General features: G+C 46.2%; 1 protein-coding gene across 3 annotated transcripts; it reads left to right on the top strand.

Moving 5' to 3' along the window:
• The first annotated feature begins 37,568 nt into the window (after window positions 1-37,568).
• Slc22a8 (solute carrier family 22 member 8) lies at window positions 37,569-55,184 on the top strand. 3 transcript variants are annotated; one of them, XM_057778946.1, is made up of 12 exons: window positions 37,569-37,705; window positions 39,189-39,268; window positions 39,908-40,264; window positions 49,193-49,296; window positions 49,796-49,950; window positions 50,476-50,644; window positions 52,341-52,464; window positions 52,643-52,758; window positions 53,630-53,844; window positions 54,177-54,285; window positions 54,423-54,626; window positions 54,700-55,184. In XM_057778946.1, the coding sequence occupies exons 3-12, from the start codon at window positions 39,932-39,934 to the stop codon at window positions 54,791-54,793; spliced, it is 1,623 nt and encodes a 540-aa protein (XP_057634929.1). In that variant the 5' UTR covers window positions 37,569-37,705; window positions 39,189-39,268; window positions 39,908-39,931; the 3' UTR covers window positions 54,794-55,184. The 3 variants fall into 3 exon arrangements, with proteins under 3 accessions (XP_057634929.1, XP_057634928.1, XP_057634930.1); XM_057778945.1 differs by having other exon boundaries at window positions 37,589-37,705; window positions 39,113-39,268; XM_057778947.1 differs by lacking the exon at window positions 39,189-39,268 and having other exon boundaries at window positions 37,615-37,705.
• Window positions 55,185-61,167: the final 5,983 nt, after the last annotated feature.

Below are 61,167 nucleotides of genomic sequence, written 5' to 3'. Positions count from 1 at the left end.
CAGTTTGCTCCAATACTGAGGGGACCTAAGAGAGATTAAAATTAGAATTTAATGACAATACTACTCTCAGAAAGCCTACAAATTTCATGGAAATTGAACAGTCAACTACTGAACCACCCCTGGATCAGGAAGAAATAAAGAAAGAAATTAAAGTCTTCCTTGAATTCAATGAAAATGAAGGCATAACATTCCAAACCTATGGGACACTATGAAAGCAGTGCTTAGAGGGAAGTTCATAGCACTAAGTGCCCACATTAAGAAAACAGAGAAAGCTCACATTAGAGACTTTTAACAGCACACCTGAAAGCTCTAGAACAAAAAGAAGCAGACTCAGCCAAGAGGAGTAGAAGACAGAAAATAATCAAATTGAGGGCTGAAATCAACAAAATAGAAACAATACAAAGAATCAATGAAATAAAGAGCTGGTTCTTTGGGGCTGGAGAGATGGCTCAGAGGTTAAGAGCATTACCTGCTCTTCCAAAGGTCCTGCGCTCAATTACAAGCAACCACATGGTGGCTCACAACCATCTGTAATGGAGTCTGGTGCCCTCTTCTGACCTTCAGGCATACACACAGTCAGAATATTGTATATATAATAAATAAATAAATAAATAAATAAATAAATATTTTTCTTTAAAAGAAGAGCTGGTTCTTTGAGAAAATCAGCAAGATTGACAAACCCTTATCCAAACTAATCAAAAGGTAGAGAGAGAATATCTGATCCAAATCAGAAATGGAAAGGGGGACATAACAACAGACACTGAGGAAATTCAGAGAATCATTTGGTCTTACTACAAAAGCCTGTACTCCACAAAATTGGAAAATGTAAAAGAAATGAACATTTTTTTAGATGGATACCATATACCAAATTAAATCAAGACCAAGTGAGCAATTTAAATAGATCTAAAAGCTGTGAGGAAATAGAAGATGTCATCAAAAATGTCCAAAACAAAAAAATCCCAGGGCCAGATGGTTTTAGTACAGAATTCACCAGAACTTTCAAGAAGAGATAATACCTATATTCCTCAAAGTGTTCCACATAATAGAAACAGAAGGGACATTGCCAAACTCTTTTTATGAGGTTACAGTTAACCTGATACCAAAATGACAAAAAGACTCAACCAAGAAAGTGAATTACAGACCAATCTCACTCATGAACATGGATGCAAAAATTTTCAGTAAAATACTGGCAAACCGAATCCAAGAACACATCAAAAAAAAATTATCCATCATGATCAAGTAGGCTTCATCCCAGAGATGTAGGGCTGGTCCAACATATGAAAATCTATCAATATAATCCATCATATAAATAAACTGAAAGAAAAATCATTAGATGCTGAAAAAGCATTTGTTAAAATTCAACACCCCTTCATGATAAAGGTCTTGGAGAGATCAGGGATACAAGGATAATATCTAAATATAATAAAATCAATATATAGCAAGATAACATCAAATTAAATGGAGAGAAGCTCAAAGAGATTCCACTAAAATCAGGAACAAGACAAGGCTGCCCACTCTCTCCATAGCTCTTCAACATAGTTCTTGAAGTTTTAGCAATAGCAATAAGACAACAAAAAGAGATCAAGGGGATTCAAATTGGAAGGGAAGAAGTCAAAATTTCATTATTTGAAGATGATATGATAGTGTACATAAGTAACCCCAAAAACTCTACCAGAGAACTCCTACAGATGATAAATAGCTTCAGTGATGTGGCAGGTTACAAGATCAACTCAAAATAATCAGTAGCCCTCCTATACACAAATGATATAGAAGCTGAGAGTGAAATCAGAGAAACATCACCTTTCACAATAGCTACAAATAACATAAAATATCTTGAAGTAACACTAACCAAGGAAGTGAAAGACCTATTTGACGAGAACTTTAAGTCTCTGAAGTAAGAAATTGTAGAAGATATCACAAAATGGAAAGATCTCCCATGCTCTTGGATAGGTATGATCAACATAGTAAAAATGGCAATCCTACCAAAATCAATCTATAAATTCAATGCAATCCCCATCAAAATCCCAACACGATTCTTCACAGACCTTAAAAGAACAATAATCAACTTCATATGGAAAAACAAAAAACCCAGGATAGCCAAAATAATCTTGTACAATAAAGGAACTTCCAGAGGGATCAACATCCCTGACCTCAAGCTCTATTACAAAGCTACAGTAATGAAAACAGCTTGGTATTGGCATAAAAACAGAGAAGTTGACCAATGAAATCAAATCAAAGACCCAGATATTAATCCATACACCTATGAACACCTGATTTTTTACTAAGAAGCTAAAAATATACAATGGAAAAGAGAAAGCATCTTCAACAAATGGTGCTGGCATAACTGGATGTCAACATGTAGAAAAATGAAAATAGATTCATATCTATCGCCATGCACCAAACTCAAGTCCAAATGGATTAAAGACTTCAATATAAATCTGACCACACTGAACCTGACAGTAGAGAAAGTGGGAAGTAGTCTTCAATGCATGGGCACAGGAGACAACTTCCTAAATATAACCCCAGTAGCACAGACACTGAGAGCAACAATAAATAAGTGGAACCTCCTGAAACTGAGAAGCTTCCATAAAGCAAAGGACACAGTCATTAAGACAAAAAAACAGCCTACTGAATGGTAGAAGATCTTCACCAACCCCACATCAGACAAAAGACTGATCTCCAAAATATATAAAGAACTCAAGAAATTAGACAGTAAAATTCTAAATAACTCAAATAAAAAATGGGGTACTGAACTAAACAGAGAATTCTCAACAGAAGAATCTCAAATGGCCAAAAGATACTTAAGGAAATGTTCACCTTCCTTAGCTATCAGGGAAATGCAAATCAAAACAACTTTGAGATACCATCTTACACCTGTCAGAATGGCTAAGATCAAAAACACTAATGATAGCTTATGCTGGAGAGGATGTGGAGTAAAACTCATACATTGCTGGTGGGAATGCAAACTTGTATAACCACTTTGGAAATCAGTATGGTAGTTTCTCAGAAAATTGGGAATCAACCTACCTCAGGATCCAGCAATACCACTCTTGAGAATATACCCAAAAGATGCTCAATCAAACTACAAAAGCATTTGTTCAACTATGTTCATAGCAGCATTATTTGTAATAGCCAGAACCTGGAAACAACCTAGATACCCCTCAACTAAAGAATAGATAAAGAAAGTGTGACTCATTTACACATTAGAGTACTACTCAGTGGAGAAAAAAAAATGGCATTTTGAATTTTGCATGCAAATGGATAGAATTAGAAAATGCTATCCTGAGTGGGGTAACCCAGACCCAAGAAGATGAATATGGTATGTATTCACTCATAAGTGGATACTAGCTATAAACAAAGGACATTGAGCCTATAGTTCATGATCCTAGAAAAGCTAAGTAATAAGGTGAACCCAAAGAAAAACATATATAAACCCACCTAGAAATTGGAAGCAGACAAGATTGCCTGACAAAATTGGGATCATGGAGGCAGGGGGAAAGAAAGGGGAGAAGGGGAAGAGGATAGGAGATGGAGAAGGCTGTGGAGAACTTGAGGGAATGGGATAGTCGAAATGGAGGAAGGACAGATATGAGAGCAAGGAATAAAATATCCTGATTGAGGGAGCCATTATGGGGTTAGCAAGAAACCTGGCTCTAGAAAAATGCCCAGAAATCTAGAAGGATGACCCCAAGTAAGACCCTAAGCAATAGAGGAGTGGGTGTCTGAACTGGTCCTGCCCTGTAGTCAGACTGATGATTACCTTAAGTATCACCATAGAACCTTTGTCCAAACAGATGGAAACAGAGGCAGAAACCCACATCGGAGCACTGTACTGAGCTCCCAAGGTCCAGTTGAAGAGTAGGAGGAGTGAGAATATGAGCAAAGAGATCAAGACAATGAAGGGTTCGTCCACTGAAACAGTTTACCTGAGCTAATGGGAGCTCACCAACTCCAGCTGGACCTGCAAGGAATAAGCATGTCCTTTAAATTTTAAAGTCAAGATACCTTTGAGATATATATGTTGGTTTATCTAAGCAGCTCGTACAATGAAATGTCTCTCTGTAGTTAGTCATTCACAGTCAAAAAAATCAAAGAAAACTCAATAATATACATAATCCAGATGGTCCATATATTTTCCATATTTATGTGGCTTTTTTACTCTATTTATTTTATTTTTAATTTTTGGTTTTTTGAGACAGGGTTTCTCTGTGTGTCTTTGGTTGTCCTGGAACTCAGTCTGTAAACCAGGCTGGACTTGAACTCAAAGAGATCCACCTGCCTCTGCCTCCCAAGTGCTGAGATTAAAGGTGTGTGCTATCATACCTGGCTACTCTATTTCCTTTCTTTAAGGACTTTATCCTTTTTCTTTCCTCTGCCAAGCCTACGTATATCTTAAGCACACTGTAAACTATTTAGAGAATTTTTTTTTCCATCTGAATCTGTCTTCACTGTGTATCTCTATCTTTTTCTGACCACATTAGTCTTTAATCTCTAAACAGCATGGCTAGGATTAAAGCTGAGGCTTTGGTGGCTGGCTCTGCCCCATTCCTTGGTTTCCTGAGAGTCTAGTTTCATGGTGAAGGTACTTGTGGGATCCACATTATTGTCCTAACCTGTGGAGTTTCTAGGTTCGTGCCATCACCAAGAAGCTTGATGCTGGCGGCTCATAAACACCATCTAAGTGTTTGGTAGCCAGACCTCCTGAAAGAACCAGATCTGTTCATGCCACCAAACCAGGAAGCCATCTCTTAAAGAAATTATGCTTCGTTCCAGGACAGGCTCCAAAACCACAGAGAAACCCTGTCTCGAAAAAACAAAAAAAAAAAAAAAAGAAAAAAAGAAATTATGCTTCTGTTTGTGCCCCCCAAACAGAACCTATCTGAAAAAAAATGCAGCAATCAAGAAGTTCTAATTGACTCCTGTTTTTTAGTCTAGAAATTTTTTAAATAAGCTTTCTTAGGCTTTATGTGGATGTACATTGCCAAACATTGGGTGCCATTATGTAAAAGGAGTTTGTGCTTTCATTTTCCAGGTGCCCAGACCCAAATAATCACACAGAAACTGTATTTGTTACAATGCTGCTTGGCCAATGGCTTAGGCATATTCCTAGCTAGCTCTTAACTCTTAAATTAACCTATTTCTATGAATTTATGTATCACCACAAGGCTGTGGCTTACTGGTAATGTTCTGTCATCTTTCTCCTTCAGCAGCTACATGGCGCCTCTTGACTCTGCCTACTATATATATTTATACTAATATATATATATATATATATATATATATATATATTCAGATTTCCCACCTGACTTTACTCTGCTAAGTCATTGGCTGAAACAGGTTTATTCATCAACCAATAAATGCAACACACATACAGAAGAACATCCCACATCAAACTCCATTGTGTACAATTTCCTGTCATTTCACTGGGATCAGGGAGACTTTCCACACAGAAGAACACACATGAATAAAGATCCTGTTTTTCACCTGAATCCTGCCTCAGCATCTATAAACCAGTTTGCTCTCCCACCAGCTGCCACCAATGTAGCTGAGGCTGCATTACTTTATATAACAATCATCACTTCAGAGTAAGAGCAGTTTCAAGATCAATTCAAGACATGGGGAACACAAAAGGCTGAAATTATTGACTTATTGAGATAAAAAGAACTTGCCACAGTACTCAGGACACAGAACCTAGTCAAGAAACAGTGATCAGAAAACAAGGGAACTAGGAACAAAGGCTGCATAGATACCAGCAATGGCTAGCTGTGGGACACACCCAAACATACAGATTACTGGGTCAAGTAAGTTATTGATGCTAAAAAATATATTGAGTTGAAAATGGCAGAAAATAACACATCTTTTTATTTTCTTCATTGTATAGCCCCAGCTGTCCTGGAACTCACTCTGTTGACCAGGTTGACCTCAACCTCAGAGTTCTTCCTGCCTCTGTTTCCAGAATGCTAGGAATAAAAGTGTGTGCCACCACCCCTTGACTAAGATAACACATTTTAACATTTAGGATGAATGCTTGACAAGTAGATCATTGTGCATGAAATCTGGTGGAATAATTTCAAGTCAGCAGCAGAAATTGCATTGTAACCCTGTATGTCAGTCAATACAAGTGTTGTCAAAGCTCTGAGAAAACTGACCCCAGGATAGTTTTGTCATGGAAACAGCATGAAAGAAAAAAATATGGCAGGTTGCCACAAAACATTTGCATTTGGTAGGAGACTAATTACTGAAACCCACAACTGATGAAAATGCAGAGAACTAGTGATTGTGCGGTGCACAGCCCCAACAGAGAGGGTCAACCACAGCTCCAGCATCTAAGGGAGAGGAGCATTGTAGAGCATGGAAAGATTGTAAGAGCCAGGGAGACAGGAAGTCTGCTGGGAAATTGCATCACCTAGAAATGTCAGGGAATGAATATCTCAAAATACACAATATACTTTGATGAAAATATCTATTTTTTCATTTTTACTAGCATCTATTAATTGTAAAACCTAACAGATTTCACTGTAACATCTTGTGCTTGTATGTAACACTTGGGAGATGTGGTTCCTAAGTTATTTAATGGTTTCAACTCCTTAGTGGGTAATGTTACTATTAGGTTTCAAACTCAGGACAAATGGCTAACGGAGGTGCCTGTTTAATCTATCAAAGCAGATGCTGCTCAACAGTCTCTCTCAGCATCAGCCAACACCTTTTATAAAACCCTGACTCCTCACAACACTTCTGACCCCATCCCCACCCTGAATCTCTCCAGCCCCCGTGTAGGCCTGTATTCTACATGGTATGGCTACCAGAATCCCAGCCCATAGTTTGTACCTGCCACACAGGAGGTGGTCACATCCCTAACAAAGGGTCAGGATGTTGTTCTGCTCCTTCTTTGTAATTTGGAGGATGCCTGGGATAGAAATGTTAATTCAGCCTACATGACAGAGCTGGCATACGGAGCAGGAAGATAGGGAGACGTGACAAAATGGGCATAGAAATGTGTGGTCAAAGGTGTGGACGTGACCAGAGACATTTGCCTGGTTACCTAGGAAACAGAATGCTAATGAACTTCCCCCTCGGATTATTTTTTGGTATATAAGGCTGTTTGGAGAATAAACGGAGGAATTTTCAGGATGTGAAGTCTGGATTTCATGAGGGATCACTGAGAATCTCCCTCCGGATAAAACCACGTGAGTTGTGCCTTTATTCCAATGCCCCCGGTCTGGCTCCAGTCTCCAACACCCCTGAGCTTCCCTTCCCTTCCCCTAGCCTCCAATTTTCTGTTGGGAACAGGCAAAAAGCACCTTGTCCTAAGTGCTGCCATTTTGACTTTAGACTCCATTCTACCTGTATGGTGAAACAAAGTTCAAGTTCCCAAGCCCTAGGGGAGCTGGGAACCATCCAGCAGGTGATGCACCTCCTCCCTAAACCATGGAAATAGTTTTACATCTTTAGTTCTCTAGAAACAGTATGGCTGTTCCTAACAACAGAGGGAACAAAAGGATCGGATTGGTTGGACTGAAAGGCTTGCATTGTTGACAATGTTGGAACATGTTGACATTAACAGAACACTCAAGCAAAGCCCAGAATCTTTGTATTCTGATTGGTGAAAAAATTGTAACTGTAGCTTGGCACAGATGTTTGTGATTTTTGTGCTTAAATATTTGCTTTAACTGGCATTCCTGGCCGCAGGTCAGCTCCTCAGTCTGTTCTGCCACTCTGATCGATCATTATTGTGTGTTTTGTGCTGCCCTGTATTAAATCTTGCTTTGCAGAAACCTCTTGTGTTCACTTGGGTTGATTCAGAGCCTCAGACCATAACATAACCTCAGTCATTTTGGCTACATGGTCTCTTGGTTTCCTGGCTTGCTCCTGGCCTCTTGGCTCCTGGTATATCTCTCTTCCTCTCTTGCCCTACCCTCTCACAGCTTAGTTCAATCTCCTGGCCTGGTTCAGTGTGGACCCTTCCTGATGCCTCTGGGTGTTTTTTCCCTCATGTCTTCAATAACTCTCAACCTTGGAGCAGGTGTGTTCTTATTTTTTCCCATTCAGATACAAAAATTACCAGTCTGGATGGCCACTGAGGATTGACCCCCTCTTTCATGGTTGACTTTAGACCTCATTTCCTGTTTGCCTGGTAATATTAAAAAAAAAGAAGCCCCCTTTAGGAGTTAAATTACTGTATAAAGAGGTACAGGAAGTTGAATTTCACTGAATCCCAGTAAAGGAGAGTTGTTTCCTTCTAATTAAAAGAACAGAATACAGCTTCTACCTCTGGACTGGATGGGTGGGGATATAACATTCGGATCAGCTCTGAAGGTTAAAATATTACATACCTTTGTGCTGATCTGAGTGGCCTGCGCTGATTCTGGGACTATGGTGGCATCTGGTCCTGAGCTGCGACTGAGGGCCATGAATGGGTCCATAGTCCTGCTACAGCTGGGCCCATTACCAGACACGTGCGGTTCCTGAGATACAGGAAGCAGTTCCCTCCAGGCAACCAAGTGGCAGCTAAATGAGTGTGATACTTGAGGACCAAGGAGAAAACACCTATGTGCCCCGAGGACCGCTTCTATAGCTTCTGCATACACATTTGGCAATGTTGCAGATGATTCTGGTTTTAGCAATTCTACTAATGCACTTGTTCTTTATGTTCTTTCTCTCCTTCCACACCAGTGGCTTCTGAAAATATGGATGTGCTGTACGATAATATGAGTCTTCCTGGTCTGATAAAGTGGGCAGGCATTAGAGCTGTAAAGCAGGTTATGTGGGGAAAACCTGACTGATGAAAGAATTGGGGAAATTTGGGGAAAATGCAGAAATTGTTCTTTTCCAGATTATAAAACTTGGAAAAAATATATTGAAACAGAAAAGAACTTGGCTATGATTAATAAAGTTTCTGAATAACCTAGGGCTTTAGGGCTGACTGACAATGGACTTATAAATCAAAGTTGGAATTGTGAGGAACAACAACAGGAAGGGTACGACAATGGAGTAAAACTCACTGAACTATGCTTCTGAAACTGCAGGTAGTTTGCCTCTAAGAGAAAGCCTCAGAAGTTGTTTTATGATTAACTCAGCTAAGAATTAAGAATATAGTGGCTGGCATGGGGCTTGGGAACTGGGAAAATGTCATAATGAACGATGATGTTCTGATTTCAAAGAATCTTTATACTTCCTGTGAACTGCTTTGCCCATGTAACGAGCAAATAACCTGTAGCAAGAAAAAAGAATCATTTTCCTTGTGTAAAACTTATAATAAAAGACTGAGGTTTGACGCTCAGGGTAGAAGGAGGATGAGAAGGAGGAGGAGGAAGAGGAGAAGGAGGAAGAGGAAGAAGGAGGAGGAGGAGGAGGAGCTTGTCCTGCAGCTGATAGCCTGTCATCTTGCATCAGAATCCTGTGTTCGTGTACTCACTTCTCCTTCCAGACGTCCCAGATTCGAGACCCACTTCTCTGCTGAGGCTGGTCACCAGCAGTCCATGGCCTGTGTTAACAAGAGAGTCATTGGAACTATGCTGTGCTGAGCTGGCCCTGCCTTCACTGGCCCTGGGGTTGCTGGCTCTGCCTTCACTGGCCCTGGGTTGCTGGCCCTGCCTTCACTGGCCCTGGGGTTGCTAGCCCTGCCTTCACTGGCCCTGGGGTTGCTGGTCCTGCACTTTACTGGATATTACAGCAGACAAGTTGGCCCTACCTCTCAGGGGAGAGCTTGCCCCTACACCCAGGAAAGATGACCCTACCACACACCATAGGAGTGGACCTCACCTGGGAAGCACACACCAGCTACAGCACACAGGAGAACAGGCCCTGCCCCACACCAGCTACAGCACACGGGTAGCACACTAGAGCTGACCCTATTGTATGGCCTTCCTGGCACCAGACATGCATATGATGTACAGATATACATGCAGACAAAATACCCACACACACAAAACAAATAATTTTTTAATCTTCAAGACAGTTGAGTGTAAAAATATTCCAAGAATTCATAATCACAAATGAAAAGTTAAAGCAAAGTATGAAAAAAAAACGGGTATTAAACACACAAAAATGTGAAGGATTGATCTTAGTTGATTTGGGGGCTTTTTGTTTGTTTGTTTTTTTTGTTTTTACTTTTGTTTTTGAAGTACGAACTCACTATGTAGCCTTGACTGGTCTGGTACTCACTATGTAGACCAGGCTGTCATCAAACTCACAGAGATCCTCCTGTCTCTGCCCTCTGAGCACTGGGATTAAAGAAGTGCGTGCCACTACGACTGACAATCTTAGTTCATTTTAAACAAATATGTATTTAAGCTCTTGTTCCATTTGTTAAGGACATACCAGTTCATAGGTACTAGGTTTGCTTCCGTGTGTGGATATAGGAAGCATGAGCTTCATAGCCTGGAAAGCAGACAGGATATGGGAAATAGAAAAGACAGAGTTCTAACAGTGAACTGGCAATGGTGGCTTTACTAAGCCACCAAGGAGAAGGGGAAGAAGCCAGCAGTGCTTTCCAAGTGAGTGACTCACCAGCCGTATGCAATAGGGAGACAGCTACCACGCAGACTTCATCCTTCATCTCCTAGCAGATGACACCTCCAGATGGCCCTGCTAAATATAATGAGATGATAATCAGTCAAACAAAGACTTCTAATAATGCAGCAGACAAATTCCGCATAAGCCTATTGATAGGACATCAGCCAGAGACGAAGCTAAGATAATGTCATCAGGGCAGACATTGAGCTGCCAGCTCCAAACATTGATGTCACCAATTAAGTTTGATTATAGACAAGGGATGTAAGGGTAATGGCTGGTGGCTTGAGTCTGGATCGCCTTTGAAGTTCTTGCCTTCACTAAATAAAAAAAAAATGATTCCATTTATAAGTCAGACTATTTAACCCCAGCTACTTTGATGGTTTGTGACAGGAGCTGCCAAGTAATTCCCAGTATCCAGTTTTCAATCTTCTATAGCAGATTTTTGGCCATGCGGGGTGAGGGGGACTGGGGCATGGTACAGTTCTCAGCCTGTCTTGCAGAAAAGCATGGCCTAAGGTTCCTCGGCACCAGTGTTTTCTGGACAATGAAGGGTTAGCACACGTATTGTGTACACCCTGGCCTTTCTCCTTCTGAGCCCCAGTGGAAAGTTCTTAACCATCAAGGCACATTGATTCAGTTTGTTCTGTCGTCTCTCATTGTTCCAAAATGATTCACCGTCAGCCTCTACTCCACTCTCCTGAAAGAGAAGATGCAAACTCTCAGATTCCAGACTTTGCTCTCTTTTTCTCCCTGATTTTATTTCTATTTTATATGCACTGGTGTCCATGTGAGGGTGTCAAGATCCCCTGGACCTGGAGTTACAAACAGTTGTGAGCTGCCATGTGGGTACTGGGAATTGAACCCAGGTCCTCTGGAAGAGTAGCCAATGCTCTTAACTGCTGAGTCATCTCTCCAAACCCTCATACTTTTAAGATTTGGGGTTTTTTTATTGATTTTTATTGAGCTCTACATTTTTCTCTGCTCCCCTCCCTGCCTCTCCCCTACCCTTCCACCCTCCCCCAAGATTCCCATGCTCCCAGTTCACTCAGAAGATCTTATCTTTTTCTACTTCCCATGTAGATTAGATCTATGTATATCTCTCTTAGGAACCTTATTGTTGTCTAAGACCTCTGCCCCTTTGGATGTCAGTGTGGCGATTTCTCAGAAAATTAGGAAACAACCTTCCTCAAAACCCAGTAATACCACTTTTGGGTATACATCCAAAGGATGCTCAATCGTGCCACAAGGACATGTGCTCAACTATGTTCATAGCAGCTTTGTTTGTCATAGTCAGAACCTGGAAACAACCTAAATGCCCCTCGACCAAAGAATGGATAAGGAAAATGTGTTACATTTACACAATGGAGTACTTACTACATAGCAGGAAAACATAAAGACATCTTGAATTTTGTAAGAAAATGGATGGAGCTAGAAAACATCATTTTGAGTGAGGTAACCCCGATACAGAAAGACAATTATCACATGTACTTTTTGCTTTAAACATAAAGCAAAAAAAAAAAAAATCAGCCCACAAATCACAATCCCAGAGAACCTAGACAGCAATGAGGACCCTAAGAGAGACATACATAGATCTAATTGTTTTTATTTTTAATTATTTGTGTACTTGGGAGTGGGTGCGCACGTGAGTCCAGTGCCTGAAGAGTGCAGCAGAGGACACCAGGTTCCCCGGAACTGGAGTTACAGGCAGTAGTGAGCTTCCAGGTGTGTGTGGCTGGGATCTGAAAAGCAACAAGCACTCTTAACAACTGAACCATGTCTCCAGCCCCTAAACACTTTTATTTGCTTGGTTGTATGTGTATGCGCACACGTGACACATGCATACATACCTTGGAGCACATGTTGAGGTCAGAGGGCAACTTGAAGGGGTCAGGCTGCAGGTGCCTTTAATCCTGCAGGCCCAGTTCCCAAACTCTGAGCACTGTGCTCTACTGCCCTCTGGTGGAATCATCTGCAGTTTGCTCATTGTGGAACATCATCAGCTAGACAGTCATGTGTGAAAAGGGCCACCAGAGGGCGTCAGCATGAGACAACAATGCGAAGCCTAGAAAAGGCAAAATCTCAGTGTTTCCTCCCCGCTAGAGCCTCTCACCATTACTTAGTGAAAAGAACTGAAAGTCAATACAGAACCCAGTACAGAACGACACCAGTTCCTCCTCTAAATGTCTGTATACATCATTTGTATTGTAAACATGTTTGTTGGTTGTAACAAGGTTTCACAAAGCCCAGGGGGACTTCCAACTTGCTATCAGGCTGGCCCTGAACACGTGATCCTTCTGACTCCACCCCCAACATGCTGGGATCGCAGGTCATGTGGTGCTCAGCTCAAACCCAAAACCTCGTGTACGCTAGGCATGCGTCCTACCTCCAAGCTACCTCCCCAGGCCAGCATTGCCAATCTCTTGACTATGTATCCACAGACACCAGCCAGGAATCTGACACTGAGATCCAGACCAAGTCTTTACTCTCAAAAAGAATCGTTATAATGAGGGAGGAGAAGCAATATCAAGGGATGGTACAGCAATAACTAATAAGGAATATATCAAAACATGGAGTAGAGCAGAGCCAAAAAGACACAAATGAGAATGAAGCAATGTGTGTGAGAGAATGCCATAACAAAGCCCAGAGCTCAGTACTAACTTTTGAAATAAATATTACATCAAAACATGAAGGTTGACTGATAAACAGGAGCCAGATGTGCGCAGCTTCCAGTGCTGAGGGAAACAATTGTGCTGTGTTGTGTTGTGTTGTTGTGTTTTGCCACACAACAATTTTAGAGGAATGTGTTACAGCTGTGGAGCTGCAAAGATACCCCGAATTATCAGGAAACCAGGCTATACTTAGACACAGTAGGACAGCTCTGGAGGCTAGAGCCGCAATAGGACAGCTCAGCCCTGGAGGAAAGAGCCACAGTAGTGACGTGGGACTCCCCTCTGTATGCTGTGAATACCATTGGTTAATAAAGAAGCTGCTTTGGGTCTATTGCAGCACAGACTAGGGCAGGGTGGGAATTCTAAGCAGATAAAGGAGGAGACAGTAGGTGGAGTCAGAGAGACACCATGTAATCACCAGAGGAGAGTACTGGCAAACCACCAACCTCGTGGTAAAATATAAAATAATAGAAATGGATTAATTTAAGATGTAAGAGTTAGCTAGAAATATACATAAGCCAATTAGCAAAACAGTATTGCAATTAATATAGTTTCTGTGTGATTATTTCAGGTCTGGGCAGCCAGGAAATAAACAAGCAGCCTCCATCTACACAATAGGACAGTTCTGGAGGCTGGAGCAACAACAGGACAGCTCAGCCCTAGAGGAAAGGTGGCCTGACTTATCTAGAAGCCAGGCTACCTGAAGCTGGGGTGCGATGGGGAATGGTCTCCAGGTAGGATATGGTAACCCTACACCTCTCCTGGAGAGACGCTACGGGAGCTCTCCTCTGGTCCCTTAAGGGAATGCCCTAGCAGAGCTATCCACTTCTTCTCAGGCCCCAAGATGTTACTTCTTTTGCTAACACTCTGCAGGAATGTAGCAATCTCCTCTGACTCCAGAAAAAAGTTGCTTCTTTTTCTGTTCGGCCTTGTTCTGTTCTCCTTAGGGGCCATCCCAGCAAGGGTCTTCATTCTGTTCTGCTCCACCTTGCTCAGCCCCCTAAGACAGCGTCTCAGCAAGGCTTTTCAGCTCTTTCCCCTAAGGGACATCCCAGCAAGTTCCTTCTATTCTGCACCAGTGAATGAAGATCATCACCCAAGACTTTTGAGAAAGAGATTTATTGGAAGGAGGAGCCCAGGAGAGTGGCTGCCTCTGCCAGGGATGGGAAAATGGCAGCCTCTAACTGAACAGGCAGACAGGCTTAAATGGAGCTTCTTAGGGGCGCAGTTTTCCCAGGGAGAAGAGGGATTGGTTAGTTTTCCATGCTCAGGGATCAATTAGTTTAGTTGGTCAGGAGCAGAGATGTCTCTGATTTCAGGGCCAAACTGTTTCTTTCACTGGTCCTTTTTAGCCTTTTGACTCTAATCCTAAGACCAGGGCATATTTCTTTCACTGGCTCTGATTCTAGGGACAAAGTGTGTTTCTTTGGCACTGGTTTGAGAGTCAGGGCATGTTTCTTTGGTCCTGGGTTCAGGAATAAAGATGTTTCTTTCCTTGGCTCAGGTGTCAGATCCAGGGTGTTTCTTTCACTGGCTCTGGGTTCAGAGTCAGGGTGCTCAGCGATTGGTTGGTTTCCCGATCCAGTTGTCCCTTTTACCCTACAACAATGTCTTTTACTACAGACAGGGGATCGATGGTTATTTTCTTAGTCTCTCCATGCAGGACCAACGCAGTGTGCTTCTCAGCGCTTTGGAACTTAAAACTGATTACTGCCTGATGAAGAGAAAATTGTCTCCAAGAGCAGGCTGAGCCTGCTTCCGACCTGCTTCGGAGTCATCTTCTGACCAGCTCTCCCAACCTTCATCCGCTGCTTGCCTGCGGTAAATGCTCAGATCAACAGAGCCTCTTGGGCTCAACCCCATGACAACTAACAAGACTTCCAGGAAAATCAGTGCTACATCTTTCCTGGGTGTTGCAGGGAGCACTCACAAGCAGAGCTGCCGGGGAGCTCTCACCGAGTTCGTTCTCAACCGTTTAAAAGCTTCTCACACTGGAGAGACAGAGGCAGAAGCAGGCAGATCTCTGGGAGTCTGGGGTCAGCCTCATCCACATGGCAAGTTCCAAGACCCTGTCTCCAAAAAAGTAACTTAAAATGTAATTTGTGCCTATAATCCTGGGACTGGACAGGCTGGGTGGGAGATCTCTGGTTTGAGGGTAGCCTGGGTTACGTGATGAGAATATAGTCAAAATAAAAACAGAGAGAAAGAGAGAACCTGACTCTTGAAACGGGAGTCTCTCCTATAATCTCCAGCTTTCCACACACACCCAACCTAACCCTAACATTTCATCTGAAATGAAGTGTCCCTCGGTAATGTCGGTATCCCTGTAACTTGTTAATTGATATTCAGGAAATATCATTTACATAAGAGTTTTGTCCTACACATACCCTTTCCAGCCTGCTGATCAACAGCATCCTCGTTGTCACTTGACTTTCTTCCATAGTTTCAGAACAATGACGGCAACCTTTGGCTCACTTATCCGGCTAGAGGCGCCACGGCACCACACCTACCACACGATGTCGCTGTCGAGCCAGTTCCTCAGGGCTGCGGGCTGCGGGGCTGCTGAGGCGCTGCTAGCTTCAGCTGGGCACACAACCTGAGCCCTGGCCCTCCAGAGCGCCCAGCCTAGTCGCCTGTGCCCCAACACCCAGCGTAGTGCAGGAAGCTATCATCTCCCCTCTCCTGCTGCACTCTACACACTGATCCTGTCAGGTTTGGGGGGAACTGGCGGAGCAGCCTCTTGAACTACCCAGAGGTCAACAGCAGTCCCTGTAAATCCTCTGTCTTTGTCCCAGAGCAAACACCTCCCACGCCCTTTCTGGGGGAGGCTGTCCTGATAATCGCAGGGCGGGTGGCCCTTTCCTGGAGGCCACACTAGATATAGCAACCCATGGGACCTTAGGGAGGCTTGAAGGAAACGGCACCATTTCTTTCCACAGAAATGATGACACACAAGTACACATCTCTAGGAAGTAAACATACCACCTGACTAGGAAATACAGATTAAAGGCACAATCTCTTGGCAACCCAGAAAGCCTTCTGCGAAAGTGGAAGGGAAAGAAATACCAAATAACCACTAAGCCAGAATGTGCCATTCCGCAAGCTACGGAGAGACGGCATAGAGAAAAGCTCTCCCCATTTCGTGTAGTCATGCAGAAAGTTCCCCATTATATTAGACAGATGATAGATAGATAGATAGATAGATAGATAGATAGATAGATAGATAGATAGATAGATATGTGATAGATAGATAGATAGATAGATGGATACATGATAGATAGATAGATAGATAGATAGATAGATAGATAGATATGTACAAGATAGATAGATAGATAGATGATGATGATGATAGATAGATAGATAGATAGATAGATAGATAGATAGATAGATAGATAACAATGAAGACTTAAAACCTTGTCTTCACACAGAGTTCATCTATTCAAGCCTGGTGGTAACAGTGGCCAGCTGTATTTAATAATTTCCCTTGTTCAAATGAAAATCCCACTTTCCCTGTTAATAAGACAACAGGTAGGCAGGAAGGTAGGTCTGCCATTTTTGGAGCCAGGCCCAGCTGAAGTTGGACTAGGCTGCTGTGACAGAAAGGGCACTGGTTTCCCTGCTGGTGATGTTTCAAAACGATGTTTCAGGGGATCTGGTGAAACACTTCTGGGAAGCAGAGCTGAAGAAGGGCTTGTTTTGCTTCCCAAAGGATTTATAAACATTTCCCAGAGGCAGGTGAGACTCTGCGATGACCAGGCTACTGCCAGGAAGGTTATAAGAGGGAGCTGGGGAAAGCTCTTCGCTTCTTCCCAACACTACAATTAACCTGTTTTTCTCCTGAGCTGTAAGAACTTCCCTCACTCAGCCTTCCCCCTCCTTCCTGAAGGAGCAGGAACAGCAGCCTGCAAATGGTGACACTGAGCTCAAGGGAGGAAAGACACCAACCACAGTGCCACAGCCGCTGGAAATCTGTCCCCAAGAAATCCAGGCCTTTGCCAAGATGGCTAGAATATGCTGGAGGAGAGACAAATTTAGATATTGAGCTTATTAAAGTAGTTTCTCTTTCCACTCAATATTTTAAAAAAGAGTTTTCAAACATACAGGAATACTGAAAGAATTGTATAATGGACACGCATCTAGTAGCCACTTAGACTTGAAAGATGTCAGCAGTATTCAGACTCCCAGGTGCTCACCATGACCCAAAAGGTCATGATGGAGAAGCCAGACAGGAAGGAATTGGAGAGGGAGCATGGGAGTAATGGAGATGCAGATGCAGTGTGTGTGTGTGTGTGTGTGTGTGTGTGTGTGTGTGTCTGTCTGTCTGCATCAATATCCATGTGCATGTTGCCCCATGATCCTCTCAGATACCAAATCCATGGATGTATAATATTTAGAACCCATTCAGCATCTCTTCCCATATAGTTTAAATCATCTTCGAATTACAATATATAATATAGTGTAAATACTATGCCATCATTCTTGTCTTTTGAAAGAGGGTCTCACTGTATACCTTGACTGGTCTGGCACCCTAAAGGCATGCACCACCACTGCCTATGTTCATAATTTTTTTGAGACAGGGTCTCTATATGACCCTGAGAGTCCTGGAACTCAGTATGCAGAACAGGCTGATCTCAGATTCATAGGGATCCACCTGCTTCTCACAGAACAACTGTAAGTTGTTAAAGTCTCTTTGAAGTGAGATTAGTGCAGTGCTTCTCATGGGTCGCGGCCCCTTTGGGGTCGAACAGCCCTTCCACAGGACTCACATATCGGATATTTACATGATGCATAACAGTAGCAAAATCACAGTTATGAAGTAGCAACAAAAATAATTTTATGGTTGGGGATCACCACAACATGAGGAACCGAATTAAAGGGTTGCAGCATTAGGAAGGTTGAGAACCACTGGGTTAACAGAATAGAGGCTTGCAGAGCTGCAGGTGCAGAGGGCCAGCTGTCCATAGTTCTGCTGAAGCACTGAAAGCTAGCCAAAATAAGCCCAACTCGAAAGACAAACATCAAATGTCTCGTCTCATGCATGGACGCAAGACTAAAAAAAGATATGAAAGGAAAAAGGCTAATTGTGAGGAGGGAGGAAACGGGGGAAGTGGAGGATCTGAGAGGGTCCTGAGGCCATGAGTGATCAGAATACACTGCAGACATGTATGAAAACGTCAGATGAAGGTATCAGGTTGTAAAACTCACAGGCTAACAAAATTGGGTGTAGTAGCACATGCCTATAATCCCAGCACGTGGGGAAGCCAAGGACAGTAGGATCTAGTCAAGGCCAGCTCAACAGTCATCTGGTCCCGTCAGTGAATCCCAACACCTACTCCACCTACGAGCTGCTGGACCTCGAGGAGGGGTCAGTGCTGCAGAACCAGATCCAGAAGCATGCCATCAGTACCAAAGCTGAAAGCCTGAAGCGTGGCTGTGGTCAAAGAAGTCTCAGTGATGGTCCGGTATGTATGGTACTTCAGAGAACAGAGGCCTTGAGCCAGACCAGTGATTCACGGCATTGAGTATTTGCATGTAGAGCTGTGTGGGCAGAAAATATATGCAGTGACAAGCTGCAGTCTCCAGTACCACTGCAACAAATGAGTTTGTGAGGGAGGGGGAGGAAGGATGGAGGAACAGAGCAGTGTCAGTGAGGTGGAGACAGGCTGAACCATTCCAGTGTCTGAGGCCTGTAGCCAGGCTGCCACTGGAGACCATGCTGAGATGCACGGCACATGTGGTGCCAGAAGCAGGTAGGCAGGTGTCTTTGGTCTGTGCTGTTGCCAGATACCATGTGGAAGTCTATGATCCATGTTCTTACTGACAATAAACAACAAGGAAGCTTCTTCTGCAGTCGTATGAATAACCACAGACTCGCAGCTGAGACAGACTTTGAAGGCTTCTGTGATAACCCCCACCCCCATCCAAAGAAAGCGATCCACCTAGACAGGAAGTCATTTAAGAAAACTCTTTTTTTTTTTTTTTTTTTTTTTTGGTTTTTCGAGACAGGGTTTCTCTGTAGCTTTGGAGCCTGTCCTGGAACTAGCTCTGTAGACCAGGCTGGCCTCGAACTCACAGAGATCCACCTGCCTCTGCCTTCTGAGTGCTGGGATTAAAGGCGTGCGTCACCACCGCCCGGCTAAGAAAACTCTTAAAAATTGTGGTAAGGATGCTCTCCACAATAGATGGCTACAGGAGTAGAGTGGGGCTGGCCACGGAAAGTTTGGCCATGCTCTAGTGACTATGTGAACAACACAAATTGAACTTAATTTTGCTTGTTTTGTTTTGTTTTGTTTTTTTTCATCTTTTTTCGGTGGGGAGGCCACAAGGGATGGGGGACAGACCTCCCAGGACTCTCCTCCCAGGTAAGGGTGATGGGGTACATTATGTGAGAGTCTCAAATAATCAATTAAAATATTAGGTTAAAGTAATCATCATTATCAGCAGCAGCAGCCAATTGCAACAGAAATACAGTAAATTCTGGAAGACATACATTTTTTAAAAAAGACATTGTGACATCGCGGCTAAACCCTCAGTGTGGACCTCTGAACTAATTTAACTCTTTAATAAATGAACTCAGAGTTGTTCTAACAGCTGAGGTAATAAAGGTGCACTCCTGAAATGTTCTCAAGGGGGGAAGAAGCAACAGAGCAAATGCAAGCATGGCTTGGGGTGATTTCCTTCTTGGTGCCCTACAAAGTCCAACCAGTTAAACAAACCACTTTATAAAGATAATGCAGTAAGGACAGCAGCCCTGAACCAGGGGGGGGGGGGGGGAGAAGATGAGGAAGTGTGGTACCTAGGCCTGACTAAGGGTGAGGAGGAAGAGCAGGCGACATCTGAGCTCACTTGGACGACAGAGAAAACCAGAGAACATGATCCAGAGAGTGACCTGTGAGGTCAAAACCCTGGAGTCAGAAAAGAGCCCAGGGTGGCAGCTGGATGGGAGGGTGTGGTAGAAGGCACTGAGAGAGGAGAGGTGATCGGGCCCAAGGGAAGGGGTTGGAGAGGGGATTTTAAGCAGAAATAGACCTGACTTAGTTTCTTGGATAACTTGGATGCCAGGTTGAAAAAGGCATGGTGAAGGGGGAGGGAAATGGGAGGCAGGTGGCGGGGAGGAGACAGAAATCTTTAATAAATAAATAAATAATTTTAAAAAAAACAACAGAAAAAGGCATGGTGAGCAAAATACTCCCAAAGCAGATAGCATTTTGAGTAAAGAGGCAGGATGCAAAATACGCACCCAAAAGTCAGTTACCTTCCTGCTCACCAACAACAAACATGCTCTAAAGAAACGAGGGAAACGATTCCATTCACAATAGTCACAAAGATAAAATAGCTAGGGAAAAGTCTAACCAAGGAAAACCAAGGTCACTGTGATGGAAGCCTTAGGTGCTCATGGACGACATTGGAAAGGCCACCAGAAGGTGAAAAGACCTACTGTGCCCATGGGTCAAAAGAATTAGTACTGTGAACATGGCTGACCTACCAAAGCCATCTACTGGCTCACTGAAATCAAATTCCCAGGGCCATTCTTCTCAGACATGTAAAAACAATCTTAGAATTCATATGGAATCACAAAAGACCAAACATAGTCAAAGCAATCCCAGACAACAGCAACAAAATGTGTTAGAGGTCACCATATCTGACTTCAAGTTATGCTCTTGAGCCGTATAACCAAACAGTATAATACTGGCTTCAAAACCAATGTAATAGAGCCGGGCGGTGGTGGCGCACGCCTTTAATCCCAGCACTCCCGGAGGCAGAGGCAGGCGGATCTCTGTGAGTTCGAGACCAGCCTGGTCTACAAGAGCTAGTTCCAGGACAGGCTCCAAAACCACAGAGAAACCCTGTCTCGAAAAACCAAAAAAAAAAACTAATGTAGTAAGTAGACTAGAATAGATGCAGGACGCAGATGAGTCCATATAACTACAGTTACCTGATTCCTGGCAGATATGCCAAAATATATATATTAGATATATATTATAGGAAAAAAATAGCCTCTTCAACAAATGGTACTGGAAAAACTGGATGTCAGCATGTAAGATAATGAAACCAGATCCTTACTTCCCACTCTGTACAAAACCCAGCCCCCAAGGACTGGGGAGATGGATCCGTGGTTGAGAGCAATTGTTTTTGCAGAGGACCTGGGTCTACGTCCCAGCACCTCACAACAGCTCACAGCAGTCTGTAGCTCCAGTTCCAGGGGGTCTGATGCCCTCTTCTGGCTCTGGGTATCAGGCATGCATGTGGTACACATACATACATGCAGGCAAGTACTCATACACATAAAAATTTAAGATAAATACAGAAACTAAAAATAATTTAAAACCTCGACTTCATATGTAGCACACAGACTCTGAAGCTCCTAGAGGAAAGAGCAGGAAGCACACTTCAACCGTGGGCACTGGTAAGGGTTTCTGCACAGGACTCCAGTGACACAGGAAATAAGAGCAGCAACCAGCAGGTGTAATCTCAGTCCACAGAATGGGAGAAAACCTTTCCCACCTATGTAGCTGACACAGGATTTGTGTCTTGGAGTAAGTAAACAATGACCTCAAAAAGCTAAACACCGGGAGGTAGTGGCACACGCCTTTAATCTCACCATTCAGGAGGCAGAAGCAGGCGGATCTCTGTGAGTTCGAGGCCAGCCTGGTGTACAAGAGCTAGTTCCAGGACAGGCTCCAAAGCTACAGAGAAACCGTGTCTCGAAAAACAAAACAAAACAAAAAAGCTAAACAACAAGAACACAAGCAACCCAATGAAAAATGGACAGTGGAACTGAACAGAGTTCTCAAAAGAAGAAATAGAGAAGGCTAATAAACACTTTTAGGGTTTTTATTATTTGTTTTATGTGTGGAGTGGTTTTTTTTCCTGTATGTTTGGCTGTGTACCACATGTGTGCTTGGTGTCTGCAGAAGTAAGATAAAGGGGTCTGTAGATTCCCTGGAACTGGAATTACAGATGGTTGTGAGCCACAATGTGGGTGCTAGAAATGGAACCTGGGCCCTCTGCAAGAGCAGCCAGTGCTCATAACTGCTGAGACATGTCTCCAGTCCCTAATAACACTTTTTAAAATGTTCAACATACTAGTCCATCAGGAAAATACAGATTCAAACTACTTTAAGGTTGCATCTCACCCCAGTCAGAATGGCCATCTTCGAGAATACAAATGACAGCAAATGCTGGTACAGATGTGAGGACAGGACAAACCTTTGTTCACTGTTGGCGGAGTGTAAATGGGTGCAGCTACTGTGGGGATCAGTCTGGCTGTTTCCCAGAAGACTGAAGAGAAAGACACCATGTGACTCTGCTGCACCACCCCTAAACAAATGCCCAAAGAACTCTACAGTCTGCAGCTGAAGTACTCAGATACCCGCGTCCACTGCTGCTCTGTTCACAACAGCTGGAGAAATGGAAGCAGCCTAGATGGCCACCAACTGAGGAATGGATAAGTGAAATTCAGGGCCTATACACAATGGACGATTACTCAACTGTAAAGGGAAATGGAGCGTGAAATCTGTAGAGAAATGGACGGAACTAGAAAAACATTGTACAGAATGAGGTGACCCAGGCCCAGAAAAGAAAATCACATATCTCTCATTTGTGGATCCCAGCTTCTCATCTTTTGTTGTGTGGACTTACCCTGGAGTACATGGGGAAGCCAGGAAACAACAGACAGGCCACTGGGGAGAAGGGAGGAGAGACAGTGAAAGGGAAGGGAAGGGAAGGGAAGGGAAGGGAAGGGAAGGGAAGGGAAGGGAAGGGAAGGAAAGGAAAGGAAAGGAAAGGAAAGGAAAGGAAAGGAAAGGAAAGGAAAGGAAAGGAAAGGAAAGGAAAGGAAAGGAAAGGAAAGGGGGGCTGCTGGGGGCAGAAAGGTTCACGCACAGAGGTAGGGAAGCGTGGGAAACGAGACGGTGGTAGAAGGCTTCACCAAAATGAAGGAGGCTTGAAAACACTATATGGAGCCTACAGTTTCCAACCCAAGAAACAAAACTGTTTAGCAGGACCAGCAGAGCACAGGCAACCTGCAAGGAGAGAGGCTTGCTCGAGGTTAAGGGTTTAGTTGGGACTGGGAGAGGGCAGGGTAGACGTGGGTTAGCCAAACTCAGGATACAAAAAAGCCACATGGAAATCCATTCTTTTGTGAGCTAGTTTTTAATATATAGTAGATATAAAAGAGTAATTTGAAGAGAAGTACCCAGCTGTAGTGTTTGAAAGCAAATAGCCCCCAGAGGAGAGGCTCTCGTAAGAGGTGTGGCCTTGTTGGTGTTGTCACTGTGGGAGCAGGCTTTGAGGTCTCTTTGGCTCAGGCTTCCCTCAGTGTGACAGTCAACTTCCTGTGGCCTCTGTGGCAAGATGTAGGACTCTCAGCTCCTATATCAAGTCTGCCTGCAGGCCACCATGCTTCCCACCATGATGATAATGGATTGAACCTCTGAAACTCTAAGTAAGCCCCCCTCAATTAAATATTTTCCCTTATAAGAATCACCATGGTCATGGTGCCTCTTCACAGCAATAAAAACCTACCAGCGTAGGTGGGCAGCACTGTTCCCAAAGGCATGAGTTAGTAAATGACTGTGTCAGTGCCAGGCACCAGATAGCTCCCTATGAGTTACTTAATACAGGTCAGCCAGCCCCAGGAACATCCAAACAACAGAGGCTGCCATTGCTCTTGGCTTCCCATCAGAACCAGACGGTAAAACATGGTCGGGGGAGGGGCTCTGTTTCTGAAGACACTGCTCATGTGTGTGGGAAATGTAAGCAAAACATAATAACTTTCCCACTAAAGGGTTAAATGAGACAAACTCCACTTTCAAAACATTGTAAAGAAGTCACTTAGCAAAAGTTCAAATTCCTCTGGGTCAGCACTTCTCGAAACCAAAATACATGCTCAAGTTTCATTTCCCTCCAGGAGCTGTGCTGGTCTGTCTGTTAGGACGGTGGGCTCAGCTCGGACCTCTCTGAGACAAGGAACTTTTTGCACCGGGAATAAAAACCCAACAGGACCAGGACGGGGTGCCTGTGCTCGTGTGCAGCTAGGCAGTTAGGAAATGCTGAGGGCTTGGGTTTGGGTCTCCAGCACCCAAGGATTGTAAACTCAGGGTACAATGGCTTGTATCGGTAACCCCGACAGCAGGGGGCGGGGGGTTGGAGACTGGTGGAGCCCTAAAGCTCACTGGCCAATCAGTCTAGCTGCTCCAAGAGAGATTCTACCTCAAGGTAGATAGCCCAAGGAAGACGCCCAACACTGACCTCTGCCTGGCCTCTACATATATGTACACATAGATGAACATGCAAAGAGACGTAAAATTTCCCATGATTAAAATGACAAACTTTATTTTAATTATATTGTATTTATTAATTTTAATAACATTTAATTTATTCTTTGAACTTTTCATGCATTTATACAAAATATTTTTATCATAACCATCCACAGCTACAACTCTAAAATTCCTCCTACTGTCCCCCACCCTGTCTCTTTCCCAATTCCACGTCTTTTGAAAATTTTTGTAATTAACCCCAAGCCCAATTAGTGCTGCCCATCTGCTCGCATGGGAGGATGGGGCTCTCTCAACCTTCCGAAGGAAGGAAAGTGACTCTCTCCCTCAGCAGCCACCAACTGCCAAGATCTCCTCTGGCGGGGGTGGGGGTGTAACTCAGGGGCCCTCCCGTCCCTGCTGGAATTTTGGTTGGCTTAACATTGCTAAGGCTTCGTAAAGACAACACCTGACTTTACAGTTTCTGCGTGCTGGGCATCTGAAACTCAAGCCCTTCAGCTCTTTACTGAGCCACCTCCTAGCCCTGTCTTGTTTTTTGAGACAATACCTTATATTCCTCCTGCCTCCATTCTCTGAGTGTTGCGATTGCAGGCATGCAGAGACACCACGCCGTGTTTGCTAGTTCATCTCTGTGGCATTCTGCATATCCAGTGTTGAGCAATGATCACCACTACCCATCTCTCGAATGTTGTCATGGGAAACGGGATTCTGAACTCATTAAGCAACAGCTCTCCTTCCAAGCCCTCTCATCCTGTGAAAACCTCTATTCTGATTCCTGTGTGTCTTCATTCTCCTTTTCTAGTGCTTCCTAAAAGCAAAGTTATGCTTATCTGCCTCTTGTATCTTGTTTCAATAAAAAAAAAAGTGTTGAAAGTCCATGAAGGTTGTAGTATGCGATAACATTTTCTTTCTGTTTAATACTAATAAATAATTCAATTGCATACGTATATCTTGGTATTTTTTTTTCCGTTCATCTGTTGTTGATGGAGGGCCATGATTTTGCCAAAATGTCTGAGTCCAACCCTATGCTAAGACCAGTGCAGTGACTCCTTGAAGCCACCAGAAGGCGCATAGGGACCATCAGGCTGGATCGCCAGCAAAGACTGTGGACAAGAAAACAGAAGCCTAGTTTTTTTTTTTCTTTTTTTTTGTTTTTTTTTTTTTTTTGTTTTGTTTTGTTTTGTTTTGTTTTTCCGAGACAGGGTTTCTCTGTGGTTTTTTGGAGCCTGTCCTGGAACTAGCTCTTGTAGACCAGGCTGGTCTCGAACTCACAGAGATCCGCCTGCCTCTGCCTCCCAAGTGCTGGGATTAAAGGCGTGCGCCACCACCGCCCGGCTCAGAAGCCTAGTTTTGTGCATATTAAGTAAAGGCAGAATCCCACACGTGAAAGGGAAGCTGGCTGGGTCTGGACGTGGACCAGAGGTAATCGATCTTTCGAATCTGTAAACTGAATTCAACTGGGAGAAAGAGACATGGAGATCTACCCAGGAGAAGCCACCCATGTAATCCTGCTCCAACCCCCCGAAAATGGAAAGACTCCACAGGCCACCCACAGCTTTCCTGCAAGCTGTCCTTCAGTGGGAGCCGCCCCCACACAGGGAGCTTGGAAAGAAGGGTGGGGGAGTGAGTCCAGCTAGGACTGAGCTCGTTGCTGCCTTTCCCCAGAAACCGTGCCCGGTCCAACCTGTAGCTTTGCTGTCTCACAAATAAGAAAACCGAGACCTGCCGCTGTTTCTATGGTGTCCTGAGCAAATAAATGCGAGATGCAAGATCAGAATGCCACCGCATGGCTCCTGGGAATTTCCCCAGGCCCAGTGCCTGGATTTCTCTGTGATGTGAGTCTTGGGCCTCATTCTCCACTCCATCTGACACAGTGGTTTGTAGCCCTTGAGACGGATCCACAGGGCCTCTGGTAATGAATGCCACTAAAGCTTGCCCTGGCTGTTTGTTGTTGTTGTTGTTTGGATTTTTTTGTTGTTGTTTTGTTTTGGTTTTTTTGTTGTTGTTTTTGTTTTGGGGGGGTTGTTTTGTTTTGTTTTGTTTGCAGTCATCTCACATGGACCAGAATTTGCACTAGTATAAAGCCCTCCACTTTTCTAACATGTGCTGGTACTGAGACCTCTCTCCCTCCACTGCATCCCCACAGCTCCCCCCACTGCGTCCTTATGGCTCCCCCCACTGCGTCCCTACAGCTCCCCCCTGCATCCCTACAGCTCCCCCTGCATCCCTACAGCTCCCCCCACTGCATCCCTACAGCTCCCCCCCCGCATCCCTACAGCTCCCCCCACTGCATCCCTACAGCTCCCCCCACTGCATCCCTACAGCTCCCCTCTGCATCCCTACAGCTCCCCCCACGCTGCATCCCTACAGCTCCCCACACTGCATCCCTGGGTCTTTGGATCTGAGTGCAGGAACTGACATTTATCCCTGTCAAATTCATCTTGTTCGTTCATCTGACAAACATTTGTTCAGTGCCCACGCAGTACCAGGTGCTGGTACTGAAATGAGAGACAAGTCCCCTGCCCTTAAGGAGCTCCCACTGCCATCAATCACATCACTAGCCAGGAGTTATTAAGGACCTACTCCGTGCCAGGTACATATGCCGGTATCATAACCACGAGCTGTCTCATGACCCCTCACAACCCTGCAATGTAGGTGGCATTGTCTGTGTTTGCAGATGGGAAAGCCGAGATTCAGAAAGCTTCTGTGGGCTGGGGAGACAGCTAACTTGGTAAGATGCCTGCCGCATAAGGATGAGGACCCGAGTTCATATCCTCAACACCCACATAAGAAGCTGGGCCCAGCAGTGGTGAGGAGAGCAGAGATAGGTGGATTCCTGGAATTCATTGGCTAGCCAGCCTAGCCAAATCTCTGAGCTTCAGGTTCAGGAAGAGACCTTAGCTCAAAAAAATAATTAATCTATCAATTAATAAAGGTAGGGTTGGAGAGATGGCTCATCAGTCAAGAGCACTTGTTTTTGCAGAGGACCTGGGTTCAATTCCCAGTATCCATGTGGTAGCTCACAACCATCCTTAATAACACTGTAGGGCAAAACGTTCATATACATAAGTAAATCTAAAACTTTTTTTCAAATAAAGGTGAAGAAAGATTGAGGAAATATACCTGTGCTAATCAGCAATTTTGTCAAATTGACATCAGTGGGAGAGAATCTCAGCTGAGAAAATGCCTCCCTTTGACTGTCTGTAGGCAGGTCTGTTGGACATTTTCTTGCTTAGCAGTGGATGCGGGAATCCTAGTCCACTAGGGGTAGTGCCACCCGGGGGGCAGGTGGTCCTGAGTGTCAGAAAGCAGGCTGAGCAAGTCAAGTCAGAAAGCAAGTCAGTAAGCAGCACTCCTCCATGACCTCGGCTTCAGCTCCCAACTCCAGGTTCCTGCCCTGACTTCGCTCAATAATGCCCTGTACCTGTAAGAAGAAATAAACCACCTTTTCCTCTCCAAGTTTCCTCAGTCATGCTACTTATCACACCAATAAGATGCAAGCGAAGATCTCTCTCTCTCTCTCTCTCTCTCTCTCTCTCTCTCTCTCTCTCTCTCTCTCTCACACACACACACACACACACACACACACACACACACACACACACACACACGACAGCCAGACAGCAGGTGTAGTTCAGTGGCAGAGCACAGGCCTGGCAAACGTGAGACTCTGGCTCAACTGGCATCTCTGAAAAAAAAATGTTAACTGGCTTGTTGGAAGCGATATTGCTACAAAGTAGCAGCACTCAACTCTCCCGTTGCTTTGGATCCCGATCCTCTTCCTCCCACTTAGACACCCTCAAGCCCAGGTTTGGGTTCTCAGCAAGCTCAACAAAGTTTACTTATCTGAAGTTCATCAACAGTGTTGAAGGAACAGGAGTGAGCTTAGAGTCCTGAGGTGGACTATCAGGCCCTGACAGCCCATTTATGGTGATAAAGGCTGCGTCTTCAACTGAGTAAACTCACTAACTGGATGCCACACGATGCTCTTCCACCCTCAGCTCTGCTCTCAGACGCTCTTCCTTGTACAAGCAGCTGTTTGTCCGGAACCCACTGCCGAGTCCTCTGCATGGAGACTCCAAGCTTTTTCTGCCCTTTGCCTTATCATGGCCAAGTTGCTTCTGCCAGTTCCACTCACAAGGACTACCTCCCTTCCCAGGAAGGACACCTGAGACCCAGGGACAATTAAGTTGGGACTTCTCTGGCTCAGAGCATCTCTCCTAGCATCTGTGGTTTCTTCCCTGTGGTACCATCTGCTCCTGGCAGCTCAGCCCATCTTTCTCACTCAGCTCCTCTGTCTCTGATCTCGCTGAGGGAGACCCACCTTGGAGCAAGCCTGTGCACCAGCTTTGGCAGAAAACAAAGCAGACTGGGGAAAACCCCCTGTTTGGTGAGGGAGGACACTTACCAATAAACTCCAGGCTTCCAGCCAGGACCCAAAGGTGCAAAGATACCACAAACCACCTCACAGCACACACAGAAGTGCCCACTTGCCTCACAGCCCATCAGAACCAAAACCACTCTCACTGTGCCCACCTACAACAGAGGACGCTTAGATCTAGCAAGTGAGAGCCAAGACTGTGCTCTGCTTCTGCTAAGGCTGCATCCTGGAAACAACCCCAGGGCTTTTAGGCCCCCAAAAGAACAACAGAAACTAGATTCTGCTATAGACACACCCCACCTGCAATCTTAAAAAGATTCTCAGGTCTTCGTCTAAAAACCACCAGAGTATGTCTATCAAACATAAAATACCAGATTCCTGCCATGAAGCAGAATTGTGACTTCTATGCCACAACCAGGCCCTGTCTTCACAGCCTCACAGTTCACAGGAGAAACTGCTGACAAGTAAACACCCGGCTTCAAGCATCTGAGGACACTGCAAAGAGCACGTTGTAGCACACACAAAGACGGGGGTAAGGGCTGCACTAGCCAGAGTGATCTGGAAAGAAAGGCCTCTCTGGGGAAGCGAAATTTGAAGAGCTAAAGAGGAGCTAGCCTTGGGACCAAGGAATGTGGAGATGCTGAGAAGGAGTGAATGCAGCTTGGTGCCAAATGGATCCACCCCCACTGTGGATGGCATCCCTGGGTGGATCTGAGACCTCAGAGAAAACGGAGGCCTGTGCTAAGGTGTCCCCGGGGTTTCTGCTCCATCCACTTTCCTCCTGTGGCCTTCTGAGGCCCCAAAGTGATCAGCATATTTATTCTTCTGCTCCCCTTTGATACCCGTTTTTTCAGAAAGCCCAGCCCAGGTGCTGGAGAAATATTTAGCCAGGTCATAATGACACCTAATAAGATAAAACTTTCCTGGGGCTGGAGAGATGGCTCAGAGGTTAAGAGCATTGCCTGCTCTTCCAAAGGTCCTGAGTTCAATTCCCAGCAACCACATGGTGACTCACAACCATCTGTAATGGAGTCTGGTGCCCTCTTCTGGCCTGCAGACATACACACAGACAGAATATTGTATACATAATAAATAAATAAATATTTTTAAAAAAAGACCTTAAAAAAAAAGATAAAACTTTCCCATGTACAATTGCAAACGCATCATATGTTTAGCCAGGTCATAATTATGCTTAACACGATATAACTATGACTTGTAGAACCACAAACACCTTATAAATTTTAGAAAAGGTGGCAATATGCATTGGAGGACAGTTTTTTTAATATCTCAAACTTAAATATATGACAGCCACTGATATTCTCTTTACCATGATAAAGAAAATAAATACATGTACAAATGTATTCTTAACAAAATATGACAAAAACACTCATGTCAATTTTAATCCTTGTTTCTGCACCTGGTCACGTGGCCTTCGCTGGTATTTAGAACCACCTTCCTCTGCCACTCATTCTGTATGTCCCCCAGCCTCAGCAAGCACCTTAGCGGTCTTGGCTCTTTTCCTGGAGGAGTGATCACACCTTCATTCCTGACGTATCTGTGCCCTTTGTCATGCTGCCTGGATTAGGTTATTGTAATTTCCCACTGACTTTAATCACAGGACATGGTAATGTACCAAGAAGCACCCTAAAGGATCTCCTGGACTCCAGACATAAACTTTCTTAGCTGCACTCTAGAGAAGCAATGCAGCTTCCCCTTGGTAGCCTGATCAATCACCCCTCCTAAGTGCTACTCCTTTCTTAGCCTTTTGGTTTAAGGGTATTAGAAGCCCAAAGTGACCAGGGGAAGTCTGAGTTTCCGGTCCAATGGAATGTTTGTTGTATCTCCTGGCAGGAGTGCTCTGCTCTTTGAAACTAAATTTATAGGCCAGCAGAACTTAAGGTCATGGGAACAGGAAGCAAAATTTTCCCAGGGGATCATTGGGGGTGACAGTAAGTGGAACTATTCCTGTTCACACCTTGATTCCTGGACCTGTGGATCCTGGCTATGGAGAAACTGTCCATGTGTTGGATGCTGATTCAAAGCATATACTGCCTTGTGGAGAACCCTACCCCAGACCTCCTGTTACAACCTAACTGACACTATTTCAAAAAGTCATTCCATCTTCCTATCAGGCCAACTGATTCTGGATGGTGGGGAATGCGGTAAGACCAATGGCTTCCATGATTATGAGCCCACTGTCTCACTTCTCTGGCTGTTTCCATGATTATGAGCCCACTGTCTCACTTCTCTGGCTGTTTCCATGATTATGAGCCCACTGTCTCACTTCTCTGGCTGTGAAGTGAGTTCCTTGGTCAAAACCAATACTGTATGGAATACCATGACAATGAACAAGGCGTTCTGTAAGTCCACAGACAGTGGTTTGCAAAGCATTACATGCAGAAAAGGCAAATCCATAAACAGAATAAGTATCTATTTCAGTAAGGACAAAGCATTCATCCACAGAAATAGTCAACGTAGTCAACCTGCCACCAGGCCACTGGTGGCCACCCCAGGCAATAGCGCTATATCTGGGAATCAGTCTTGGTTTCTGCTGTTGGCATCTCTGGCACTCAGCAGCAGTTGTAGCCAGGCCAGCCGTGGTGGGCGGCAGCCCTTCTTGTCAAGCCCATGCGTAACCCCCATGTCTGCCACCATGGCCACTTTGTATGAGAGCCCTTTGGGCAATGGCAGGGGTGGCTGGGTAAAGAGGCTGACTGTCCACAGAATGGGTCGTCCTATCTACTCCTCTTTTATTGAAGTCACCCTTTGATGAGCATTTATAAGGGACACAAATATCTTCATATCCTTCACCCATTTGGAGAACTCTCTCGACTTACTTTGTCCCCAGATGTCTTTCTCTTTCCAAGTCCCTGTCCATCCAGCCAATCATTTGGTTACAGCCTAAGAGTCTATTTCATGCCTGCAAACATTACTAGCACCAAAGGTCCATATGAGTCATGCCACCATAAAATTCACTCTGCAGATGCAGACCATTACAGGTTGGGCCATTGTGACATTGCTTTGTCTATGCTGCCATTACAGTAACTATGACTACCTTGCCTTTGTCAATTCAGTACTGCCACCTAGGCTATGCTACTTTGAGACCCAATTAAATCCATTGGTTCATTGAACTGAGCAACAGCGTCTCTGGCAACAACAACGCTCTTCAAATGTGCTGGTGCCCCTCTTACCATTTTGCTTTTTGTGGGATTAGTGAAGGGCTTGTCTTCTGGGCCTTCTGGCATCGCAGTTTTCCTGAGCCTTAAAATCCTCTCATCAACATTAAGCCAAGGGATAGCAGGCATCTCCAACTCCTTTTCAGTAGGCCAGCTCCTGACAAACGCTTTAGCCAAGCATTCAAGCAAACTCTTCACACTCTATTTAAAAAAAAAAAAAACAAAAAACGTACGAGCTTCCATACTAAACCAATTATCTTCACTCAGAGGGCCCATATCAATAAACTCAGCCTGATCCAATTTCATGTTCCTTCCATCATTATCCACACCCTTAAAATGCATCCCCACACACATTCCCCAGAGACTTCTGCTTGGATGAATTAGCAAACTCATTAAGCCCTTTAGCAGTGTAGTGCAGCTCCTCATGCAGCGCAATTTTTACCTCCCCTCTGGGAGCCCGCTTTGCCCTGAGTGGGGTTAGAGGTCTCGAGGCAACTGTGGTGGGGCCTTGAGGGACATCAGTGTTGTCTTGCCTGACATCTCCTTCAGAGAAAGTCTCTGCTGCATTAGTAGACAATAAAGGATTAATTCCTTCAGGAATTAATCAAGAAAAGTCAATATTTAAGGCTGTAGAGGTGGGAGCTCCTCTTTTGCTGAGGATGGAAAGACAGACTACTTCCTCAGGTGAGATAAACCCCTGAGAATCTGATATTCAAAGTTCTCAGTTTCAGTGAGATCCTCCCACACATCTCCATCCCACGTCGCAGGATCCCATTCTGTACCAGCCAATGCCCTGATTTTTACCACCGCACCTTCTGAAGCTGGAACTTGAATTTGTGCTGTAATTCAGCCAATCTTATAATGAGGGCTTCAGTTTGATTTTTTTTTTTTTTTTTCAGCATAGCTGCTGGAGAGAAGATTCTCTTCCAGGGCACACTTAGGAACCTTTAGACTTTGGATGTATCTGAATCTTGGTGGTTTTATCTCTGAGTTCCCTGTCCTTAGCCATATCCTGGATGCTGGAAGTCAGTTGATTTGTTTGTTATTTTCCTCTGTCAGTTTATCCAGAAATGCTGGGAGCAAACGACCCGCATCATCATTTCTTTATTTTTCCATAAATTGTCAAAAGTTGTGGATACAGAGTCACCAAATCCATCGCCTCTCACAATTGATGAATCAGGATAATCAAATGCATTTGTTTCCTTAAGTTTGTAAAATAATTCACACCATGGGCTTTCAGTGCTCTCCAGGTTTCTAGAAGAGGCTTCAGTAGCTGTAGGTGTTGGTGAATTGAGAAGCCTGTTCCAGATCCTTTAAAAATTCATCCGTAGACTTCTGTTGTTCTGGAATCATTTTTGGTACCAAAATCTGTATTAGCCACATTCTCTAGAGGAACAGAACTTACAGAATGAATATATAGATAGATCAGTGTGTTGGTGTGTGTGTGTGTGTGTGTGTGTGTGTGTGTGTAATGGCTTACAGGTTTTGGTCCAGCTAGTCCAATAATGATTGTCTACCAACAGAAGGTCCAATAATCCAGAAATTATTCAGTCTCTGAGGCTGGATGCCACAACTGGTCTTCTGTATACCCTGGATTCTCAAAGAAATAAACTCCAATGCCAGTGGAGGGATGGACTTGCCAATGAGAGCAAGCAGGCAAAGACAGCAAGCTTCCTTCTTCCAAATCATCCACACAGGCTGACACCAGGTGTGGAGCTTCCCACCTCCAAAGATCCCCATCAAAAGTGGGTCTTCCCACTTAAAAATTATTTAACTAAGAAAAAGAATCCCTCACAAAAGTACCCAGCTGGTAGGTTTTTTTGTTAGTTCCAGATGTAGTCAAGTTGACAACCAAGAATAGCCATCCCAACCAACGAGGAGGTGTGAGAACAAGACCAGGGCAGTCCTACCTTTCTCTACAGGGATCACTTCATGAAGCCTGTGGCCCCTATGGGTGGTAGGAACAGGGAAGGCAAAGGGATTCCAGAAGGTGGGAGGAAGGGTCGCCTACACAATTGGAAATTTTTCACACAAAAAAAGTCCAGATTTCAAGCTATTTTTAAAATATCTGAGGCTCTGGCAAGCCAAAGCCTGCATATCCCCATGGCAACAGCAGCTGGTGTGGAGCCGCAGCAGCCCCCCTTCAGACTGGACGTGTGCTTTACAGCTCCTCATGGACACACACACACTGTCTACAAGCTCATCATGGGCAGATGAACACACACACACACACACACCAACATGCTCACAGATGCAAACACACACTCTGCAGCTCTTTCACACACATACTAGAGTTCTTCGTGATTTCTCTCTCATGAACACACTCTTTATTGACACCTCCCCTTACACACCACACACACACACCAACATGCTCACATTTGCAAACACACACTCTGCAGCTCTTTCACACACATACTAGAGCTCTTCGTGATTTCTCTCTCATGAGCACACTCTTTATTGACACCTCCCCTTACACACCACACACACACCACACACACACACCACACACACACGTCTGTTGCCAACACCTGATCCACCCAATTTATTCACATACCCTCGGTCCCTCAGCATTGGAGTCTGCCAACACTCGCATAAGGCCTTTGATGAGCAGAAAACTGTGCTGGGGACATTGAGGCCACGACATTTGTCCATCACCTTGGAGCTAAGTTACCCCAGCCTGAGATCCCCTCACTCGAGTTCTTTTTGTTGTAGTGATTATTTTTGTTTTGGGTTGCTAGTTGTTTTTCAATGTAATTTGTCATTTGTGACTTTTGAGGAGGATCGTTTGGGGGTAGGGGTTGTTTTAGTTTGGTTTGGTTTTTAAGACAGGGTTTCACTACTTAGCCTAGGCTGCCTTGTCTTTCTGAATGCTAGGATTACAAGCCTGCAGCATTGGCACCAGGTCCTTTCCCTCAGCTACTTGAGGTGCTTACCCATTGTAGATGGGGTCCCCTCTCCCTCCAGATTCATATAAACCTATGCTGGGCTCATACTCCAAAACGCCCTCCGTCTTCGGGGAGGAATTGTAGTTAGTGATGTAAGCCAGAAGGGGGTGACTCTCCCTGCCATTCCTTTGGTGCTGACTGTGAAAAGCCAGCCCTAGCCTTCCTCAGCCACCATGCTCCAGTTGCAATAACACGATCTCTGTGAATTTATGTATAGGAGGGTAAACCTGTAAACCTGCCTGTGCCACCCGAGGCCAGGCTGCTTAGCTACATGAGGTACTCAAGCAGGAATGGCTGGGTCTATTAATTCCAGTTGACTAGGAAGATCTCAAGGAGCCCACCTGCCCCAAAGGCCTACAGGTCTGTGCCCTGTAAGGCAACCCTCCTGCTTCTACAAACCTTTTCTTCCTTCTTTCACTATGAGAGCTCAGCTCAGACCTGTACTCTCAGGCCTGACCCTCAAATTAAGTCCCATGTCTTTGATTCTGTGGGCTTACAGACTTTATATAAAACCCCAACAATCCTGCAGCCCCATCTTACAGGTAAGAAAATTGAGGCTTAAAGAGAGATTATCACTTACCCAAGACCAGCTGGCAAATGGTGGAGTCAATAGTCACAACCAGCCCTATGATATCACCTTCCCTGGAAGACAGCTGTAGCCTGGGTCTGTGCAGGGCGGAGGAGTTAGGTTTTAAGGGCAAAGAACATCCTCTTATTGGGGTCCAGCATGAAGACACCCACATAGACCACCTATTTTCTTGGAGCTGCTGCAGGACAAGGGCTGAGTTCAGGTCTCTAGTAAGTAAGTAAACAGTTCCAGGACTAAGAGGCTCTTGCTCAGTCACCAGGGAAATACTTCACCTGGCCCTAAGAGGTAGCCTTACCATCCTCACCTATGAATGTTCTAAGCAGCCAGGCAGGGATGCACATGCTAAGTTCCTGCCTTGAACCCTTGAGAGGGTTCAGAACAGGTAGGCAGCAGCTACTGGCAGACAGCCTGGTAAAATAACCATCAGAGGTGAGAGACTCCAGTGCTGAACTAAGTGAACTTGGGTACCACTGAGCCTGACTCAGTCAACCCTGATTCCTCAGTGTTCAGGCTTCAGATGTCCTCCCTCTGCCACTCCTGGAGGACAGAGAAGCCCAGGGATCACCAGACCCTCTGAGGCTGTCACAGAGATTCCTGGCCCTAAGGCCAACGTCACCAACCTAAGTAGAGGCAGAGGTTCTGCCTAAATGAGTTCATCCATTTCTCCCCTTGTTACCCACAGCCACCCGGCACTAACCACTCCCCCTCCGACTCTGCCTCTTGAGCTCACTCTAGCCAGTCATCAAATCCTGGTGCTAATGTCACCTCCTCCTGACAGCCCGCTTTGGTCTAGTCCTCCAGCCTGGTCATCTTTGAGATGAGCATCCTTCGTCCTGTAAGTATTTCTGAAACGCTGTCCACTCAGAGAAACACACCACAGGCAAGCTCAGCACAGCACGGGGCTCCAGATACGCAAGCCCATAGGCTGGTGGATGTGTGGTAGGAGAATTCATGGCCACAGAAAAGTCAATGGTGCCCGACTTTTTGCTCGAGATTCCCTCTCTCAGCAGTTCTCCTGCCTCTGAGAATTTAAGATTTAGGAAGGTGCCAAAGAAGCTGGAGACCCAGCCTGTGTTCCTTTGCATTGGGCCTCAATCCTTCCCCCCCCCCCAATAAGATGAGAATGTGGCACTGGAGGATCTGCTGAACCCTCCTAGGTCAAAGTACACACCTCTGATGAAACCTGACAGATTACAGGGGAACCTGAGCTCAGTTTCATCTTAAAGGAGACTAGAAGAATTTAGATAAAAATGAAAAGAAGAAAAAGGAGGGAGGAAAAAAGAGAAAGAAAAACCAATTTCCATGTCCCAAATTAAAAATGCATTCAGTGTGTAAGATTTCTCAAGTACATAATTTCTTAAAAAAAAAAAAAAGTCAATTTGAACACATTGATCATAGTGGAAACAGTCTGGGATTAAAGGTGCCAAGGAAAAAAGGGAATAAGAAAGATGATGGGGAGGGGTGCTCATTTTGTCTCTCTGTCTGTCTCTGTCTCTCTGTCTCTGTCTCTGTCTCTGTCTCTGTCTCTCTCTCTCTCTCTCTCTCTCTCTCTCGTACCAACTCTGTTATACACTTTATACAGAGATGTTATGAAACCAATATACCACTAAATAAGAGATTTCTGATGTTTGGTTTTTTGGTTTTTCTTTCCAAAGTCACTTAACTAATGAAGAGAAGAGGCCCAGGAAGAGGTGATTTTTCCCAAAGTCATAGAAGTGTATCATACAACCCCCCAATAGCCTTGATCCAGGGATCAGGAACCCAGGCACATCCGCTGGGGGCTGGGGGTGCTGCCCGGATACAGCGGCCCCTCACTGGGCAGTTGGGCTATGTATACTCTGGCTCAATCCCAGCAGCCTCAGGAAAGTCACCAGGAGCCTTTAAACAACATCCCACTGGGACAGGAACAGACAGACAACCCAGGCCAATTAGGAACCAGAAAAATCTCTAAGAGGGTGAACACCCAGAACAGGGCGGGGGAGGAGAGGGGTGATCTGTGGCAGCCCAGCTTGCTGCAAGCCTCACAGTCAAAACCTTCCTAAAACAACCTCTTGGAGGCCTTGGAGTATAATTTAATCTTCCTTTGATGACTCTAGATCTCACCCTGCCTCAGGCCACTCGGAGAACATCAATAATTGCTGAGTCCAGGTGGTAAGCAAGGAGGAGGGGCTGGAAAGGGGGGAGGTCATCAGCTGACCCTAGCTTGAGATAGAGGGAGAAAGAACTGGTAGGCACTTTAGCAGGAGGATCCCAGCCCTTCCTCAGGGGCTAGATGCCACCTTTAAGAAGGGGGCCCAGGAGGAGAACAAGTGACCTCTACCAGACAAAGCAGAGAACCCCAAGTGGGCCCTCTCTGGCCCCCAGAGCAGGTGGGATAGGGCATCTCCCAGGGGTCCCAGGAAATAGAAGCAGTCAGTCAAAAATAAGCTAGTCATGATTTAAAAGTCACACCAGGCTAAACAACTCTGCTAAGGAAGAAGCAATATGCAGTGCCCCGCAGAGTTCATAGAAAACTTTGATTCAAACCAGAAGTGGCAGGCCACGCTTGTAATCCAGCACTTAAGAGGAGGCTAAGGGAGCGGAACTGCTATGAACTGAAGGCCAGCGTGAGCTATATAGTGAGAGCCTGTCTCAAAAGCCCAAAGAGGGGAGGGAGGCAGAAGGAGGAAAGGGCAAGAGAAAGGGAGAGAAAGCCTAGATGCTTAAGGACAGAAATGAACTTGAAGCTGCATCTCTAAGTTACTTCCTGGCTGAGGACCCTAAGCAAGTCACTTAACTTCTCAGTGTCCTGACAATACTAGGCTAAAGCAGGACCACATGAGTGTCACCCAAACTTCAAGCGGGCTACTGGACCCTGCCTTAGACCAAAGTCTGGAGGAGAAAAGACTAGAACGTGATATAAAACTCCTTACCCAGCTGCCTCTTGGGCGAGACTGAATGTACTTATTTGGTTTGTGTTGGCTTGTTAAGATTTTCTGTTTCATACAGAAATACACATTATTAGAAATATACAAAACCACAGGGACTGCAGTTGGTTCCCAGAGAGGAACAACTGGGAGAAGGCAAGGGAGTGCATGGGCAGATGGAAGAACGGTCACTTGTGTCTGAGACTCAGGCCAGAACGGCCCTGGTTTTTCCAGGAGCCCAAGGCATGGCATCTCTGAGACCTTAAGTAAGTCCCAGAGCTTGGGTTATTTTGTCTGGGTGGGCTCTGCCATTTGCCATGCGCCTACTCAGGAGCCACCAGGCAGGAAAAGATGGCGTGTTGCAGGAATAGCACCTCTCTCACCAGGTTCTCTCAGCTCCAAGTCCTCTAAATATCAACTCGGAGGGACCCTGAACCCTCAGACCAGAATCCCTTCCCGAAGTCTTTCTTAGAAAAGGCGGCCTGAGCGGCCAGCAGCCCTCTAGGCTCAACCACACTCCATTTCCCAGCCCCGTCTCCACCCCCACCAGTCTTGGCTGAGGCAGCCCTTTCAGGAGAGCTGGGCTTGGTGGGTGCACAACATTCTAGCTGCCGGATGTTAATCCTCCAAACAAAGTCAAACATTAACCCAGGAGACAGCTTATGCCTTATATAAGGCCCCCGGGGGAGACACAAACAGCCTGTCAGAGCTGAGCTGCCCCACCACAGCAGCTGCCGGACCCTAGGACAGAGCACGGGCCACCACCACATCCACCTCCAGCCCCACTGGATCCAGCCCCAGCCACCAGGTGAGACGGGTTTGAAGGTCCCCAAGTCTAGCATCCAGGAACCCCCCAAATGCAGGCCCTGCTTCCTCCTGTGACTGGGCAAACCCCTAGTGCCTTCTGTGATCTGCTTGGACTCTTCTGATACTCCAGCACAGGGGAGCCACCCCAGGGAATTCCCAGGAGGCTTTGAACTTGAGGAGGTCCTTCCCAGCCCACATGGAGCAATACAGGATTGTGTATTATTCTCCCCCTTACCCACCTCCAGCCTGTGCAACCAACATCCAAGACTGGACTCTTGTTCCCTACTATGTAGCCTGTGTAGCCCCATGCATGCACACCCATAAGATTTAAGCACAGGGCCACATGTCTGCATTCACACAGCTTTTATGTTATACATACCATAGATACCTCTGCACCCATACATCTGTGTGTGTGTGTGTGTGTGTATGTGTGTGTGTGTGTCGTCATGACGTGGGTACATCCTTATGCATCCACACACCAGAGCCCTCACATCTTTACACATACACACAGATATAGTTCCACACATGTGTGCTCATACATGTAATTAGGTGCATCTTCATGCATATGGTTCTATGATGCTCCACAGGCCTACATATTATATACACACACACACCTCTTCACCTGATGTCTTTCCTACAGTTTTGGTTCATCTTGCCTGGTGCCATGACCTTCTCGGAGATTCTGGATCGTGTTGGAAGCATGGGTCCCTCCCAGTACCTGCTTGTGACCTTGCTGGCCCTCCCAGTCCTCGGAATAGCCAACCACAACTTGCTACAGATCTTCACAGCCACCACCCCTGCCCACTACTGTCGCCCACCTCCCAACGCCTCCATGGGACCCTGGGTGCTCCCTTTGGGTCCAAATGGGAAGCCTGAGAAGTGTCTCCGTTTCGTGCACCTGCCCAATGGCAGTCTTCCCAATGACACCCAGGGGGCCACCGAGCCATGCCTGAATGGCTGGATCTACAACAGCACCAGAGACACCATTGTGACAGAGGTATGTCCGGCACCCTCGCTCCGCTCACCTTATCTTAAGTACTCCCATATCCCTACAGCACATGTGGACAGGAAGAGAGGCAGGGGGCCTAGACTTCCCAGGATTGGAGGACAGAGGACTGGGTGAAAAGGAAGGATCCTGGGACTAATGAACGGGAGCTGAGTGTTTGGCTCCTTCATGCTCAGAGCCCAAGTGTTCCTTCAACAATCTACAGAGATTGTTCCACGACTGGAACAGTCCCGAGCTCCAGGGATTCGAAAATGTACAGTTCCTGCTCCCAGTGGGGTGTTAGACCTTGTTGGGTAGAATCAGTGGGTGAAAACGCCGCGTGAAGGAGTGTGAAATGATTTGTTACCTCACACTGTGCAGTGACCTTGGACTGGTTATAGGGACAGGAAGGGGTAGCCGTTGCAGGAAGCCCCTCTAAAGAAACAACCCTGGAGCTGAGACTGGAACATCAAGGGTTAACCAGACTAGGAGGGAGAAGAGGAACATTCCATCCTGTGCCAAGCATTGCAGGGGGCATGGTGTAGAGGAAAGTAGAACCAGAGGGAGTCAGTGGCTCGCCCACAGACGCTATGGCTTCACTTCCCAGCCATCCTTCTTGGGCGAGCTGATTCTCTCACCATTGTTTCTAGAAACTAGAGTTAGAGCAAATCCTTCAATGAACTGACAGACCTGCCAGGAGACTGTGACAGGAGGAAGATGAGGAAATGGGAATTGGTGTTTACTAAATGTCAGGCACACGCGGGTACTTTGCAGACACTGTCTTGTCGCCCTTGAGGGTGAAGCACTCGGTCCTGGGGAGAAGAGGTTCGGTGCAGTGTACGTGGTCAGTTTCACAGCTGGATCTTAAAGGAAAATGGCCCTAAGTACAAAGTACAAGGGAGGATTTAGCCATAGATTCCAGGGAGGCTTAATAAAGGGACACCCTGTGAGCCCCACAAGTGCAGGATCCAGACATTGCTTCGCTAGAAGACCTTTGCCTTGCAAACACACTCCCAGGCTGCCACTCGGTGGGTCTGGGCTTCCTAAAATCCTAAGGAATGCAGTCTCTTGATCTATTTTAGAGTCATGACTTTCTTCTGAGGGCAGAGGTAGGATTTGAATCCAAGATCGTCTATACTATCTATATAGTTATTCAAGCAGTTAATGAATATTTATTCTGTATAAAACATTTGTAATATGCCAGACACTATTCTAAACGCCTTGCAAATGTCAGCGCTTTTGATCTTTTTGACAGCTATTAAGTAGTTAGTATTCAAATCCCATCATTCAGATGGGGAGAGTCCAGTGTCCCACTATGAGTAAGCGGGCTCGGGATGCCAGCATGAGACTGGGCGCCAGAGCTGTATCCCTGAGCAGCACATTTGCTGCACTCGTTCCCCCTGGACCACACCTCTTCTCTGTCACAGTCATTATTTTTCTGTTCTGTGTCAACCATAGTGTTCAGTACGCATCAAGCATCCAAAACATTGGGCACATTGGTGTTATAATGCAGAACGCCAAGGCCACAGAGTCAAAGAAGACACTAGCCCTCCAGGTGCTTGCCTCTTGGGGTCCAGTAGCTTGGTGGAATCTATATGGATTCACTGCTGTGTCCCCAACACCTGGAATAATACCTGGCACAGAGGAGGGGCTCTGGGGAATAAATATTTGTGGAAGGAATAAATTCCATAATCTTAAGATTCTGAAAACCCAGTGAAGAGGTCTCTAACCAGCACAGGGCCAGGCGGTCCTAGAGGGCCCATTGCAGTCAGCCATGCTTGCTGACTCTTGTAAAAGAGAAGAAAGAGGTAGGGAGCGAGCCCACGCAGGCAGTACACCCCAGATACAAGGCACAGAATGTCAAATGCAAAGTCATGGATGCATAGACTGAAGGATAGACAAGAAGAGTGAGGCATGGAGGCTATTGGACATGGGACAGGAGAGGATAGCAGCAGGGCCTGGTATGATCACTAAGTCAAACTCGTGGCCTCTGTAACAAGGGGTGAGGAGCCAATGGATGTGGCAGTCTTTAAGAAGGCGTGTAGCAGACTCAGGACACCCTCTGAGGAGCCTCACTCTGCAGGACAGAGAGTGGCTTTCAGGGAGAGTGTTAGTCTAGAGCAGAGTAAGTTAATAACAACCTGTATAGGACTCTGCAATGAGGATGACAGATAGATGGAATGCTGGGTTTAGAAACCAGAAAAGACTAGGAAATTAGAATCCGAGGACCTGGCAACTGAGCAAATGTGGGAGGAAAAGAGCAGATAGGAAATCAAAGACATGCCCAGAAGCTTCCCAGTGTATGCGTGACTTGCTGTGTGTCTGGGAAGACAATGAAAAGGTGTAAAAGACACCATCCATCACTTCCAGAAACACAGAACCCAAGGAACAAACACCCTAAAGGAAAATATGGCATGGTGACACACACCCGTAATCCCCGTACTCGAGAGGCTGAGGCAGGAGTTCGAGGCCAGCGTAGGCCTAGGCTACATACTTCTAGGTCACACTGGGATATACAGCAAGATCCTGTCTCAGAGAGAAAGAAAGGAAAGAAAGAAAGAAAGAAAGAAAGAAAGAAAGAAAGAAAGAAAGAAAGAAAGAAAGAGGAAAGGAAAAGAAAAGAGAGAGGAAAGGGAAAGAGAGAGAGAAGAAAGAGGAGAATATTAGGGAAATGAGGGGGGAGAAAGGTGGAAAAGGAGAAAGTGAAGGAAAAATAGTCAGGCTTACAAGGAATAATTAATGGCCTCATCATGAACACAGTGTGTGAGGACATAGGTACCAGATGGGCACAGGTGTGTGCGTGAGTTCATTTAATCCTCACGACCCTCGGAGTTTAACACCTTGATTATCCTGTTTGCATTGATGAGGACATTGAAAGACAGGTCACTAGACAACAAGGTAAAACATTCACAAGTAGAGTGGAGAACCCAAGTCCCTGAGGTAGAGCTCCAGAGGCCACGCTCCTTAAGGCTGCACAGAACCTGACCATGAGACTGACTATCCACCCTTCACCCCACTGAGAAGGGTGGGTGGTCTGACTTGTTCGCAGATACCCCAACCCACACGGTAGTATCTCCTCTAGAACAGGAACAGTACTCTCCCACCTACATCTGCCATTGCAGGACTAGGTATGCGGTAGGTGCTTAAGCAATGCTAAAGACAGGATAAGTTCCTCCTGCATCTACAGAGGCACTGCTGACCACTGGGAAGCAGTTTCCTTTCCTGGTCACTCCTCAGGTGGGCATCCGGGAGCCATGCCAAGGGCAGAGCCTACAGGGCCTCATACCCAGTTAAACATCAGTTCACCTTTATGCCGGCCAAATTTCCAGTCACCATTACATTCGTTAAGATGATGTGAGTCTGCACAATTGGGGAACAGCAGTCCTCAGGGGGCTGCACCCTTGCCCCTGTCAGAGCTCATTTAACTCTGCGTTAAGCTCTCATTCCCTGGGGATGCAGCTGTGGCAAACCCACAAGAAGGTTTCTCCTGCCATGTCAGCCACTGGAACATTAGTGGGCAAATCCAACAAGAAGAACAGACACAGACATTGTGATATTCTGTTCATTCAGCCATGGCAAATACAGGCTTCCATCTGCTTGGGGTGGGTAGAACGGAGTTCTGCCTCCCGTGTGATAGAAGCGATCAGGACTTTCCAGAAGGAGCTTTAACTAGGACATTAAGAGGAAACAAAGACCTTTCTTTTATGTCTGGAAAGCATGGGAGCCTAAATGCTGATCCCTAGGTTCCCAGGAGTACAGCTCACAGCCGCTTACACTGACGAAGGCCACAACCCTCAGGGCCTGGGCCCATCCTCAAATGAGCAAAGTATGCCTTTCTAAGGTCCCTAGCCTTCCTCTTGGCTTTGTACCTTCCTGTTCTGATTCCATGATCTCTACCCCAGCCAGGACCCTTGCAGGGTCCCTGGCCAACCACCTCTGACCTCTCCAATCCTCATCACCGAATATCCGGTCTACCCGGACTCAGGACACTTCTGTTTCTTGTGTTCAGTCCCGTTCCTGCTCCACATCCCACTGGCTGCCCTCAGCCCTGCTCAGGCACGCTCTGTTTCAACCTCTTTCTCAGACTCCGATCTAAATCCTCAGTAAGGATGTGGGAGTGTCACCCTGGCCACATTTCTGGCCAGCCTGACCCCAGTGGCAGCCATTATGTAAAAAGTTCCTGATCATTTGCACAGAAGGGGCCTGAGCGATTCTGTATTCCCTAAACTCAAGAGCTCACTCGGTGGACATCTACTGTGCACAGGCCCCTGAGCTGCTACAGCAAAATTCCCCAAATCAGGTAGCTTAAAACAACCAAGATTTTATTATCTCACAGATTTGGAGGCAAGAAGTCCAAAACCCACAGCATCAGTATGTTCTCTACACAGGCCCCACAAAGAATCCTCCCTGTCTCCTCTAGCTTCAGGTGGTTGCTGACACCTTGGCATGGCTTGGCTTGTGGGTCTCACTCTAAACTCCATCTCCATCCTATCCTGTCTGCGCATGTCTCTTCTCTTCCTACAAGGGTCCACCCTGCCCACTATGGCCTTGCTATAACTCAGTTAATTATGGCTAAACGACTTGATTTCCACTCTAGAAGGCTAGAACCTCAGTGTGTCTCTTGACACACTCATGTTGTAGTTCTGAAGGTATCTCTCCTCACTGACGTAGAGTTGTGTCCTAGGCACTGCCCATCCCACCACACACATACACATCTCACCAAGGACGCAGCTCTCCTCGTAGAATTTGGAGTGCAAACCATGTGACTTCTCACACATACATGAAAGGTGATACAAATTCCGTTTTCATCAGCAGCTTCTTGTTACTATAGCAAAAGCTTCAACAGTAAGTCCTGGCTTGACTACTACTAATAAAGAAGAGCTCTGAGAAAAGTAGCGCTCCGGACTGATGGTTAGATCTACAGGCCACCCAGGGACCCAGACTGACAGCAGCTCTGCCACCTTCAGGGTTGTTGCTCCCATCACTATTCCCACCCATAAGAAAGGAGAAAGCGTGTACGCCCAGGCCAGGGAGTCCCTCTTACGTCAATGAGATAGAAATGTCACAGTATCTTCTGCTTCCACTTTCTTATCAAGAAGCGCATGTGGTTGCTGAGTTCAATTCCCAGCAACCACATGGTGGTTCACAACCATCTGTAATGGGGTCTGGGGCCTTCTTCTGACCTGCAGGCATACACACAGACAGAATATTGTATACATAATAAATAAATAAGTATTTAAAAAAAGAAAGAAGAAGCACATGGCTCCCTGCAGCTACTGCATCACACGGGGAGTGTGCTTTTCTCTGTGAAGGAAGGTGAACTAAATTGTGTGAGCAGTAGGCCTTTTCTTTAGATTTTCCTGAATGGCTTAAGACGGTGTGTCAGAAAGTACCAGAAGTTTCTCCAGACACCCCTGCCATGCCTCTCTCCCTACGCCCTCACCTGCTCCTGTATGCTGTTTCCTCCTTTGCCACCACACCATACCATGTAGCCATCCTTCCCTGTTAGAAATGTCTGCCAGGAATCCTGGACCTGTTGGTTCACCTGAAGCTAGCTGAAGGCCTGGAGTCCTCGTCCACCCCATTCCGCCTCACCGCCAGAAGAGAAAGGCAGAAAAGAACTCCTTGGGCTCTGTGGTCGCTCCCCACACTTTATTTCCGAAACACTTTTAGGAGGTAATTCTAGGGAACATTCTTCGCTTCATTACGCAAGCGATTCAGGATGTCTGGAGCAAAGAATGTGTGCTGGGCTTAGCAGGAGATTAGAGCAGACAGGTTGCCCAGGCCAAAGCGTAGCTGGCCTTAGAAACCCTAGCCAACGAGAGGGAACCAGAGAACATTCCTAGCAGAGGAGTGGGAAAGACTTGTCTACTTGTCACAGCAACCTGCTCGGAGCCCATTTCCTCGCCTGTGAAATGGTAACACAACATGGATGCTGTGAGGGCTAAAGAAATGGAAGGACAGAAGAAGCTCAACTTAGGACAGTCCCTGGTAAGGAGCCTTCCGCAAGCATCAGCTGCCACTATGCATTCAAAGGCAAAATAGTGAGGCCTATATTGCGGAATTGTGAGGAAAAGAGAGGGATTGGAGGATAGGCTCAGCAGTGACGAGCACCTGTTGCTCTTGCAGGGGACATAGCTTTTGTTTCTAGCATCCGCATGGCAGTTCACAACCATCCATCCATAACTCCAGTTCGACAGGATCTGACATCCTCCTCTGACCTCTGGAGGCACCAGGCACAGACGTGATAGACATACACATATGCGGGCAAAACATTCAATACACACGAAAGACATAAATAAAAAAAATAGGGAAATCCAGTTTTAAAAACAAATACAGTTGGGTATGGTGGCACACACTTTTTTTTTATTAATTTATTTAATTATTAAAGATTTCTGCCTCTTCCCCGCCACCACCTCCCATTCCCTCCCCCTCCCCCAATCAAGTCTTCCTCCCTCCTCAGCCCAAAGAGCAAGCAGGTTTCTCTGCCCTGTGGGAGGTCCAAGGACCACCCACCTCCATCCAGGTCTATTAAGGTGAGCATCCAAACTACCTGGGCTCCCACAAAGCCATTACGTGCAATAGGATCAAGAACCCATTGCCATTGTTCTTCAGTTCTCAGTAGTCCTCATTGTCCGTTATGTTCAGCGAGACGGGTTTTGTCCCATGCTTTTTCAGACCCCGGCCAGCTGGCCTTGGTGAGTTCCTGATAGAACATCCCCATTGTCTCAGTGTGTGGGTGCACCCCTCGCGGTCCTGAGTTCCTTGCTCGTGCTCACTCTCCTTCTGCTCCTCCTTTGGATCGTGAGACTTCAGTCCAGTGCTCCAATGTTGGTCTCTGTCTCTGTCTTCTTTCATCGCCTAATGAAGGTTAATATTCAGGAGGATGCTTATATGTTTTTCTTTGGGTTCACCTTCTTATTTAGCTTCTCTAGAATCACGAATTATAGTCTCAATGTCCTTTATTTATGGCTAGAAACCAAATATGAGTGAGTACATCCCATGTTGGTGGCACACACTTTTAATCTAAGCACTAGGTAGGCAGAAGCAGGCAGATCTCTGTGAGTTCTAGGCCAGCTTGGTTCATATAATGAGTTTCAGGACAGTCAGGGCTATAGAGAGAAACCCTGTCTTATATATATTGTATATATTATTTGTAATATATTGTGCTGTGTATATTATATAATATATTGCATATATTATATATATATATATTTGAAACTTGAAGATCAAATGACTGTGGAGTGGGGGTGGGGTATCTGTAAATACCAGAGCCTGCAGAGTTTTGATCTGAGGCAATCAGAAGTCTGGTTCAACACAACTCAGTAGTCTGCATTGGTTCAGATTTATAGAGTCTGATCCCGGGCAGTTTATTTTAGGCATATTTAGTACAGTACAATTTTGGAAAAGTTTTCTGGTGACAATTGGCTCAATCTATATGCACAATAAAGCTTAAGGCATCACTTATCAAAACTCTTAACAAAATCCCTGTGATCTTTTCCACGAAAATGGGTTCTAGAGAAATAATGCTCACAATAATGATAATGGGCAGTGCTTCTCAGCCTTCCTAGTGTTGTGACCCTTTAACATCATTCCTCATGCTGTGGTGACCCTTCCAACTATAAAACTATTTCATTGCTACTTCATAACAGTAATTTTGGTACTGTTATGAATCATAATGTAAATATCTGATATGCGCCCTTTGTGAAAGGGTCACCTGCGCTGAAGGGTCATGATCCATGGATGAGAGCCCCTGGTCTAGGGAGAGTGAGTAAAGTATGCATAAGAGTCTGGGGGAAGCTGGGTGTGGTGATGCACGCTTTTAATCCCAGCACTTGGGAGGCAGAGGCAGGGAGATCTCTGTGAGTTTAAGGCCAGTCTGGTCTCCAAAGTGAGTTCCAGGACAGCCAGGGCTACAAAGAAGGACCCTATCTTAAAAAATCGAAAAGGTGATGGGCAAATTTCCATAGCAGAATTTATTCTTTGCATGTATATTGAAATCATGGCTGTGTTCTCCACAAGTGTTGTGTAATTAAGATTCGTCGATTCAAAGTCACATAAATCTCAAAAACAAATATCTTCAAAAGCCAGGACCGCCACTTGGTGTGCATGGGACCTTACGGAGTTGGGAGGCAAGTCCTGTTAGGTCTGGGATGGTCATGGGATGTTTTCAAGTAGGCCCAGACTCTGATGGTCTGAAGGCCAGAAGAGAGGCTGTGTTGCAAGAAAAGAACTAGTTAGAGGGAAGCTACCAAGGCCTAAGCCAGGTCAGGATGCAGAAGGTCTGTAGTGTGGCTGACAGAGAAGCTGTGGGTGGCTGTAGTGAGCACAGTGCTTCCATGTGTTGGTCAGGGCAGAACTGAGAATTGAGTGAAGGGGGTGGGTGACAGCAAGGGTGCTTCTCATTCTAGAGAATTGGAGGGAATATAGAAAGGGAAGGCTATGAGGAAAACCTATGAAAAAGAGTTAGGAGAGAAAGAGAGGAGGAAGAGAGAGAACAAGAGAGAGAAAAAGGGGCAGGGAGGGAGAGACCAGGAGAGTAGACCTTAGGAAGAGGAGAGGTGAGGTCAAGGATGCAGATGGAGGGACTGGTCTTGGAAATGTAGGGAAAAGGAGGAGCTGCAGGACACAGACTTTTAGTGGAAGAGGCCAAGAAGAGAGGTCAATAGGACAGCTAAGCAGACTTCAACCATACAATACACTTGAGGGATATTGTCATCACACAGCCATGGATCAAGGACCTAAGGAACCCACATAGGTGAAAAAAATTAGTGCTTGGCAGTCAAAGACCAGGTTCAGGGAAGCCAAGGCATGTAAGTGCCTGCACACATGCATGTGAGTGAGCATGCATGTGTGCATGCGTATGTGAAGGTAGGCTGAGAATACCTGGGGGAACTGGACTGTGTTGAACTGGCATGGCCCTACCTTGCTCTTGTACAGTGGGACTTGGTATGCAGCTCCAACAAACTGAAGGAGATGGCCCAGTCGATCTTCATGGCAGGCATACTGATTGGCGGGCCCGTGTTTGGAGAACTGTCAGACAGGTGAGGCTTGGGAACACATTCCACGTACATTCCCTCATAACTCTGTTCTGACCGTGCAAAAGCTGGGAGAGGTGAGAAGGATGGTCCTCTATGGGCAGACACCATTCCCTTGCCAGACCATAGCCTTCTCTTTGTCCCAAAGTCCTGGTTTGAATTTTCTGGCCTCTCAACCCAGGTTCTCAGAACCGGTTTTGTGGCTACATACCATAAAGCCAGGGCAGATGAATTGCTCAGAGATACGTGGTCTTTTGACCTCTGCTCAGTCAGCTAAGCTGAGGCAGAGGAAATAACTCATTAACTCAATGCTTCTACTGCAAACTTGTTGAAAAACAGCAATTACCAGCAAGGCTCTGTCTGGTGAGGGAGTTACGTGCTCCGCCTGGTCTTCTGGTGAGGCTGGGGGGTGGGGTGCCTTTAGCCCTTTGTCCCAAAGCCTGAAAGTCACAGTTTGGCAGCTATGTAGTGGCTAATCTGACCCTTCCTCTCTTCTGAGCTGCAGGTTTGGCCGCAAGCCCATCCTGACCTGGAGCTACCTAATGCTGGCAGTCAGTGGCTCAGGCGCTGCCTTCAGCCCCAGCCTCCCCATCTATACAATCTTCCGATTCCTGTGCGGCTGCAGCATCTCGGGCATTTCTCTGAGCACCGTTATCTTGAGTGAGCCACAGTGGGGACCCGAGCAGCAAGGCTTTGGGGAGCAATAGTCAAAAGCTGAGAGAGTGGGTTTGAGTCAACCCAAAGGCCTACCTCTGGTTTCTCGAGACACTTCTGAATTTTGCAACAATCACAAACATAATGACAGGTGGCTAAGAAGCTATAGGACCTGCCTTGTGTCTGGATGCTCTGCTAAGCACGGGATCCTGTTCAGTGTATCCATAGAAATGAGCAAGACAGTATCTGTTGTGAATGAGTGTTCACTATAACTGGTGAAGTTGAGGGCAAAGCAAGGGAAGTCACTTTCAGTGGGGAGATATAGTAAGACTGAACTGGGGTGGAGAGAGGCCCAGCTGTGAGTCCTGTGTCCTTGAGTTTCAAGAGCCTTATCTGCAAACTGGTGGTAACTGAGTCCTTGGGATCAGATGGAGTCAGGTAGCTAATGGGAGGCAGAAGCTGATGGCACTTCACAGGGTGGTGCCTGGGGCCTGACAAGACCCTAATCTGGTCCTTGGGCTTCTCTCACAGATGTGGAATGGGTACCCACCTCAGTGCGGGCCATCTCATCAACATCAATTGGGTACTGCTACACCATTGGCCAGTTCGTTCTGTCCGGCCTGGCCTATGTCATTCCTCAGTGGCGCTGGCTACAGTTAGCTGTGTCTGTTCCCTTCTTCATCTTCTCCCTGTTATCCTGGTATGTGGCCCTCTTCTCTCTACCCTATTCCACCAGGGACAAATAAGGGCTCCATGCCTAACCTGGCTACCCAACTCCATCTGTCCCCAGCTCCCTGGTGCCAGAGTAAAGGACGACCTTCCAGGTTAGAGGAGTTACGTGTGCTGAGTCATGCTGTAGGGGAGAGCAGGTGTTGGGAGCACTGGGAGCTGCCTGTAGCTGAAGAAGGGGCATGAGTTGAGATGGATGGGAGGGTGCTGGTCTACCTGAGCACAGAAATCCAAGGAGGCCTCAACTAAACATAGAGGAGGATAAGAAAGTACAGAAGGCGCCTGTGGGCTGGCAGGCCTACCCAAAGTTCTGTTTGTGGGGAAAAAAATGGCCCAGAAATACAGACCCACATGGTGAGGCCAGGAACAGAAGGGACGGTACTGTGCAGGCTAGAGGATGTTGGAGGAGAAATCTGAAGGACCTTTGGAAGGAAGTAGATACAGAATTGAAAGACTGTCAGATGTAAAATACAAAAGAATATCAAAGTGGAGCCTCAGCCAGGAAATCTCTTGAGAATTGAGGTGGTTTGGTGGAAGAAGCAGAGTGTGCAGAGATCTCATTACCAAGCTGTTGAACCCAAATCCACACAGGAAGACAGCAAATTAGCCCGCATACCTCGTTATTGAAGCCCCAAGTGCTGGAAGTTAAAAACATTCTGAGGGGAAACTGTGAAACTATGAAGTAACTATTTATAAGTTATGCGTGATATCCTACTCTGAACACTAATTAATGTTGTCTCTGATCCTTGCTGCATCTCTGGTTGATGGGAGCATTATTGTCCCTATCCAAAGATGAGAAAACTGAGACCTGGGGAAGATTACATGAAAAAGTACAGACTTGAGATGGAACTTCAGCTTGGAAATGAACATAGAACTGTCAAGAGATGAACAGCAGTCTGAAAGGGAAGGGGAAGAGACTAGAGAGTGGGGGCAGAAACATGTTCACAGCCTGGGGTGGGAGCAGTCAGAGTCGGGGACAAAGGCCGCAGATAGTCAGCAGTGTACAGTCGAGAGACTGATGCCCTTTAGCCTGTGGCTTGAGGCAGGTCTCACTCATTTTGAGCCTCAATTTTTTTCTAGATGATATTGGGGATGATATTGCTGGTTACCCTAATTTTGTGGGGCTGTCCTACAGGAAGACTTGTTGACTGGGAGCCGTTGCTGTCATTATTCTCAGGGAGGCAAAGCTAAAGTCCTGGGCTCAGCCATGAAGCATGAGAGGAGCCCCTTCACAGTCTTGGTGAGAGCAGGCTCACAGGACTGTCAAGGTAGAAACGGAAGCTTGTAAGTCCATGAGCAGCAGACTCAAAGAGCTAGGATCAGGAGTCTAAGGCCAGGTATCAGTGTCCTCCCTCCAAAGGCCTTGAAGGAATCCAGACCAAAACCTTACTATAGTCCCTGGTGCTCTTAGCTAAGGAAGACATCCAACAACAACCAGCAATCTAGGTTTGGAACATTGGAAGGCTGTTTTAGATGTGGGGGAACAGAATGCTTGAATTTGTGCTAACTAGAAGAAGCCCAAGTACAAAGATGGGCCAGTGTGAGGCTCCACGGAAAGCGCATTAGGCACCTCAGGTTTCTGGACCTCCTATCCCATGGCTCCAGAGGCAGAGGTCTTAAAAGGGACTCTTGAACAGGAGCCACTATGTTTTGACTCTGGCCCCCAGGTGGGTACCAGAGTCCATTCGCTGGCTGGTTCTATCTGGAAAGTTCTCAAAGGCCCTGAAGACACTCCAACGGGTGGCTACCTTCAATGGCAAGAAGGAGGAGGGGAGAAAGCTCACCATAGAGGTAGGTGGGGAGGGATTATAGCTGGGGCAGGACTATGTGTCACTCTCTGGCCTGTTTCCTTGGCTTACGGTTGTGTTCTGTTTCCCCAACGCATCTTCTGAAAGAGCTAGGCTTGAACCTCCTTCCCTTCCAGCAGCTAGGCCCACTAACAGCACCTCTCCTTCTCCTATGTCTCAAGGAGCTGAAGTTCAGCCTGCAGAAGGACATCGCCGCAACCAAGGTCAAATACGGCTTATCTGACTTGTTCCGGGTATCCATCCTGCGCCGTGTGACCTTTTGTCTCTCCCTGACCTGGTAACCTGCCACCTCTCCCTACTCATGCCCTGCACAGGGTTGATGAACAATGAGGGGTCCATCAGGGCAAGCCTAGGGTACCTGCAAGAAAAATCAAGAAAATACCTCCTGGGAGCCACCAAGACAAGCTTCCAACCCAGAAGTCCCATATTTAGTTGAGAGTGTCTGCTTCCTCTGAGGTCGTACAGCCCCACACAGGGCAGGTGCTCCAGTCCCTTCGGTGAACATCCTGGTGACAGAACTTGCCCCCACAGTCTGCCTCTCTGTCCCTGAAGCCTAACCTAGCTCTGCCCGCTGGAACCACACAGAGAAGAGCTGACCCTGCAGGCTGCAGACTTCAGGGAGCAATTGTATATCCAAGTTTCCTCTTCTGACTGCTCCTACATCTTCCCCAACGCTCTTTTGAGACCTGGTTGTGAGACCACTTTCCATCCTAGTCTTCCCCAGGATCAAATCTGTCCCACACTTTTCCAGAATTCTGAGAGAGGAGGAGGAGTTACGTTCACACTGTTCACAGTTTGACTTTCACCTCTGCCTCTCTGGATGCTGCATTTCAACTGAACAAAAATAGAGCATTTCCTGTCTCCTCTAGTCTCTGAGAGTCCCCCCAGTCCTGTTATTCTATGGAATCAATCTTGGGTACCTCTGCCATGAACACCATGACCATGCAAGACATGACCAATCAATCCCAGCACTTTTCATTGAGCTCAGACACAATCTCACAAAACTCAACAGTATTCAAGCAGCCTACATCAATCTGCTATAGATGACACAATCAACAAAACTGTTTATCATCCTGGTAACCCAAGGGTCGCTGTGGGAAGAGATCTGTTTGGCTGCAGGTGCTGACCCATGACTCTCTGTCTCTCAGGTTTTCTACTGGTTTTGCCTACTACAGTTTGGCTATGGGGGTAGAAGAATTTGGAGTCAACATCTACATACTCCAGCTCATCTTTGGTGCGGTTGACATCCCAGCCAAGTTCATCACAATCCTCTCCATAAGTTATCTGGGCCGGCGCATCACCCAGGGCTTCCTCCTGCTCCTGGCTGGAGGGGCCATCTTGGCACTCATTTTTGTGTCTCCAGGTGAGAGGTTGAGGCTACCTTAGGCCCCTCTGGAAGAAGCTGCCACAGGCTGGAAAGTGAACTCCAACTTTGTTAGCCCTCCTCCGATTCACCGTGTTGGCCTTAAACAGATCCCTACTTTCTGTGGGGGCTCAGGTTCCTCTTCTAGACAGCAATCCACTTGGCCCACATGACAAAGCATGAAGAGTAGCAGATGGGTTACTACTCACCTTTCCTTTTCCAAATGAGCTTCTGGGCAGCCAAGCACAAAGGGAGAGAAAGTCTGCTAAGGAGTGAGAACATTCAGGTGCTCACGAACACCAAGGCCCATCCTCCAACCCCTTCCCATGCAGAAATGACGCTCATGAGGACAGCACTGGCTGTATTTGGGAAAGGATGCCTGTCTGGCTCCTTCAGCTGCCTCTTCCTCTACACAAGTGAACTCTACCCCACAGTCCTCAGGTAGGTGATGCACCTGGGTCAGGGGCTAACAGATGGAACTGTAGCATCCTCCTCCTGCCTTCTACCCAAGGGTCCCAAGAGTGTCCTTTAAAAAGCCCTCTGTAGAGGCTGCCAATCCCTTCTCTGAACCCTCCCAGGCAAACAGGTATGGGTATTAGTAACGTGTGGGCTCGAGTGGGAAGTATGATAGCCCCGCTGGTGAAAATCACGGGTGAGGTCCAGCCCTACATCCCTAATGTCATCTTTGGGACCACGGCTCTCCTGGGAGGCAGCGCTGCCTTCTTCCTGCTTGAGACCCTCAACCGGCCCTTGCCAGAGACTATTGAGGACATACAAAACTGGTGAGTTCTCTGCCTCTGGCCCCCAGGGCTCCCCTTTGAGCAAACAGGCTTTTCCTAAGCTCTATGTCTCTAGGCACAAGCATGCCAAGAAAACAAAGCAGGAATCCGAAGCAGAAAAGGCATCCCAGACCATTCCTCTGAAGACTGGTGGATCAGACCCCAGCTGAGAACAACAGAATCTGCTTGTCTGCCCTCCAGAGACTGATCCCAAGCAGGACCCTTCCAGGGCTCCTCAAGCACCTTGGGGACGCGGGGAGACCCTGGGTAGGCCCATGCTCTTAGAGCAAAGACTTCTGAGAGTTCAGAAAAGGTATCCTCACCTCACCACCTCCACCATGGCCCACAACCCAGACCTCACCTGTTCAAAGCTCTGGCCACAAGGCTTCCAATACTCACCTCCACACTCATCCTCCCTGCAACCCAGGCCCTGTCATTCTTTTATCTACCCTCTCTGTAGTGGCCACTTTCCTCCATTGTCCCATCTTCACCTCCATTTCCCTTGAGATTTCCTAGCAGTTCTTTCCTTCCCCAAATTCTTTCCTTAGTGGAAAATTTCAATAAATCACAAAGAAAAACTCAGCCCATGCTGCCTCAGAAAGGAGACGTGAAAGGGGGCTAGACGCCATGTGGACATGTGAGCATACACGTCCATCTGTACTGTGTGAACATACAGATATGGGCACTTGGCTGCATGCAAGCTGAGCTACTGTGAACACATACATGTATCCTAGTCTGTTTGTGCAGGTATAACAGATTACCACAGGCTGGACTGTCTAAACAATAGAAATGTATTGCTCATAGTTCTGGAGGCTGGGAAGTCCAACCAAGGTCAAGGTATTGGCGTTCAGTGTCTGGTGAGAACATTCTTACGGTGTCCACACAAAGCTGACTCCCTCCAGCTATTTCATCAGGCACTAATCCATTTCCTGAGAAGAGATCTGTGTTAGTCTGCTTTCTGTAACCATGACAAAACACCTTAAAAGGGAGATTTTATGTGGGCTCTCAGTTTGACATTTTGATCCATACTCACTAAGCACCGTTGCTCCAGAGCTAAGGTAGAACTTCAAAACTTCACCCTTCTCCAAGGGTTTGTAGTCCCAAAACCTGCTAATCAAATAGTTCCGGAACCCTACATGAGACCCTGCCTCTGTTAGAGTTTTTATTGCTATGGTAAAACACTGTGACCAAAAGCAACTCAAGGAAGAAAAGGTTTGATTCATCTTACAATAATCAGGTCACACTCCATCACTGTGGGAAGTCAGGACAAGGACTCAAGGCAGGAACTGAAGCAGAGGCCCCGGAGGAACACTGCTTATTGGCTTGTTCCTCTTGGCGTTCTCAGCCTGCTTTCTTACAGAAACACCAACACAGAGGCCACACCTTCCACAGTGGACTGGACCCTCCCACATCAATCATTAAGCAAGAAAATACCCCCACGAGTTTGTCTACAGGGCAGTCTTATGGGGGCATTTTCACGACTAAGATTCTCTCCTCCTAACTTGTGTTAGGTTGACAAAAAAATGAACCAAGACACTTGGTTTGGATCCACTCCGTTCAAGTGCTCGGCAGTGGCTATTGGTGACCATATAGGACAACGCCAACACACTCTAGCATCGCCCATTATCAAACACAGAGCTAATGACTACTCTCAAGTATGTATTAGAGATTTGAGAGGGTGCTTGATAAACACTAAGAGAATTATACTGCACCCTGCCTCCACCTTTCAGTGATTTCTCACGGGGATAAAATTTCAACCCTCTTACAAGACCCAGCAGAATCAGGCCCCAGCCTGCCTCAGCAATTCGTTTTTAGCACTCCACTTTCACATGCTGAAAGCCAGCCTCATTCAGTTGCTTTCTGCTCATAAACTGCCCTGGCCTTTCACTCTGCACTTGAATTTTCCCCATCTGACTCCCGCTGCATTTGGTTTACCCACAACTCATCTTGGGTGGAGGTGGGGAGTTCCAACTATGCAACTTCCTCCCAAAGGACTTCTGAGGCTCTAAAGCCTGGGTTAGGTACCCTACTGACTGTAGTATGAATTGTGGTCTCTATGGCACCTTGGCGTTGATTTCCCCAGAAGCAAACCCCCAAGATAAGGATTTGAATGTCAAATGGTTTATTGGGTAGGACAGTCAAGAACACAGGAAGTGGGGAAGTAAGTCTGAGAAAGAAAGCAAGAGCCGGGAGGAGAGGGAGCAAAGGAGCAGAAGGATCCTTCTGCTACCCACCCCAAGCCCCAACCACACCAGCCAGTCATCCAGCCCCATAGGAAACTGCCATTTACAATTTGGATGCAGGAGTCTCCCTTGCCAACCTTTAGATAATTTGGGGATGGTGCATAGACCATGGAGACCTGACTTTTGCAATAAGGCTATCAGACTTCACCTTACAACTTGATGTCTACTGATGGGGTTCCAACCTTGGTGCCTAAGATCAGCTGATAATCAGTCCAGCAATGTCTCCTCTTGGTTTAACTGGATCTCCACCAGACAGAGGAGAGTTGGGCTCAGTATGAATCACTGGCCTCTGCCTTCTCCCCATCCATCAGTGGTTCAGAATTCAGGTTGGCTCCTGAAATGTCCCAACCATGACCACTTCTGCACTGCTCCAGGGTGTTCCCTGCAGACACATAATGAGGGAAAGGAAGATACCCAGAAAGCACTTTCCGTTGCTGCTGTCAAGATTCACAGTGAAACGCCAAATTCCATTCCTCCTCCTCTCCATTGCTGCTGTTCCTCAGTTGTCTCTATTCCCTTCTCTCTGTTCCTGAGCAGGGACAACAACTAACTCAGTGAAATTGCCACCCAATGTGGAGCACCCTCTGGGTCACCTCATGGGTGAATGAGCTCATATCTAGTTTGTGAGATTTTGCTGTTTTGTCTAGTCAGGGTCTCATGTAGCCCAGTGTGCCTTCCAATGTATTGAATAGCCAGTTGAAGATGGCCTTGAACTTCTGATCTCCAGCTTCCACCTCCTTAGTGCTAGGATTACTTGTGTGTCACAATGTCCCGTGTTACATGGTTCTAGGAATCCAATCCAGAACTTTCTGCATGCCAGGCGGGTGCTTTATCAATACATTACATCCCCAGCTCATGTCTAGCTTTTAAGCAGTGGCTTTAGATGGGCTTACACTGCCTGCTGGTTGGGGTGGCCAGGAACAAGGCACAAGGTTCACTTTGGTTCTGAAATTTCCGGCTCAGATGCTGGCAGGCAGCTGGAGTCTTCTGAACTCTCCAGGTCATTTCAACCCCATGCTTCCAGAACATGATCTGAGCCAAAGTGTCTTCTTTGATCTGTAAATTATTTATTTGAAAGGTGTCACAAAGTAATAAAAATCACATGGAGTCCCACACTTTGAAACCCATTGACTTAACAGACGATAGCGATACAAGTCAGCACTTATCCCAGAAAATCTAACCTATGTGACAGCAACTCACACAGTAGAGAGAACAACGGAGTCAAAAGAGCCTAGCTCGAGACTTGCAGGGTGATCATGGGCAACACTGGCTCCTGTCTGGACCTCCATCTCCTTATCTGTACCATGAAATTGTTTTCAGCTGAATAATGGCTCTCAACTCTAGTAGTACATGGTTCTGAAAAAAGAAATACATTTCTGCCAGATGTCTCTAAAGCTGACCCCCTCCCTCTGAGCACAACCAGAATTTAAGCCAATGATCCATTAGCTTAGGCATCCCATCCTGAATTTCTAGTGACCCACAAGGTCAACAAGGGCAGTCCCCATATCTGAAAATCCTGGGATCTTGCCACAGTTCAGTTCCTGGAGTCTCGAGTGGAGGTTTTTATAGACTCAACCAGACTTGGAACCGGTCAGGAGCTGCGCTGGCTAGTTTTATGCCAACTTGACACAAGCTATGGTCATCCAAGATGAGGGAACCTCTATTAAGAAAATATCTCTATAAGATGGGTTTAACATAATCCTGCAGGGTATTTTTCTTAGTTACTAATTGATGGATAAGGACCCAGCCTACTGTGGGCAGTGCCATCCCTGGACTGGTGGTTCCGGGTGCTCTAAGAAAGCAGAATGAACACGCCATGAGGAGCAAGACAGTAAATATCACCCCCCTCCCCCCCATGGCCTCTGCATCAACCTTGCTTCCAGGTTCCTGCTCTGTTTGAATTTCTGTGCTGATTTCCTTCAGTGACGGACTATGCTGGGGAAGAGTAAAGCAAATCATCCCTTTCCTCCACAAGTTGCTTTGGTCATGGTGTCTATCACAGCAATAGTAACCCTAACCAAGACAGGGGCTGAGAAAGAAGTTCTTACCCAGAGCAGGATTAGGCACAAGCTTGGAAAGCAAGGGTACTTGCAGGAGGTCACCCCACTACCCACAGCACTCCACCTACTTCCCTACAAGAGGACTACGTCTTGGCAGGGAACTGACCCCACCGCCTCTGAGCTGTTTGTCCAGCTGTCCTAGCCTCCCCAGGCCACAGGTTCTTATATACCTTGGCCTGGAGAATGTATCAGGCATCTGGACACCCATTGAGCCCAAGCTAGAAACAACACACATTGGGAGGGGGAGGCTGGGATGAATTACAACCGCCTCTCTGGGCCTCTTCTCTACATACAAAGATAGCTCATCTCCAAAACCCCTCTAGCTTGGCAATGAGAGCCACAGTTAAGGGTTCAGCTTTTAGCCATATATAGTGGCTCCGGGCCTATAATCCCAGTGCTTGAGAGGCTGAGATCAGAGAACCATGAGTTTGAAACCAGCCTGGCACATATACTGAATCCCTGTTGGAGAAGGAAGAGGAGGAGGAGGAGGAAAAGGAGGAGGAGGAGGAAAAGGAAGAGGAGGAGGAGGAGGAGGAGGAAAAGGAGTAATCAAGCTTTGAAGTTAAGACCCTAGTCTAAATACCTCATTGCCTGAAGACCTAAGTAGGCAATAAGCCTCTCCCAATCTAGTGCATGCAAGTGTGGTTTGCATAAGCATAGGATTTGGCCTTTTTTTCCTCGTGGGAGGTTCTTTAAGACAGGGTCTCATAGCCAGGTAGTGGTAGTGCACACCTTTAATCCCAGCACTTGAAAGGCAGAGGCAGGATATTATCTGTAAATTTGCTACCAGCCTTGTCTACAGAGTGAGTTCCAGGACAGCCAGGGATACACAGAGAAACCCTGTCTTGAGGGGGAAAAACAACAACAAATAAAAAACAGGGTCTCATGTAGTCCAAGTCACCATCAAACTCACCATGCAGCCAAGACTAAGTCGGAACTACTATTCTCCTAGCCAGGCTGATTTTTTAACCCCTGAACTTAATCCCCCTGCCTCAGGCTCCCCGGGAGCTGGGACTATAGGCATGAACCATCATTCTTGGACAAAGCCTTCTTTATACTCTTTACCTGTGTTGGGTCATTTAATCCTCCAGGAACAAAATAAAGGGGGCATGAAAACTATCCGCATTTTGAAAGCAGGGGCACTGAGGTACACAGGCGTTTGCTAACTTGCTCCTGGTCACACAGCCTGAGAATATGACAAGAGGACTGACTCTGGGGTTCAATATTTTACACCAGATGCACCTTGCAAATCAAAGTCATAGAGCAGAAACCCACCCTCAGCCTCCTCAGTCTGTGACCCAACCAATCAGATCCTGCAGAAACATCCAGTTAGTGTTCAACATTTCCTCTGATTGTGAGTAACCACGGTTCATGAGCCAAAGCAAGTCAGGTACTAGACTTGTGGCTAAAAATAAGACAGGTTCATGCTCATTGTTTAAAAATAATAGAAGAGGGTGATAGAGAGGTGGCTTCGTGGTTAGGAGCATTGTTTGTTCTTGCAGAGGACCCCAGGTCAATTCCCAGCACCTACAGAGTGGCTCACAACTGTTTGTAATGCCAGTTCCAAGGAATCTGACACCTTTTATGGGTACCAGGCATGAATATGGTGCCCAGACACACATGTAGGCAAAACACCAATACATGTGAAATAAAGTAAGATATTTTTTAGAAATAAAAAACACAGCAAAAGAAAAATTTGAATAAAGGAGAAAAGAGGGGTCAGTGAGATGACTTGGCAGGAAAAGTTGCTTGCTGCTAAGCCTAATGACATGAGTTCAATCCCCAAAGCCCACATGATGGAAAGAGAGAACCCAGTCCTACAAGCTGTCCTCAGACCTCCGTGCACAAGTTGTGGCACGTGCACACTCATGAGAGTGAGGGGGGGAGGGAAGGAAGGAGGGAGGGAGGGAGGGAGGGAGGGAGGGAGGGAGGGAGGGAGGGAGAGAGAGAATTAATTTAAGGTAGGGCAGTAGTGGTACATGGCTTTAATCCCAGCACTCAGGAAGCAGAGGCAGATGGATCTCTGGGAGTCCAAGGCCAGTTTGATCTACAGAGCAAGTTCCAGGACAGCCAGAGCTACACAGAGAAACCCTGTCTTAAAAAAAAAAATAAGGTAAACAGTGCAGTGGTATAGATTTGAAATCCCAGCACTAGGAAGGTGCATCCAGGAGGAATCATTCATGGCCAGCCTTGGCTATGTATTCATGGCCAGCCTTGGCTATGTATTGACCTGGAGGCTAC

The sequence above is a fragment of the Chionomys nivalis genome, chromosome 8 (genome assembly GCF_950005125.1).
Source record: "Chionomys nivalis chromosome 8, mChiNiv1.1, whole genome shotgun sequence".
NCBI classification, from domain to species: domain Eukaryota; kingdom Metazoa; phylum Chordata; class Mammalia; order Rodentia; family Cricetidae; genus Chionomys; species Chionomys nivalis.
The sequence above is the reverse complement of the archived record's forward strand: the minus strand, read 5'-3'. Positions and strand labels throughout refer to the sequence as shown.

Excerpts from the sequence above, each read along its gene's own strand:
- Slc22a8 (XM_057778946.1), top strand. The coding sequence starts at position 39,932 with ATGACCTTCTCGGAGATTCTGGATCGTGTTGGAAGCATGGGTCCCTCC. Across the intron at positions 50,645-52,340 it reads ATCTTCTCCCTGTTATCCTG|GTGGGTACCAGAGTCCATTC; the intron begins GTATGTGGCCCT and ends TCTGGCCCCCAG. Across the intron at positions 52,759-53,629 it reads TTTTGTCTCTCCCTGACCTG|GTTTTCTACTGGTTTTGCCT; the intron begins GTAACCTGCCAC and ends TCTGTCTCTCAG.